Here is a 72,089-nt window from a genome sequence, read left to right as displayed (position 1 = left end):
ATGCTCTTTGTGACTCTGGTTCTTGTGTGAATCTCGTCTCAAAGGCTATTGTAGACGATTTGGGTATTGCTGATGTTGAGCGCTCTCAGATGACCCTGACCTTTGAAAACTCTTCTAGAGCAGTCCCATATGGAACCATCCGCAGCCTTCATGTTCAAGTAGGGGAATGCATTGTTCATGCTGAGTTTCAAGTTGTTGAGATGAACAAGGATCATGAGATGCCTTTGATATTTGGAAGGACATTCATGGCTACTGCTGGAGCAACCATCGATATGCCCAACAAGAGAGTCTGCTTCTCCAACATCAACAAGAAAGTTTTCTACAAGGCTGTACCCACCAGATCTTCCTCATCACACGCCTCTCGCATCTCAGTGTTTGATGTAGAAAAGCTGAAGGTTGTTCCACAGAAGGAGCATGGTGATAAGGGTGAGAGCAGGCTGTTATCTGATGAAGATCCTAACACTGATCCTAATAAATTCATGGAGAATTCAAGGGTGAAACAAAAAGTTCAGAAGAAAAGGGTCAAGGGTGATCCTATGATGACTTTGATACCTCGCTTGTGTGATGAGAAATCCATTGAGTATGAGGTAAAGTGCAAGGGTACCTTTAAACCTTTCTCTAAAGTCAGAGTAATGCTCACACATGAGCTGAAAGAGAAAGGAGAAGCTGCTGTGAAAGGGTTGCTGAGCAGAGTTTTGAAGTTGAACATGTCTGATTGTGGAGCTTGTTTTGGAACAAGTCCTCCTACTCAACCCGACTGATCCCAGTCACCAAGTCAAGCTAGAGACTTAAACCAAGCGCTTGGTGGGAGACAACCCACTGGTACGTGTAAATATAACTTGGTTTTGTTTTTGTTTACTTATTTTCGTTTTAGTTTATTGAGTCTCAGGTCAAAAAGCAAAAAAAAAATCCGAGATACTTCAAAAGTTCTGGGTTGCAGAAACGGAACAACCTACCCCCTGAAAAGAGCGGTTGTTCCAGGCGATCATCTAACGATAGAACACCCAGAATTTTCATGGAGCGCCTGCTCCACTCAGGTAAGTTTTTTTTAAAAAAAAAAAAAAAAAAAAAATTATTCTTGTTTTCTCATTCTCTCTGATTTATTTTCATACCAGGGACGTTGTGAAGTAAGTCTGGGGGAGGGTTTTCGTTGTTTACTAACTCGTTTCTTTCTTTTGTTTTTCTTTTGGGTCAATTTGAATCAGTTTTTATTGAGTCAGTCAAAACTTTGTGGGAATTAGGACCTTATTCTGTGTTGATCACTGACCACCTTGTGCTTTAGTTATCTTATTCAGTGACCTTAGCAGTGGCGAAAGACACACATGTGGACCTGGAACACCCTGACATATCTCACTTGATTCTCCAGAAGTTCTCAGCCGATCAGGTTACACTGGGTAGACTTAACTCCACCTTACTTGAACCTAATCTTAACTGAAATTCTTCTTGTTATGGGCATTAGATCAGAGAAACGAGAACACACTCAGGACTTCTTATCCTTTTTATCCATCTTGCTGATCCTGAGTGGCTAGCTCATCTTTAGCTAGTTCCCACCCTGCACCTTAGCCTTTATTCCACCTTCATGCATTTGTTTTTCAGTGTCATATGTGCAGATATGTACAAAAAGGTCGGAGAGGAAAGGATCAACGCAGCCTCCTACTCGTTACTGCTCCAGAAATTATGGCAGAAAGGAGAACAAGCAGATTAAGGGAGCTTTCGCTCCATAACCAATGAACTGCGCAAGAGCAGGGGTGGAGAACCAGGATGGTTACGAAATCAGAACCACCAGTGGCACTCAGAACCATCATGTATGACCTCCTTCTTTGTCACATCACCATATCAGTCTTCAAAAAAAAAAAAAAAACCAAAATAAGGTGATGGAGAAGGGGATGAGATCAAAGAAATATGAGCCACTGGAAAGATCGAGCAAAGGAGTGGGTACCAAAAGGAAAGTGGAACGCAGAACAATCAGTTGCTTGTTCCGTCATCAGAACAGTCGCACCAGATAGAGCAAAAACGAGTAGAGGTTGTGGACATCAATGGATCTATCCTCTCTTGTCATTTTGTGTGATATCCTGCATCCTCTTCAATGAAATGGTAGCCCCTAAACACTTTTAACTCCACCATTAAATAGCCTGTTCCACACCTAGACCGTCTACCCTGAATGATGCCTGTGATGAGAAGCTCACGCTACTCTTAAATGAATGTAGGGAGTTCTGTCTCGATAGTGTTGCTTTTTCAGGTTTGAGATGAAGAGTATGGAGCCGATTTTTGAACAGCAGTCAGTGGGGTTCCGGTAAGGGTGTGTTGTCCTAGTTTTACTGCTTGTATGGTTCAGAGATTCGTGGTTAAAGTATGGTTGCTGAGAATAGGAGAGTTCCCACACTTTCAAACCTTTCTCCCTGTTCTTGATACTTGACATTGTTTGAGGACAAACAAAGATCTAAGTCTGGGGGAATTGATATATGGTGTTTTATACATCTTGTGTATATGCTTTTAAATTGGTTTTCAAGTCTTTATCGAGTCTTTCTAGTCCTTTTGGAGTCATTACGTGTCTGGAGTTGCATTGGATGGGAGATGGACCAGCTGGAACAAAAGAGGCAGAAAACAATGCAATTTGGTGGTTTTCACGCAGAACAGTCAGATAGCGGAGCAACCCGATTGAATGTTCCGAGTGAGTGTTCCAGCGGCAGAGATTTTTAAGGAAACTACAATCATTACGGGATTTGCCCTAATTATCCCTATTTTCTCTCCCAGCCTCCTGTGGCTTTGATATATCATATTTTATGTTTCTCTTTATCATTCTACGCTTTTTCTTTGAGAAGAAACCAGACCTTAGAGTTGGAAACATGAGATTTTGCTACTTTGTAAAGGGAGAAGGCCATCTCTCTCGATTTAGAGAAGAACCCCCTGAACCCTATTACTTTATTTCAGTCATATTTCATGTTGCTTTATATCTCTGTCTCTTTGTTTTCTTGCTCCATGGCTGAGTAGTCAGCTTGCTAGTCTAGGGTGTTAGGGTGTTAGATCCGTGAGCTTGACATAAATAAGTTATAAATCGATTGTCTTCATTCACTGTTGTTCTTAAGGCTTGAATCAAGTTAACCACTTAGTGCCTGATTCTAGGTTTAATCTATTCATCAAAAGTGTTATAGGTTGCTAGACATAACTTGAATGAGCATCATATCCCTAACCAGCGAAAGTAGATGTTAGGGTGTTTTGTGAACATATCGGACTTGATCTCTATTGCTTGCTGTCGCGTCTTGATCCAAACGAGAGTTTAGGTATCAAGATCGATCAGCATAGGGAGCCGTACCACGACAGTGGACTGTTCTACTTGAGTGATCCGAGTTCTAGACTTGCTCTTAGCTAAACTTGAATAATTGTTTGGCTCACACTTGCTTAACACCCGATCAAACCACCCTAGACTAGCATTTTTAATCATCTGAAATCTTTAACTAATCTTATTACTTGCTTGTTACGAAACCTTAATCTCAAAACCCCATCATTGTTTTAGCTAAGTATTGATCCCATAAGGATAAAGTGTAATCGTTGGTCTCTGTGGATTCGATCCTAAAGTGCTACATCGACATACCATTCGATTGTGGTAGTGTGCACATTAGGTTAATTGGTGTGCGTATACACGTAATATCACTTAACCTCTTTGACCTTGAAGGGGCCGGACCACCTTGACTTAAGCTTTCCTGGAAACAACTTCAGTCTTGAGTTGTAGAGAAGAACTTGATCTCCTTCTTTAAACTCTCTCTTTAGGATATTCTTGTCATGAAAAGCTTTAGTCTTCTCCTTGTAGATCCTTGAGTTTTCAAAGGCATCCATTCTTATCTCATCAAGCTCATGTAGCTGAAAAAGCCTTTTCTCCTTGGCACTCTTGATATCAAAGTTCTGCAACTTTACTGCCCAAAGTGCCTTGTACTCAAGCTCCACTGGCAGATGACAAGCTTTCCCGTACACTAGGTTGAAAGGTGTGGTCCCCAGAGGTGTCTTGTAAGCTGTCCTATAAGCCCAAAGCGCATCATCAAGCTTAACTGACCAATCCTTCCTTGTAATCCCCACAATCTTCTCCAAAATGGACTTGATCTCTCTGTTAGAAATCTCAACTTGACCACTTGTTTGAGGATGGTAAGGAGTTACCACCTTGTGCTTAACACCGTTCTTCCTGAGAAGTCCCTCAAGCAGTTTGTTGATGAAATGAGACCCTCCATCACTGATTACAACTCTTGGAACTCTGAACCTTGGATAGATGGTGCTCTTGAACATCTTGATTACCACTCTTGCATCATTGGTGGGACTTGCAATAGCTTCCACCCATTTTGAGACATAATCAACAGATACCAGGATGTACTTGTTGCCATGTGATGATGGAAATGGCCCCATGAAGTCAATACCCCACACATCAAACACTTCAACTTCAAGGATTGGATTCTGAGGCATCTCATTCCTCTTGGTGATGTTTCCCCTCCTTTGGCATGAATCACACCTTGAAACAAAGTCTTGTGTGTCCTTGAACATGTGTGGCCACCAGAATCCAGCTTGTAACACCTTAGCAACAGTCATGAAGGTAGTAAAGTGACCTCCATAAGATGATCCATGACACTGTGTAAGGATCCCATCAATCTCCTCATTAGCAACCACTCTCCTATAAAGTTGATCTTTGCAAAGAATGTAGAGGTAGAGCTCATCCCAGTAGTATCTCTTCACATCCTTGTAGAACTTCTTCTTGGCATAACCCACAAGATTCAAATGCTCTTTTCCTGTGGATAGGTAATTCACCAAATCAGCATACCAAGGTTCTTTCTCTTATGTTGCCTTGACTTCTTCAAGCTTCCTTCCAGTCTCACAAACTGCTATCACTGCTCCAATAGCCATGATCTGTTCCTCAGGGAGTCCTTCATCAATTGGAATGTCACACTCCACTCTCAGCCTGGACAAGTGATCAGCTACACCATTCTCAACTCCTGGCTTGTACTTGATCTCTAAATCAAACTATTGCAGCAAAAGAATCCATCTCAAGAGTCTGGGCTTTGCATCCTTCTTCGCCAAAAGGTGTCTCAACGCAGCATGATCTGTGTAGACAATGACTTTAGATCCCACCAAGTAGCTTCTGAACTTCTCAAAGGCAAAGACAATGGCTAGCATCTTCTTCTCTGTTGTGGCATATCTCATCTGAGCATCATTCAGGGTTTGGCTCGCGTAGTAGATCACATGGGTCTTGCCATCTTTCTTCTGCCCCAAAACAGTTCCCACAGCATAATCACTAGCATCACACATGATCTCAAAGGGGAGATCCCAATTAGGTGGCTGGACAATTGGAGCACTGATGAGTTCACCTTTTAGCTTCTTGAAGGCTTCTAGACACTCCACATCAAATCTGAAGGTGGCTTCTTTGCACAGCAGCCTGGTCAATGGTCTAGTGATCATGAAGAAGTCCTTGATGAATCTCCTGTAGAATCCAGCATGACCAAGAAAACTTCTGATGTCTTTCACTGTTTTCAGTGGGGGCAAACCAACCATGACATCGATCTTAGCCTTATCCACCTCAATCCCCTTCTCTGATATCTTGTGTCCCAGCACAATCCCTTCTTTGACCATGAAGTGACACTTCTCCCAGTTCAGCACAAGGTTGGTGTCTTCACATCTCTGTAGGACTCTGCACAAATTTGACAAACAAGCAGAAAACGAAGATCCATAGACAGAGAAATCATCCATGAACACCTCCACAACATCCTCAATCAGGTCAGAAAAGATCAACTTCATGCACCTTTGAAATGTGGCTGGAGCATTACATAGACCAAATGGCATTCTTCGATATGCGAAGGTACCATAAGGACATGTGAATGTTGTTTTCTCCTGATCATTGGGATGTATGGGGATCTGGAAGAATCCTGAATATCCATCAAGAAAGCAATAAAATGGATGATTTGCAAGTCTCTCAAGCATCTGATCAATAAATGGAAGTGGAAAATGATCTTTTCTAGCTGCAGAGTTCAGTTTTCGGTAATCAATACACATTATATGCCCAGTGACTGTTCTTGTTGGTATCAATTCATCCTTGTCATTTTTAATCACAGTTGTACCACCCTTTTTTGGCACAACATGCACAGGAGATACCCATTTAGAATCTGAGATAGGGTAGATAACACCAGCATCTAAGAGTTTAAGAATCTCTTTCTTTACAACATCCTTCAGGTTAGGATTTAACCTTCTTTGATGCTCGATAGAAGTCATTGATTCATCCTCAAGATGTATCCTATGCATACACAAAGAGGGTGATATTCCTTTGATGTCATCAAGTGAGTAACCTATTGCTTTTCTAAATCTTTTAAGTGTTTTCAAAAGTTCAGATAGCTCAGTTTCAGTAACTTCAGTACTCACAATGACTGGATAAGTTCCATTAGGACCAAGAAATGCATACCTTACACCATTGGGGAGAGGTTTAAGCTCCACTTTAGGCGCCTTAAGCTCGCTCCAGTCGTCTTGCTGGGTGTCTCCTTCTTGAATGACCGAGACTTCCTGATGGACAATTTGAGGCAGCTCCTCATACTGATCCTTACTACCAAATCCTCTGTGTGAATCCAACATCATCCCATAGGCAGCACTCTCCAGGTTCTGAATCACTTCAGCTTCCCTCTCTATCGTCAAAACATGCTGTAGAGGGTCTTCTAGTGACAACTCTTCAAGGAGGTCATCAGCAAGGGCATCCATCTCTTCAATGTAGAAAACTTGCCCTTGAACTGTTGGTTTCTTCATTACCTCCTTGATGTCAAAGTGAAGAACATGCCCTTTACCCAAGTGGAGATCAATCTTGCCCTCTTTCACATTAACAACTGCTCCTGCTGTAGCTAAGAAATGCCTTCCAAGGATTAAAGGATCTGCAGCTTCCTCACCCATCTCAAGCACCACAAAGTCTGTAGGGATCTCATATTTTCCAACCATAACGGGGAGGTCCTCCAAGATACCCACATGGTACTTCACTGAACGATCAACCAATACCAGAGACAGTCTACACTTCTTGTACTGAGTGAAACCAAGCTTCTTAGCAACAGATAAAGACATCAAGCTGACACTAGCTCCCAAATCGCAGAGACATCTATCAAATACCATAGGTCCAAGAGCACAAGGTAATGTGAAGCATCCTGGATCTTCTAGCTTCTTTGGAACAACAAGCCTCTGGATGATGGCACTGCACTCATGAGTAAGAATCATCATGCCCTCCATCTCCTTCTTCTTTGCAGCTACAATATCTTTCAGGAACTTGCTATATTGAGGAATCAGCATGAAAGCATCAATGATGGGCATTGTGACTTGAACTTCACTCATTTGCTTCTCAAATAGAGCTTTGTACTTCTCTAGCAGCTGCCTCTTGAATCTACCAGGGAATGGTAGTTTGGGTTCATAGGGAGGAGGAACAAAAGAATTCTCACTTGCTGGAGCAATAACTTCACCATCTTTCACTGTTTTCTTCTCTTCCCCAACATTTCCTTTACCTTTTGCTTCCACAATCTTCTCCAAGATTTCATCATTGATTTTCTCATCAACAATCACCACTTCATCATCTATGTTGATGGCAACCCCCTCACCTTGTTTCAGCATCCTTGGTGAGAGCTTTCTGAGGTAACTCCTTACCACTCCTGAGGGTGATAGCTTTCATGGTCTCCTTGGGGTTTTGCTCAGATTTTGCAGGTAAAGAACCTTGTTGACGATTTTGTTGAGTGTTCATGGCAGCAAACTGGTTCTCCAAAGTTCTGAACTTGTTGTTGAGCTCATTGTAGCTTCCATCAATCTTTGAGTGAAAGTTCTTCAACTCATATCCAACATGCTTCTCACTTCTTGTATGAGACTCCAAGATTTTTTTTAGTAGGGCATCAGTGCTGCTGACTTGAGGAGTAGAGGTAGAAGTAGTAGGTTGTTTTTGGGCAGGTTGTTGTCCTTTGTTGTGGAAACCAGGATGAGTGGTTTGCTGAGGTTGGTAGTTGGCTTGCTGGTTGTATCTAGGCTGATAACCACTCTGTTGGTTGTTGGGGTAAGATCTCTGTTGGTAGTTGTTGTACTGAAAGTTTGGCTCTTTCTTGTACCAGCTACCATTGTTGTTGATGAAGCACATCTCTTCTTGCCCTTCCAAACCATCAACTTCCTGGACAACAGGTGTGGCTTCTTGGTTTGGGTTACCAACAAAGTGCAGCTGCTCCTGGGTGGTCTTATCAGCAATGAGAATATCAATCTTATCCTGGAGAGCGTTTAACTCCTTCCTCGTCTGCTTGTCATTTGTTATACTGCTTCTGTCGTGGTCTCTGCTGTAGACTGCATCACTCTTGACCATGTTGTCTACCAGCTGCTCTGCATCCTCCTCTGTTCTTCCCAAGAAGAACCCATTGCTAGCTGTATCCAATCTGGTTCTGTACTTAGGAAGAGCTCCTCTGTAGAATGTGCTCAGCAGGCTTTCCTTAGAGAATCCATGATGAGGGCATTGAGCTTGGTAGCCTTTGAATCTCCCCCAGGCTTCACTGAATCCTTCCAAGCCTTTCTGTTGAAAGCTGGAGATCTCATTTCTCAGCTTAGCAGTTCTTGAAGTAGAGAAGAACTTCTCCAAGAAAGCTTTCTTGCAGTCATCCCAAGTGGTGATAGAGTCGCTTGGTAGAGACTTCTCCCACTGTCATGCCTTATCCCCCAATGAACTGCGCAAGAGCAGGGGTGGAGAACCAGGATGGTTGCGAAATCAGAACCACCAGTGGCACTCAGAACCATCATGTATGACCTCCTTCTTTGTCACATCACCATATCAGTCTTCAGACAAAAAAAAAAAACCAAAATAAGGTGATGGAGAAGGGGATGAGATCAAAGAAATATGAGCCACTGGAAAGATCGAGCAAAGGAGTGGGTACCAAAAGGAAAGTGGAACGCAGAACAATCAGTTGCTTGTTCCGTCATCAGAACGGTCGCACCAGATAGAGCAAAAACGAGTAGAGGTTGTGGACATCAATGGATCTATCCTCTCTTGTCATTTTGTGTGATATCCTGCATCCTCTTCAATGAAATGGTAGCCCCTAAACACTTTTAACTCCACCATTAAATAGCCTGTTCCACACCTAGACCGTCAACCCTGAATGATGCCTGTGATGAGAAGCTCACGCTACTCTTAAATGAATGTAGGGAGTTCTGTCTCAATAGTGTTGCTTTTTCAGGTTTGAGATGAAGAGTATGGAGCCGATTTTTGAACAGCAGTCAGTGGGGTTCCGGTAAGGGTGTGTTGTCCTAGTTTTACTGCTTGTATGGTTCAGAGATTCGTGGTTAAAGTATGGTTGCTGAGAATAGGAGAGTTCCCACACTTTCAAACCTTTCTCCCTGTTCTTGATACTTGACATTGTTTGAGGACAAACAAAGATCTAAGTCTGGGGGAATTGATATATGGTCTTTTATACATCTTGTGTATATGCTTTTAAATTGGTTTTCAAGTCTTTATCGAGTCTTTCTAGTCCTTTTGGAGTCATTACGTGTCTGGAGTTGCATTGGATGGGAGATGGACCAGCTGGAACAAAAGAGGCAGAAAACAATGCAATTTGGTGGTTTTCACGCAGAACAGTCAGATAGCGGAGCAACCCGATTGACTGTTCCGAGTGAGTGTTCCAGCGGCAGAGATTTTTAAGGAAACTACAATCATTACGGGATTTGCCCTAATTATCCCTATTTTCTCTCCCAGCCGCCTGTGGCTTTGATATATCATATTTTATGTTTCTCTTTATCATTCTACGCTTTTTCTTTGAGAAGAAACCAGACCTTAGAGTTGGAAACATGAGATTTTGCTACTTTGTAAAGGGAGAAGGCCATCTCTCTCGATTTAGAGAAGAACCCCCTGAACCCTATTACTTTATTTCAGTCATATTTCATGTTGCTTTATATCTCTGTCTCTTTGTTTTCTTGCTCCATGGCTGAGTAGTCAGCTTGCTAGTCTAGGGTGTTAGGGTGTTAGATCCGTGAGCTTGACATAAATAAGTTATAAATCGATTGTCTTCATTCACTGTTGTTCTTAAGGCTTGAATCAAGTTAACCACTTAGTGCCTGATTCTAGGTTTAATCTATTCATCAAAAGTGTTATAGGTTGCTAGACATAACTTGAATGAGCATCATATCCCTAACCAGCGAAAGTAGATGTTAGGGTGTTTTGTGAACATATCGGACTTGATCTCTATTGCTTGCTGTCGCGTCTTGATCCAAACGAGAGTTTAGGTATCAAGATCGATCAGCATAGGGAGCCGTACCACGACAGTGGACTGTTCTACTTGAGTGATCCGAGTTCTAGACTTGCTCTTAGCTAAACTTGAATAATTGTTTGGCTCACACTTGCTTAACACCCGATCAAACCACCCTAGGCTAGCATTTTTAATCATCTGAAATCTTTAATTAATCTTATTACTTGCTTGTTACGAAACCTTAATCTCAAAACCCCATCATTGTTTTAGCTAAGTATTGATCCCATAAGGATAAAGTGTAATCGTTGGTCTCTGTGGATTCGATCCTAAAGTGCTACATCGACATACCATTCGATTGTGGTAGTGTGCACATTAGGTTAATTGGTGTGCGTATACACGTAATATCACTTAACCTCTTTGACCTTGAAGGGGCCGGACCACCTTGACTTAAGCTTTCCTGGAAACAACTTCAGTCTTGAGTTGTAGAGAAGAACTTGATCTCCTTCTTTAAACTCTCTCTTTAGGATATTCTTGTCATGAAAAGCTTTAGTCTTCTCCTTGTAGATCCTTGAGTTTTCAAAGGCATCCATTCTTATCTCATCAAGCTCATGTAGCTGAAAAAGCCTTTTCTCCTTGGCACTCTTGATATCAAAGTTCTGCAACTTTACTGCCCAAAGTGCCTTGTACTCAAGCTCCACTGGCAGATGACAAGCTTTCCCGTACACTAGGTTGAAAGGTGTGGTCCCCAGAGGTGTCTTGTAAGCTGTCCTATAAGCCCAAAGCGCATCATCAAGCTTAACTGACCAATCCTTCCTTGTAATCCCCACAATCTTCTCCAAAATGGACTTGATCTCTCTGTTAGAAATCTCAACTTGACCACTTGTTTGAGGATGGTAAAGAGTTACCACCTTGTGCTTAACACCGTTCTTCCTGAGAAGTCCCTCAAGCAGTTTGTTGATGAAATGAGACCCTCCATCACTGATTACAACTCTTGGAACTCTGAACCTTGGATAGATGGTGCTCTTGAACATCTTGATTACCACTCTTGCATCATTGGTGGGACTTGCAATAGCTTCCACCCATTTTGAGACATAATCAACAGATACCAGGATGTACTTGTTGCCATGTGATGATGGAAATGGCCCCATGAAGTCAATACCCCACACATCAAACACTTCAACTTCAAGGATTGGATTCTGAGGCATCTCATTCCTCTTGGTGATGTTTCCCCTCCTTTGGCATGAATCACACCTTGAAACAAAGTCTTGTGTGTCCTTGAACATGTGTGGCCACCAGAATCCAGCTTGTAACACCTTAGCAACAGTCATGAAGGTAGTAAAGTGACCTCCATAAGATGATCCATGACACTGTGTAAGGATCCCATCAATCTCCTCATTAGCAACCACTCTCCTATAAAGTTGATCTTTGCAAAGAATGTAGAGGTAGAGCTCATCCCAGTAGTATCTCTTCACATCCTTGTAGAACTTCTTCTTGGCATAACCCACAAGATTCAAATGCTCTTTTCCTGTGGATAGGTAATTCACCAAATCAGCATACCAAGGTTCTTTCTCTTATGTTGCCTTGACTTCTTCAAGCTTCCTTCCAGTCTCACAAACTGCTATCACTGCTCCAATAGCCATGATCTGTTCCTCAGGGAGTCCTTCATCAATTGGAATGTCACACTCCACTCTCAGCCTGGACAAGTGATCAGCTACACCATTCTCAACTCCTGGCTTGTACTTGATCTCTAAATCAAACTATTGCAGCAAAAGAATCCATCTCAAGAGTCTGGGCTTTGCATCCTTCTTCGCCAAAAGGTGTCTCAACGCAGCATGATCTGTGTAGACAATGACTTTAGATCCCACCAAGTAGCTTCTGAACTTCTCAAAGGCAAAGACAATGGCTAGCATCTTCTTCTCTGTTGTGGCATATCTCATCTGAGCATCATTCAGGGTTTGGCTCGCGTAGTAGATCACATGGGTCTTGCCATCTTTCTTCTGCCCCAAAACAGTTCCCACAGCATAATCACTAGCATCACACATGATCTCAAAGGGGAGATCCCAATTAGGTGGCTGGACAATTGGAGCACTGATGAGTTCACCTTTTAGCTTCTTGAAGGCTTCTAGACACTCCACATCAAATCTGAAGGTGGCTTCTTTGCACAGCAGCCTGGTCAATGGTCTAGTGATCATGAAGAAGTCCTTGATGAATCTCCTGTAGAATCCAGCATGACCAAGAAAACTTCTGATGTCTTTCACTGTTTTCAGTGGGGGCAAACCAACCATGACATCGATCTTAGCCTTATCCACCTCAATCCCCTTCTCTAATATCTTGTGTCCCAGCACAATCCCTTCTTTGACCATGAAGTGACACTTCTCCCAGTTCAGCACAAGGTTGGTGTCTTCACATCTCTGTAGGACTCTGCACAAATTTGACAAACAAGCAGAAAACGAAGATCCATAGACAGAGAAATCATCCATGAACACCTCCACAACATCCTCAATCAGATCAGAAAAGATCAACTTCATGCACCTTTGAAATGTGGCTGGAGCATTACATAGACCAAATGGCATTCTTCGATATGCGAAGGTACCATAAGGACATGTGAATGTTGTTTTCTCCTGATCATTGGGATGTATGGGGATCTGGAAGAATCCTGAATATCCATCAAGAAAGCAATAAAATGGATGATTTGCAAGTCTCTCAAGCATCTGATCAATAAATGGAAGTGGAAAATGATCTTTTCTAGCTGCAGAGTTCAGTTTTCGGTAATCAATACACATTATATGCCCAGTGACTGTTCTTGTTGGTATCAATTCATCCTTGTCATTTTTAATCACAGTTATACCACCCTTTTTTGGCACAACATGCACAGGAGATACCCATTTAGAATCTGAGATAGGGTAGATAACACCAGCATCTAAGAGTTTAAGAATCTCTTTCTTTACAACATCCTTCAGGTTAGGATTTAACCTTCTTTGATGCTCGATAGAAGTCATTGATTCATCCTCAAGATGTATCCTATGCATACACAAAGAGGGTGATATTCCTTTGATGTCATCAAGTGAGTAACCTATTGCTTTTCTAAATCTTTTAAGTGTTTTCAAAAGTTCAGATAGCTCAGTTTCAGTAACTTCAGTACTCACAATGACTGGATAAGTTCCATTAGGACCAAGAAATGCATACCTTACACCATTGGGGAGAGGTTTAAGCTCCACTTTAGGCGCCTTAAGCTCGCTCCAGTCGTCTTGCTGGGTGTCTCCTTCTTGAATGACCGAGACTTCCTGATGGACAATTTGAGGCAGCTCCTCATACTGATCCTTACTACCAAATCCTCTGTGTGAATCCAACATCATCCCATAGGCAGCACTCTCCAGGTTCTGAATCACTTCAGCTTCCCTCTCTATCGTCAAAACATGCTGTAGAGGGTCTTCTAGTGACAACTCTTCAAGGAGGTCATCAGCAAGGGCATCCATCTCTTCAATGTAGAAAACTTGCCCTTGAACTGTTGGTTTCTTCATTACCTCCTTGATGTCAAAGTGAAGAACATGCCCTTTACCCAAGTGGAGATCAATCTTGCCCTCTTTCACATTAACAACTGCTCCTGCTGTAGCTAAGAAATGCCTTCCAAGGATTAAAGGATCTGCAGCTTCCTCACCCATCTCAAGCACCACAAAGTCTGTAGGGATCTCATATTTTCCAACCATAACGGGGAGGTCCTCCAAGATACCCACATGGTACTTCACTGAACGATCAACCAATACCAGAGACAGTCTACACTTCTTGTACTGAGTGAAACCAAGCTTCTTAGCAACAGATAAAGACATCAAGCTGACACTAGCTCCCAAATCGCAGAGACATCTATCAAATACCATAGGTCCAAGAGCACAAGGTAATGTGAAGCATCCTGGATCTTCTAGCTTCTTTGGAACAACAAGCCTCTGGATGATGGCACTGCACTCATGAGTAAGAATCATCATGCCCTCCATCTCCTTCTTCTTTGCAGCTACAATATCTTTCAGGAACTTGCTATATTGAGGAATCAGCATGAAAGCATCAATGATGGGCATTGTGACTTGAACTTCACTCATTTGCTTCTCAAATAGAGCTTTGTACTTCTCTAGCAGCTGCCTCTTGAATCTACCAGGGAATGGTAGTTTGGGTTCATAGGGAGGAGGAACAAAAGAATTCTCACTTGCTGGAGCAATAACTTCACCATCTTTCACTGTTTTCTTCTCTTCCCCAACATTTCCTTTACCTTTTGCTTCCACAATCTTCTCCAAGATTTCATCATTGATTTTCTCATCAACAATCACCACTTCATCATCTATGTTGATGGCAACCCCCTCACCTTGTTTCAGCATCCTTGGTGAGAGCTTTCTGAGGTAACTCCTTACCACTCCTGAGGGTGATAGCTTTCATGGTCTCCTTGGGGTTTTGCTCAGATTTTGCAGGTAAAGAACCTTGTTGACGATTTTGTTGAGTGTTCATGGCAGCAAACTGGTTCTCCAAAGTTCTGAACTTGTTGTTGAGCTCATTGTAGCTTCCATCAATCTTTGAGTGAAGGTTCTTCAACTCATATCCAACATGCTTCTCACTTCTTGTATGAGACTCCAAGATTTTTTTTAGTAGGGCATCAGTGCTGCTGACTTGAGGAGTAGAGGTAGAAGTAGTAGGTTGTTTTTGGGCAGGTTGTTGTCCTTTGTTGTGGAAACCAGGATGAGTGGTTTGCTGAGGTTGGTAGTTGGCTTGCTGGTTGTATCTAGGCTGATAACCACTCTGTTGGTTGTTGGGGTAAGATCTCTGTTGGTAGTTGTTGTACTGAAAGTTTGGCTCTTTCTTGTACCAGCTACCATTGTTGTTGATGAAGCACATCTCTTCTTGCCCTTCCAAACCATCAACTTCCTGGACAACAGGTGTGGCTTCTTGGTTTGGGTTACCAACAAAGTGCAGCTGCTCCTGGGTGGTCTTATCAGCAATGAGAATATCAATCTTATCCTGGAGAGCGTTTAACTCCTTCCTCGTCTGCTTGTCATTTGTTATACTGCTTCTGTCGTGGTCTCTGCTGTAGACTGCATCACTCTTGACCATGTTGTCTACCAGCTGCTCTGCATCCTCCTCTGTTCTTCCCAAGAAGAACCCATTGCTAGCTGTATCCAATCTGGTTCTGTACTTAGGAAGAGCTCCTCTGTAGAATGTGCTCAGCAGGCTTTCCTTAGAGAATCCATGATGAGGGCATTGAGCTTGGTAGCCTTTGAATCTCCCCCAGGCTTCACTGAATCCTTCCAAGCCTTTCTGTTGAAAGCTGGAGATCTCATTTCTCAGCTTAGCAGTTCTTGAAGTAGAGAAGAACTTCTCCAAGAAAGCTTTCTTGCAGTCATCCCAAGTGGTGATAGAGTCGCTTGGTAGAGACTTCTCCCACTGTCATGCCTTATCCCCCAATGAACTGCGCAAGAGCAGGGGTGGAGAACCAGGATGGTTGCGAAATCAGAACCACCAGTGGCACTCAGAACCATCATGTATGACCTCCTTCTTTGTCACATCACCATATCAGTCTTCAGACAAAAAAAAAAAACCAAAATAAGGTGATGGAGAAGGGGATGAGATCAAAGAAATATGAGCCACTGGAAAGATCGAGCAAAGGAGTGGGTACCAAAAGGAAAGTGGAACGCAGAACAATCAGTTGCTTGTTCCGTCATCAGAACAGTCGCACCAGATAGAGCAAAAACGAGTAGAGGTTGTGGACATCAATGGATCTATCCTCTCTTGTCATTTTGTGTGATATCCTGCATCCTCTTCAATGAAATGGTAGCCCCTAAACACTTTTAACTCCACCATTAAATAGCCTGTTCCACACCTAGACCGTCAACCCTGAATGATGCCTGTGATGAGAAGCTCACGCTACTCTTAAATGAATGTAGGGAGTTCTGTCTCAATAGTGTTGCTTTTTCAGGTTTGAGATGAAGAGTATGGAGCCGATTTTTGAACAGCAGTCAGTGGGGTTCCGGTAAGGGTGTGTTGTCCTAGTTTTACTGCTTGTATGGTTCAGAGATTCGTGGTTAAAGTATGGTTGCTGAGAATAGGAGAGTTCCCACACTTTCAAACCTTTCTCCCTGTTCTTGATACTTGACATTGTTTGAGGACAAACAAAGATCTAAGTCTGGGGGAATTGATATATGGTCTTTTATACATCTTGTGTATATGCTTTTAAATTGGTTTTCAAGTCTTTATCGAGTCTTTCTAGTCCTTTTGGAGTCATTACGTGTCTGGAGTTGCATTGGATGGGAGATGGACCAGCTGGAACAAAAGAGGCAGAAAACAATGCAATTTGGTGGTTTTCACGCAGAACAGTCAGATAGCGGAGCAACCCGATTGACTGTTCCGAGTGAGTGTTCCAGCGGCAGAGATTTTTAAGGAAACTACAATCATTACGGGATTTGCCCTAATTATCCCTATTTTCTCTCCCAGCCGCCTGTGGCTTTGATATATCATATTTTATGTTTCTCTTTATCATTCTACGCTTTTTCTTTGAGAAGAAACCAGACCTTAGAGTTGGAAACATGAGATTTTGCTACTTTGTAAAGGGAGAAGGCCATCTCTCTCGATTTAGAGAAGAACCCCCTGAACCCTATTACTTTATTTCAGTCATATTTCATGTTGCTTTATATCTCTGTCTCTTTGTTTTCTTGCTCCATGGCTGAGTAGTCAGCTTGCTAGTCTAGGGTGTTAGGGTGTTAGATCCGTGAGCTTGACATAAATAAGTTATAAATCGATTGTCTTCATTCACTGTTGTTCTTAAGGCTTGAATCAAGTTAACCACTTAGTGGCTGATTCTAGGTTTAATCTATTCATCAAAAGTGTTATAGGTTGCTAGACATAACTTGAATGAGCATCATATCCCTAACCAGCGAAAGTAGATGTTAGGGTGTTTTGTGAACATATCGGACTTGATCTCTATTGCTTGCTGTCGCGTCTTGATCCAAACGAGAGTTTAGGTATCAAGATCGATCAGCATAGGGAGCCGTACCACGACAGTGGACTGTTCTACTTGAGTGATCCGAGTTCTAGACTTGCTCTTAGCTAAACTTGAATAATTGTTTGGCTCACACTTGCTTAACACCCGATCAAACCACCCTAGGCTAGCATTTTTAATCATCTGAAATCTTTAATTAATCTTATTACTTGCTTGTTACGAAACCTTAATCTCAAAACCCCATCATTGTTTTAGCTAAGTATTGATCCCATAAGGATAAAGTGTAATCGTTGGTCTCTGTGGATTCGATCCTAAAGTGCTACATCGACATACCATTCGATTGTGGTAGTGTGCACATTAGGTTAATTGGTGTGCGTATACACGTAATATCACTTAACCTCTTTGACCTTGAAGGGGCCGGACCACCTTGACTTAAGCTTTCCTGGAAACAACTTCAGTCTTGAGTTGTAGAGAAGAACTTGATCTCCTTCTTTAAACTCTCTCTTTAGGATATTCTTGTCATGAAAAGCTTTAGTCTTCTCCTTGTAGATCCTTGAGTTTTCAAAGGCATCCATTCTTATCTCATCAAGCTCATGTAGCTGAAAAAGCCTTTTCTCCTTGGCACTCTTGATATCAAAGTTCTGCAACTTTACTGCCCAAAGTGCCTTGTACTCAAGCTCCACTGGCAGATGACAAGCTTTCCCGTACACTAGGTTGAAAGGTGTGGTCCCCAGAGGTGTCTTGTAAGCTGTCCTATAAGCCCAAAGCGCATCATCAAGCTTAACTGACCAATCCTTCCTTGTAATCCCCACAATCTTCTCCAAAATGGACTTGATCTCTCTGTTAGAAATCTCAACTTGACCACTTGTTTGAGGATGGTAAAGAGTTACCACCTTGTGCTTAACACCGTTCTTCCTGAGAAGTCCCTCAAGCAGTTTGTTGATGAAATGAGACCCTCCATCACTGATTACAACTCTTGGAACTCTGAACCTTGGATAGATGGTGCTCTTGAACATCTTGATTACCACTCTTGCATCATTGGTGGGACTTGCAATAGCTTCCACCCATTTTGAGACATAATCAACAGATACCAGGATGTACTTGTTGCCATGTGATGATGGAAATGGCCCCATGAAGTCAATACCCCACACATCAAACACTTCAACTTCAAGGATTGGATTCTGAGGCATCTCATTCCTCTTGGTGATGTTTCCCCTCCTTTGGCATGAATCACACCTTGAAACAAAGTCTTGTGTGTCCTTGAACATGTGTGGCCACCAGAATCCAGCTTGTAACACCTTAGCAACAGTCATGAAGGTAGTAAAGTGACCTCCATAAGATGATCCATGACACTGTGTAAGGATCCCATCAATCTCCTCATTAGCAACCACTCTCCTATAAAGTTGATCTTTGCAAAGAATGTAGAGGTAGAGCTCATCCCAGTAGTATCTCTTCACATCCTTGTAGAACTTCTTCTTGGCATAACCCACAAGATTCAAATGCTCTTTTCCTGTGGATAGGTAATTCACCAAATCAGCATACCAAGGTTCTTTCTCTTATGTTGCCTTGACTTCTTCAAGCTTCCTTCCAGTCTCACAAACTGCTATCACTGCTCCAATAGCCATGATCTGTTCCTCAGGGAGTCCTTCATCAATTGGAATGTCACACTCCACTCTCAGCCTGGACAAGTGATCAGCTACACCATTCTCAACTCCTGGCTTGTACTTGATCTCTAAATCAAACTATTGCAGCAAAAGAATCCATCTCAAGAGTCTGGGCTTTGCATCCTTCTTCGCCAAAAGGTGTCTCAACGCAGCATGATCTGTGTAGACAATGACTTTAGATCCCACCAAGTAGCTTCTGAACTTCTCAAAGGCAAAGACAATGGCTAGCATCTTCTTCTCTGTTGTGGCATATCTCATCTGAGCATCATTCAGGGTTTGGCTCGCGTAGTAGATCACATGGGTCTTGCCATCTTTCTTCTGCCCCAAAACAGTTCCCACAGCATAATCACTAGCATCACACATGATCTCAAAGGGGAGATCCCAATTAGGTGGCTGGACAATTGGAGCACTGATGAGTTCACCTTTTAGCTTCTTGAAGGCTTCTAGACACTCCACATCAAATCTGAAGGTGGCTTCTTTGCACAGCAGCCTGGTCAATGGTCTAGTGATCATGAAGAAGTCCTTGATGAATCTCCTGTAGAATCCAGCATGACCAAGAAAACTTCTGATGTCTTTCACTGTTTTCAGTGGGGGCAAACCAACCATGACATCGATCTTAGCCTTATCCACCTCAATCCCCTTCTCTGATATCTTGTGTCCCAGCACAATCCCTTCTTTGACCATGAAGTGACACTTCTCCCAGTTCAGCACAAGGTTGGTGTCTTCACATCTCTGTAGGACTCTGCACAAATTTGACAAACAAGCAGAAAACGAAGATCCATAGACAGAGAAATCATCCATGAACACCTCCACAACATCCTCAATCAGATCAGAAAAGATCAACTTCATGCACCTTTGAAATGTGGCTGGAGCATTACATAGACCAAATGGCATTCTTCGATATGCGAAGGTACCATAAGGACATGTGAATGTTGTTTTCTCCTGATCATTGGGATGTATGGGGATCTGGAAGAATCCTGAATATCCATCAAGAAAGCAATAAAATGGATGATTTGCAAGTCTCTCAAGCATCTGATCAATAAATGGAAGTGGAAAATGATCTTTTCTAGCTGCAGAGTTCAGTTTTCGGTAATCAATACACATTATATGCCCAGTGACTGTTCTTGTTGGTATCAATTCATCCTTGTCATTTTTAATCACAGTTATACCACCCTTTTTTGGCACAACATGCACAGGAGATACCCATTTAGAATCTGAGATAGGGTAGATAACACCAGCATCTAAGAGTTTAAGAATCTCTTTCTTTACAACATCCTTCAGGTTAGGATTTAACCTTCTTTGATGCTCGATAGAAGTCATTGATTCATCCTCAAGATGTATCCTATGCATACACAAAGAGGGTGATATTCCTTTGATGTCATCAAGTGAGTAACCTATTGCTTTTCTAAATCTTTTAAGTGTTTTCAAAAGTTCAGATAGCTCAGTTTCAGTAACTTCAGTACTCACAATGACTGGATAAGTTCCATTAGGACCAAGAAATGCATACCTTACACCATTGGGGAGAGGTTTAAGCTCCACTTTAGGCGCCTTAAGCTCGCTCCAGTCGTCTTGCTGGGTGTCTCCTTCTTGAATGACTGAGACTTCCTGATGGACAATTTGAGGCAGCTCCTCATACTGATCCTTACTACCAAATCCTCTGTGTGAATCCAACATCATCCCATAGGCAGCACTCTCCAGGTTCTGAATCACTTCAGCTTCCCTCTCTATCGTCAAAACATGCTGTAGAGGGTCTTCTAGTGACAACTCTTCAAGGAGGTCATCAGCAAGGGCATCCATCTCTTCAATGTAGAAAACTTGCCCTTGAACTGTTGGTTTCTTCATTACCTCCTTGATGTCAAAGTGAAGAACATGCCCTTTACCCAAGTGGAGATCAATCTTGCCCTCTTTCACATTAACAACTGCTCCTGCTGTAGCTAAGAAATGCCTTCCAAGGATTAAAGGATCTGCAGCTTCCTCACCCATCTCAAGCACCACAAAGTCTGTAGGGATCTCATATTTTCCAACCATAACGGGGAGGTCCTCCAAGATACCCACATGGTACTTCACTGAACGATCAACCAATACCAGAGACAGTCTACACTTCTTGTACTGAGTGAAACCAAGCTTCTTAGCAACAGATAAAGACATCAAGCTGACACTAGCTCCCAAATCGCAGAGACATCTATCAAATACCATAGGTCCAAGAGCACAAGGTAATGTGAAGCATCCTGGATCTTCTAGCTTCTTTGGAACAACAAGCCTCTGGATGATGGCACTGCACTCATGAGTAAGAATCATCATGCCCTCCATCTCCTTCTTCTTTGCAGCTACAATATCTTTCAGGAACTTGCTATATTGAGGAATCAGCATGAAAGCATCAATGATGGGCATTGTGACTTGAACTTCACTCATTTGCTTCTCAAATAGAGCTTTGTACTTCTCTAGCAGCTGCCTCTTGAATCTACCAGGGAATGGTAGTTTGGGTTCATAGGGAGGAGGAACAAAAGAATTCTCACTTGCTGGAGCAATAACTTCACCATCTTTCACTGTTTTCTTCTCTTCCCCAACATTTCCTTTACCTTTTGCTTCCACAATCTTCTCCAAGATTTCATCATTGATTTTCTCATCAACAATCACCACTTCATCATCTATGTTGATGGCAACCCCCTCACCTTGTTTCAGCATCCTTGGTGAGAGCTTTCTGAGGTAACTCCTTACCACTCCTGAGGGTGATAGCTTTCATGGTCTCCTTGGGGTTTTGCTCAGATTTTGCAGGTAAAGAACCTTGTTGACGATTTTGTTGAGTGTTCATGGCAGCAAACTGGTTCTCCAAAGTTCTGAACTTGTTGTTGAGCTCATTGTAGCTTCCATCAATCTTTGAGTGAAGGTTCTTCAACTCATATCCAACATGCTTCTCACTTCTTGTATGAGACTCCAAGATTTTTTTTAGTAGGGCATCAGTGCTGCTGACTTGAGGAGTAGAGGTAGAAGTAGTAGGTTGTTTTTGGGCAGGTTGTTGTCCTTTGTTGTGGAAACCAGGATGAGTGGTTTGCTGAGGTTGGTAGTTGGCTTGCTGGTTGTATCTAGGCTGATAACCACTCTGTTGGTTGTTGGGGTAAGATCTCTGTTGGTAGTTGTTGTACTGAAAGTTTGGCTCTTTCTTGTACCAGCTACCATTGTTGTTGATGAAGCACATCTCTTCTTGCCCTTCCAAACCATCAACTTCCTGGACAACAGGTGTGGCTTCTTGGTTTGGGTTACCAACAAAGTGCAGCTGCTCCTGGGTGGTCTTATCAGCAATGAGAATATCAATCTTATCCTGGAGAGCGTTTAACTCCTTCCTCGTCTGCTTGTCATTTGTTATACTGCTTCTGTCGTGGTCTCTGCTGTAGACTGCATCACTCTTGACCATGTTGTCTACCAGCTGCTCTGCATCCTCCTCTGTTCTTCCCAAGAAGAACCCATTGCTAGCTGTATCCAATCTGGTTCTGTACTTAGGAAGAGCTCCTCTGTAGAATGTGCTCAGCAGGCTTTCCTTAGAGAATCCATGATGAGGGCATTGAGCTTGTTAGCCTTTGAATCTCCCCCAGGCTTCACTGAATCCTTCCAAGCCTTTCTGTTGAAAGCTGGAGATCTCATTTCTCAGCTTAGCAGTTCTTAAAGTAGAGAAGAACTTCTCCAAGAAAGCTTTCTTGCAGTCATCCCAAGTGGTGATAGAGTCGCTTGGTAGAGACTTCTCCCACTGTCATGCCTTATCCCCCAAAGAGAAAGGGAATAACTTTAGCTTTAAGGGATCCTCAGACACACCATTGGTTTTTGACAACCCACAGTAGCTGTCGAACCTGTCCAAGTGATCGAATGGATCCTCCAAAGCCAAGCCATGATATTTGTTGTTCTCTATCACGTTGAGGAGTCCTGACTTGATCTCAAAGTTGTTGGCTGCCACAGCGGGTGCTCGGATTCCCAATCTATGGCCATGAATGTTGGGGGGGTCGTAAGTGCCAATGGGTCGAGCTGCTCGCTGTTGGTTTTGTGGAACGTTGTTAGCTCCATTGACGCCCGCATCATTTTGAGGTATGTCACCCATATCAGTGTCCAATCTCTGCAATTGAGCCTGTTGCTCTTCTTCTCTTCTCTTTCTAGCACACTATCTTTCTAAAGCTCTGATGTCTGCAGCTCTTGGAACTAGGTTTGATGGACCCCTGCTCCGCAAGTTCATACACGTGTAGATTAAAGGGAGGTGAAGAAAGAGAATCAGTAACAAAAGAAAATAAAAATGACTTAGTCTCAAGCAAGTGTCTAAATCTCAATGTTCAAATCTACTCAGAATTTGGCAACTGCGCCAATTTGATGTTAGGAGTTTTCAAGGCTCCTAAGACAAATGTTGTAGTATAAATGATTGTCGAACCAATTCTAAGGGAATTCGAAGCAATGAGAATGCAAGTATTCACTCAATCTAAGTGCAACCAGTGATTTCAAATGATTTCTAAGCTAATGAATAAAGCTGATTCAGTTTCAGAATAAAGCTGATTCAGTTTCAGAATAATAAAAGCGGTAAATGAGTTGACTTTCTTAACTAAGAAAAATGAGAACTCATGGGCATAGGAATTAGACCTTGGGTGATCAAGTTTCGAACTAAGGATGGCAGACGAACAATCAAACTATCAATCTTAAGCTTAGACACGATTCTAAACAAACTCTATGTCTAGATGAATGTTCATTTACTAACACATTTCAAACAACAAATATCTTTGGTTGAATAATATGGAAGCAATCATTACTAACAGGTCTAAGGCTATCTTAGCACATCTAACAACAAATGTCTATGGCAAAATATGGTAAAAGGTTAGAAGAGTTGTTTCAGGCATTTCATCGAACACCTTTTGGGTGGGAAATGCCTAAAGATCAACTTTTGAGAAGCTAACTCAGAAGATGCATTATGATTACACTACAAGAAAACAGCAAGGATTCTGAGGGAAAAAATCGTCGGAATTTCGTCGGAATATCGTTATACCGACGACATACCGACGAAACAAGTCCTCGGAATTTCTTCCTTCCTCGGAAATCCCTCGGAATTTTTCGACGGAATTCCGAGGAAACAAATTTCCGAGGATCACTAGTTTGTCGGAAATCTCCACGGAATATACCGAGGGAGAACTTCCTCGGGATATTTCCTCGGAAGTTCATCGATCGATGCGTTTTTGGACATATATACATCGATCGATAGGAATATACCGAGGGACACGTTCCTCAGAATATTCCGAGGAATATGTCCCTCGGTATATTCCGAGGAACATGTCCCTCGGTATATACCGAGGGAACGGTTCCTCGGTATATTCCGAGGAACAGGTCCCTCGGTATATTCTGAACCTTTTTTTATAAACAGATCGATCGATGGATTTATGTCCAAAAACGCATCGATCGATCGAGTAAAAAATATAATTAATTTCCTCGGAATGTAAAAAATATTAATTTTTTTTAAAAAAATAAAATTTCTGAAATTTAAATTCAAAAATATGAAATTAAAATTAAAATTGAAATCATATTAATTAATATTCAAAGTTTCACAAATAAAAATAAAACATTCCGAGTTTTTGGAAAAAAAAAAAACTACGGGTCTGGCACGTCCGGGAACACCTCGTTCGGGTACATCCTCTGCATCATCTCCATCATTTGCTGGTTCAGCCTCCTCTGTGCCTCATAGCCCGCCTGTTGAGCCGCCATCTGGGTCTCCAACAAAGATATACGATCATCTTCGTCCTTCAACTGAGCCGTAAGTACTTCTGGATCAACAAAGGGCGGTGGTGCAGAAGAAGGAGGAACCGACCGGGTGCGACAACCCAAACCGACCAAACGTCCCTTCTTATTTGGAACCGACTGAATAGAAAATAGCCAAATTTACAAATTTAAACCAAGAAATAAATGAATTGAACTTTTTTTAAAAAAAAGAACTTACGGATTCAACGATTTCGTTGATTCGAAACCGGGACAAGTTGGTCGAAGCCGTCGAAGCGTCATCCTCGGTTTGAAGCTGAGACACTTCGTCTACCACCTGAGTTTGGACCAGGTCGACCACGTCCCTCACAAGACCGTCATCAATCTGGCCGGTCTTTTTGTTGGTATACGCCCTCCTCATTAGGGCGAGATCATCAACCGGCTCGCCATCATTTTCTTCCGCCTTGAAAAAAAACATAAATTAAAGAAACATTAGAAATTATAAAAAATGCACAATAAATTAAAATTCTGAAACTCAAATAATTGAAGAAAAAGCTGTTGAACTTAGCATGCGATCTCCCAGAGTGGCAATAGACTGAGCACTCAAGTTATGCTTGTAGATGCCCTTCCCTTTACGGTTGCTCCTGCGGTTGGTGGAGTTGGTGGAAGAAGTTTCTTTCGTCTCTTCCTTATCCCAATGCGCACACAACTCCTTCCAGACCGTGTCGTTCATCGACTTTGAGACCTTTTAATATAAAAAAAAAATAGTTTAATAAATTAAAAAATGGTTTAATAAATTAAAAAATTGTTTAATAAATTAAATCGAACCTTATTGATTTCCCACTTCTTCTTCCACTCGTGTATCTGCTTCCCATTGTTGTCCATAACTTTATGGACGAAGTGGTGATAGATAAAGATCGTCTCATCGGAATTCCAGTTGAACTCTTGCTGAAAAAAAAACACAATTAGTAGAAAATTTATATTAAAGATTAAAAATATAAGTAAAAAATTAGAATACTTACTGCAAACTGACGAAACCACAGAACCTGCTTGTCGGTAGGGAAGTGAGTGAAAGTCGGATGTCCCCTGTCGAGGGCCGAGTACATCATACGGTTGATCCATCCGCTGATCCCGTTCCCGGATCGGTTGAACCTAATAAAAAGAAAAAACGGTTAATATTGAATCCAAATTTAAAGAAAAAAAAATGTTTAATTACCATGTTTGACCCCGTCCATGTGGATACGGAGTGAGATACGGAAGATGGTCACGACCGGACTGTTGAACCAACTCCGCAACACGCATCACTCCCGGAGGACCCGGAGGAACAGGAGCGGATGCAGCAGCGGGAGCGAGAGGAGCAGGAGCGGGTGCAGCAGAGGGAGATGTATGGTTGGAGCAGTGGGGCGAAGGGGAATCCTGAAAATGGCTGGAATCCCGAGACTGGCTCCCCGTACCACCACGACCACGACGCTGTCGAGGCCGGGTCTGATCATCATGAGACCTGTAAATTAAAAAAATATATTTAATAAATACAGAAATATATAAATTAAATTTTTTTAAAAAAAATCCCAAATAATTTAATCACAAAAAAAGATTTATAGATATTAAAAATATTTAATAAATATATAAAAATAGTTCAAATAAACAAAAAATAGTTTTAATAAATAAAAAATAGTTTAATAATTACAAAAAATAGTTTTAATAATAATAATATATATATATATATTAAAAATATTTTTAAATCCCAAATAATAGTTTTTAATCACAAAAAAAGTTTTATAGATATTAAAAATGTTTTGTAAAATTCAAAAAATTGAATTTATATACAAAAAAGATTTTGTAAAATCCAAAAAATCGAATTTATATAGAAAAATCGTTTTGTAAAATACAAAAATTGATTTTATATACAAAAATCGATTTTATAAATACAAAAAAAATAAAAAAAATAATAAAAAAAATTCTAAATCAATTCAACAAAACAAATTATTCAACCAAATCACAATTCTAAACCTATTATACAACCAAATCACAATCCTAACCAATCACCCTAACAAAAATCTATCAAAACTACACAAAAACCTAACAAATAGAACATAAGAGAGTGGGATAGGGTCCTTACATGATTTGTGTAAGAGAAGGGGGAGATCGCCGGAGATATCGTCGGATTTCAGGGGGAAATCGCCGGAGAGAAGAGAGGAGTCGCGCAGAGGAAGAAGAGAGAAATGGGGAAGAAGAAGGGGCTCGTGGTTATAAAACCTAGGGTCCGACGGACATTATCCGTCGGAATTCTAATTTCAATTTTCACGAAATATTTGCCCGGTAAAATGAAAATATTCCGAGGAAATACCGAGGAACTAGTGTTTGGGGTTTCAAAACATCAATTTTTTTTGCCGTATTTCATTTCTTATACAATTGTAATGCATACCATTGAGGATTCTTTGTATAGATGAGCATAAACCATGAAATAACAAATTTCAAAACTAATTGAAAGTATTCCCTTTACCGTTCATTAAAAGGTATAAGTGTTTCTCTTATGTTGTGGGATTTCGTTCATACAATCGGAAAAGTGTTAATTATACGGTAAGGAACAAATTTTTGACTTCATAATGAACGTAAGACACTTAATAAGGGTTATATAGGTGTTATTCAAACCGCAAAACGTTGTTTTCGGTTTAAAAACCCTATTTCCTCGGAATTTCCTCGGATTATTCCGAGGGAATTCCGAGGAAACCCTCTTCTTCCTCGGAATTCCGTCGCAATATTCCGAGGAAATTCCGAGGAACTAGTGTTTGGGGTTTCAATACGTCAATTTTTTTTTGTATAAACGGATCGATCGATGTATATATATCCAAAAACGCATCGATCGATCACTAAGATGGACCAAAGCGTAAGAATGTGGTCGATCGATTAGATTATCCCATCGATCGATGGAGAATATCAAGCGTTCCTCGTAATGTCCTCGGAAAATCTTGTAAGTTTTTTTATAAACGGATCGATCGATGTATATATATCCAAAAACGCATCGATCGATCACTATGATGGACCAAAGCGTAAGAATGTGATCGATCGATTAGATTATCCCATCGATCGATGGAGAATCTCAAGTGTTCCTCGGAAAATCTTGTAAGTTTTTTTATAAACGGATCGATCAATGTATATATATCCGAAAACGCATCGATCGATCACTAAGATGGACCAAAGCGTAACAATGTGATCGATCGATTAGATTATCTCATCGATCGATGGAGAATCTCAAGTGTTCCTCGGAATGTCCTCGGAAAATCTTGTAAATTTTTTTATAAACGGATCGATCGATGGATATTTGTTCAAAAACGCATCGATCGATCACTAAGATGGACCAAAGCGTAACAATGTGATCGATCGATCCGTATTTGTTCAAAAACGCATTGATCGATGTGTGTGCGGGAAGCAGAATTATAAGGCAAAACCCAAACTTTTTGGATCTAAACCTCAGAACTCTCATCCCCTCCGATTTCCCCTATAATTCGCCCCCCCCCCCCCCTTTCTCTCTCTATAATCATCCGATTTGAACAATTTTGGGCTCTATTCCCCTTGATTTTTCGAGCTCTACCTGATTAGAGCAAGGACATCTTAACATACCTGTTTTTTCTTCCGGTTGTCGGTGAACTAACCCCATGAATTCGGTTATACCTCGTTGGTATTCTTCCGTAAGCAATCTCGTGTTCGGATCCAAATGAGGTCGATCGATCCAAGAACGAAAATAATTTGAAGAAGACATATTTTTTATTAATCAAATTCGTGTGTAAATAGAGTAAGAGGGAGGATGAAGATATGGAGTGAATGAAGAGGAAGAGGAGTGCTTGTATTTATAGTTTAAATCCTGCCGACAGACCGAGGAAATTCCGACGGAATTCCGACGGAAAAGGCTAGTTCGTCGGAATTTCCTCGGAATTTTGTAAAATCCCCCAGCGGCTCTCCAACGGCTATAATATTTCCTCGGAATTCATCGGTTTTTTCCGAGGAACCCATTTTTCCTCGGAATTTCCTCAGAATATTCCGACGGATTGATATTTCCTCGGAATTCCGTCGGTATATTTCGAGGAAATTCCGAGGAACCCCAATTTTGTGTTTCCTCGGAATTTCCTCGGAAATTCCTCGGGATATTTCGAGGATTTCATTTTCCGTCGGAATGTCCGTCAGAATACCGCTGTTTTTTGTAGTGTTACTCTACTAGCAAGGTTTTGGAATGATCTACACTAAAATATCCTAGCTCTAACCTAATCACCCTTAATCTTCCTAACCCATGAATTCAAATGGTGATTACTCACTACTCTTCATGATTCCTCTTAAACCCATTTTGGATTTCAGATTCATCATACAGAGGGATACAACAATGAATTGGAAACACAGAATTGCAATAACTAGATGAACAAAAATGATTCAAGAGATGAACTTTCCAAAGGTTTTTCTTAAGAAGAAAAGATAATCTGCCTGGTGGCTACCAAAGGTACTTAAAACATAGGTTTTGAAAAGTAAAAACGTGCATAATGAAATGACCAAAATGCCCTTGAGAAAACATGAATTCGGCCAACAAATAGACGCGGAGCGACCTCGGCATGTCGCTCCGACAAGTCGCTCTGGGCTTTGGGAGCGACCTCAGTGGGTCGCTTTGAGAGGTCGCTCCAGCTCCATTGTGTTGTCGTCACGCGATAGAAATGCGAGCGACCTCGGGGTGTCACTCTGGCCAAGTCGCTCTGGGCTTCGGGAGCGACCTGGAGTGGTCACTCTGATAGGTCGCTCCGGGTCAGTTTTCGGCTTCCACCGGGATGAAATGGCGAGCGACTTCTCGGGGTCGCTCCAGCGAGGTCGCTCTGAGAGGTAGTTTGGAGCGACCTCATGGCGTCGCTCCGTGATGTCGCTCTTATGCTCTGCTCGTCCAATGATCACCTACATCACCTCTTTTGAGCTCCAAATGCATCCAAATGTCTCCAACAACTCCATGTGGTACTCCAATACATAATAAAGACTCATGTATGAAAAATGCAACCTAAACATGGCTAAATCCTAGTCTATATGATCAAAATGCACATGGGTGAATGAATAAGACAATAGAAATATGCAAGATATCATTTATCGAGCTGCGTTATTTATCTTTTGGAATTATCACGGAAAAAAAAAAGTTTTCAGTCACAGAATCAGGGATTCAAGAGTCTCCTATTATAGTTGCAATCAAACGTGTGGTGCTTAGATATTGACATAAACCCGTTCAATATGATTGTGTGTCTATGTTAATAATTAAATTTGGAAAAGTTTTATATATTTGAGAAAAATCTTTCTTTGGCAGGTAAGACTAAACGACAAGTGGGGCAAAAGCGGCTGTTCTTGAGCCATTCCAAGATGCATCCGGTGTGGAAGTGATGCTGACATGGCAAACTAGAGGCAGCTGATCCAACCGGCAAGTCTTCTAAACAGATTGCGCAACAGATCTTCTCCTCTATCCGTGATATCTTTAAACTTCTTACTGCACTCTCACTCGCAGGCTCAAAGTGTATTTGATGAATGGCAATATCAGCCCGGGGAAAGGTATACCTCAGGGTTTTGTCGTCATCCATATAAATCCGGGCGACATGCTTCCAGCCCTCCTCATGATCAACTACGATAGAGTCGGAGTCCCAAACTCCGTCGTATTGATCAGCTTTGATGATCCGATGGTCCTGATCGATTTTGATGCCCCTGCGAATGTTGTGATAGTGATCAACCCTCACCAAGACATTCATATACAGCGTTAACAATCCACCTGACCGACACTTGAAGAGAATGAGTTCATTATAAAGACAATTCATGGACGATACTATGAATTTTCCATCTTCCTCGCTTATTCCTGATGTCGTCAAAGTTTCAAGTATGACTTGTCTTGAACGCCCTTCGATAACAGGAATCGAGAGATAGACCCGTGTCCTTACACAACCCTTACGGGATCCACGTCCCTCTTCAACTATGGACATCTCAAGAATCGCTCCTAACTTTGTCTTTCCTGCTTCAAGTTTTAGATTGTATCTCTGCCGGCAATGCACTCGAGAAATCGGACGAGCAAGACCGACCTCCCCATTCTCCTCCATCGTTTGATTGTTTTTTCTTTGTTTTTTCTTTGTTTTTTGCTTTGCTTTGGCACCCTTCGGTTAGTATATATAAGAATATATATTTTAGGGTGTTCCTTTTCTTTTTTTTTTTTGGTAACAATTTAGGGTTTTCCTTTTCTATTCGACATTTGAATTTTTGTTTCCTATTTCCTTTTTTTTTTCCATTGTGATTCTCCTTTTTTCTTTTTAGTTTACTAAACAAAATTTTCTCCTTAGAATATTATCAAATCTATATTATAATGATTGAGTTTTTGCTCTTTCTTCGGTGCGACACGTCAGCATTTCGTGGGTCCCCACTTTTAAAAAGTGTGAAAAAGTGTCAAGTCCATGGCTCGAATCCGGGTTATCGAGATATAAACACCAACATTTATACCACTAAACTAAAGGATACTTTGTACATTGATGGCCGAAACCTATATTATAATGATTGAGTTTTTGCCCTCTCCTCATCGCGCCACGTCAGCATTTTGTGGGTCCCACTTTTAAAAAGTGTGAAAAAGTGTCAAGTCCATGGCTCGAACCCGGGTTATTGAGATATAAACACCAACATTTATACCACTAAACTAAAGGATACTTTGTACATTGAGGGCCGAAACTAATATATATTTATGAAGGTCGAAAACTCTTGCTTCTTCGGCTTTCTCTGTGGGCTGGGCCTAGGGAAGGAAAATAATATAGATTGTTTTTAATTGATTTCTTGATTCTTTGTTGAATAATATTATTTGTAGATTCTGTGATTCATGATTTTATTCCCGCCGGACGTGCTAATCATTACATGCCATCTTTGAAAGCCGGTTCCATTGTGTAAGTCGATCATTTTGAGGTTGATAGGTGCTCAAGCATGTACAAGATAACTGATCATTCATTCCTCATTCGTTTCATCTCACCAACTATTATTGATGAAGTCATCACGGATGCTCCTAAGATCAATCTCCAGTCATAATTAGATTGTTCGACAATTTTCAAGTGATTGCGAACACAAACCTAGAACTCTCAGGTATATTATCATATTGCATCTGGGTTTATATTATGTTTTGATATCATAATTGATATATAAACTCGCAGATGTGGTTGGGCAAATCCGTTCTGTCCAGGGCTCTGACCTTACCAAAGAAACAACCCGAGTCGTTATCCGTCTCCTCATTGATCCGTAACAAACAATCAACACACAATTTCCTTTATATTATTATGTATATTGTGCTAACATCATAATCAAAAATATTTCCCACCCAAAATATGTGGTCGTCTATTTATCTCCATTACTTATCAAACTAATTTTACACAAACCTTTATTTTACAGCTTAAAAGAAACCACAACATCCCAAACAATCAAAACACCAAAAACTAGAATTCCAAAAAAGACAAATCATTAATGATCACCTCTCTTTTTTGTCTAATCTTAGAAATAAACTTCAAAACAAATATACCAAATCAATCACCTCAACCAAAACTCAACGACACATACATCGAGTCAGCTAAAAAAATACAAACTACACGACCAACTATTTAACAATTTACAAACTTACTTTCGCAAAGAAGAAGATGAAAACGACATCAGTGAAATTACCTAAACAAAAAAACAGAGTAAATTACGAACTCTGATAAATACAACTAACAATGATTTTTGTTTACATATTACCCATCAAATAAAAGAGAAACAAACACAACCAAACCAGAAGATACAAGATAAAATCCTGACAGACACAAAGAAGACAACAACATCTTCACCTGCTCACTCCTCTTGTCTTATAAAAACAGCTTACATGCCCAATGTCAACAGGTCAATGTTATTGTTTTCTTATGAGAAATACATAAATTCGTTTAAAACCCATTAAGGCCTAAATACTCAGAATTGTCACTCATTTTATAGTTATTTCTACAAGTCTTCATGTATTTGTTTTAAAGGTCCGGTAAGAGCAACAAGTTTAAAAATAAAAAAGAAACATATAACAAACATAATAAGGATAATAAAAATTATTACTTAATGCACAAAACTTACGCAACTAAACTGGAGAAAAAAATATCCAGAAACAAAGGGTACTCTCAACAACTTTAATATAATTTATGTACTCTTAATAGTACAAGAAACAAATTAAAAAGACAAACAAACAATAAGTCTCAGTGACACAGCAAACAACACCACGAACTATATCAATCACATTACTAACACAGTTTAGTACTTCGTAAGTGGAGAACAATGCATACACAATTCATCATCACAACTCTAACCCTATAACAATAAAAAAACTTGAAAAACAACTCAAAACGTAAAATTCACAATTACAATAATCATAGCAATTCTTGAGATGAAACAAAAACTTTGTCCACGAACTCCGCGCTTGCGCGGGGGCAATGTCCCTAGTATCTTATAATAAGTTAGAAATTAAAAGAGAATTTGGGTTGCGGCTTGATATTATAAAGAGAAATACCTGCACCTTGATATTATAAAGAGAAATACCTTTGCATAACACTTTTTTTTTTGTCACAAATATAATATACTAGGTGATTATCCCGTGCTCATGCACGGACATAAATATTTATAAAATTAATGTACTATAATTAATTGATATTTACTTTTGATTTTAAATCAATTTATAATTTATTTTTATAGATTTATATTAATAATATTATATTATTTTAATTAGACATACGGTTTTGGACATGTTATATCACCTATGTTTGGTTGTTTTTGGGTCAACAATCGATTTGTCTATAGCTTGTGTATATTGAATTGCATCTATTTCTATGAATTCAGCTATAATATTTTATTCTAAATATAGCTAATTTCTTAGATATAAAAATATATTTTAGCAAGATTTTGTATAAATGTAATAGATATTGTCCTTAGAATTAAATAAAAAATAAACCGAAGTGTTTGATTCAAAATTACATAAATAAATATAATGATAATATTATGAAGTCTGAGACATATATGTAAAACTATCTTGTAACAATTAGTTAACTTTTGTTTTTTATTTATTAATATGTTTTGAGTCATCCTGTAATTTATATGCATAAAAATACATAGATTCTTATTATTGAATTATATTTTATTGTAGCTAGATTTTTGATTTCGTATATAAGTTGGATTAGTTGATTCACTTATGTTGTGAGTAAATTGAGTTACATATATTCTTTCAAATTCAAACTCAAGTATAATTATTTTGATTCTAATAAAGTCAAATCAAATTAGTTTTATTTCTAGCTTAAATATGCATGTATTTTAATAATATTTATCAAAAATTTATTTTAATTTTTTTAAAATATTAGAAAATAAAAGGAGGATCATAAGAAATTACATACATAAGTATAGCTGATTAATTTTTGTAAGCTCATGAACGAATATCAATATTTACAATAATTAAAATATTTATAACTTCTAAATACTTGTATACCTTAGATTTATTGAAAGGTAAACTAGAATTTATTTTAAATAATCTTGAAAATGAGAATTCAGATTTGTTTGGGTATTTTGATTATAGGCATATTAAGTTCCACAAACATAAAGAAAACATAAACTTAAAAAGAAACTAAATAATAAGATTTTTTTAATAATAATAAAAGATAATATATATATATACCTCATTAAAAGTATATGCTATTTAAAATTATTTTGTAATTATTCTATCAAAATATGCTTGTCATAAAAAAATATTTTTAGGTTCCATTTTTAATATATCTTAAAAATCAGCACTAAAATTGTGATAGTTTCTGCGAAATCATATTATATAAGTAAAATATACCTTAAACCTCGAAACATCAACTCTAAACCCTAAACCCTAAACCCTAAGCCTTCAAATCTAAACCCTAAAACATCAAATCTAAACCCTAAACATAAACCCTAAACCCTAAATCTAAACTTAAAACATCAACTTTAAACCCTAAATCATCAACTCTAAACCCTAAACCCCGAAACATCAAATCTAAACCCTAAACCCTAAACCTTCAAATCTAAACCATAAAACATCAACTCTAACCCTTAAACGTAAACCCTAAACCCTATATTTTCTGAAATTAAAACCCTAAACCCTAAAATCCTAAACCCTAAAATCCTAAACCTTCAAATCTAAACCCTAAAACATCATCTCTAAATCCTAAACGTAAACCCTAAACCCTAAAACCCTAAACCTTCAAATCTAAACCCTAAAACATCAACTCTAGGGTTTAGGTTTAGGGTTTAAAATTTAGGGTTTAGAGTTGAAGGTTTAGGGTTTAGGGTTTAGAGTTGATGTTTTAGGGTTTAGGGTTAATTTTTTTAGGGTTTAGGGTTTAGGGTTTAGTGTTGATAGTTTAGGGTTTAGTGATGAAGGTTTAGGGTTTAGAGTTGAAGTTTAGGGTTTAGGGTTTAGAGTTGATGCTTTATGGTTTAGAGTCGAAGGTTTAGGGTTTAGGGTTTAGAGTTGATGTTTCAGGGTTTAGGGTTTAGAGTTTATGTTTCAGGGTTTAGGGTTTAGGGTTTAGGGTTCATATTTAATAAAAAAAAGGTTTATGATTGATGGTTTAGGGTTTAGAGTTGAACTTTAAGGTTTAGGGTTTGAATTTCGAAATAGTATAATTCGAAAAAAATAAAAAAATAAAAAAAACTATTTTTTATTTTTTTAGATTTTTATTTATTTATTATATATATAAAGAACAAGGAAATAAAAGTCTTTTGCCACTTAATGAAGAAGATATTTTTGGAAATGTCTCATTAGTAGTTGTAAAAATGAAAAGTGGTAAACATGTAATTTTCCTTTTATGTTATTTAATTATTTTTACGTAATCATCTAAGAAAATAGATAGATATAAAGAAATATTTCTATTACTTAAAAAATATATTTATTTTATATTGTATAAAGTAAGTTTTAAAGGAATAATATTTATTTTTTAATATCGAAAATATCTTTGTAAACTTTGTTTTTTATGAAATCACATTATATAAAATATATTTTTGCTTTTATTGTCATCAATATTTTTGTTTTCATCGAAGAAAAACAAATATATACAGTAAGTATTTTTATTACTTTGAAATTATATTTTTGTTATGTAAAAATATGTTTAAATGGAATATTATTATTTTATGAAATTTTCTTTTTAATATAATCATATTATATATACATATATTTTCGTTTTTAAATCCATTTTAAACTTTTTAAATGTTTTTTATTATATATGTTATTTGTAAAAAAGTAAAAAGGAAACTAATTAAAATTTTACTAATAGTATTTAAATTTAATACTTTAAATTCATTAAAGGTACTTCTGTAAATAACCGTCGTAAAAACGAACGTGAACGCGAAGCGTAGGAAATTGACTTCTCAGATAAAATAATATTATAGAGATAATGATCAAATTGATCAAAATATTTTAATTAAAAGGTAAATATACAATTATACTCTTAGGGTTAACTAATTTAAACCTTAGGGTTTATGGTTAAAATGGGGGGTTTTAGGATTGAAGTTTAAATTTTGATAAAATAAAAAATAAATATTAAAAATTTGAAAAAAAAATAGTTTCAAAAGCATTTTTGGAATTTCAAAAAGAAAATTTGAAAAAAAAAATCAAAACAAAAAATTATAAAAAGTTCGAATTTGAAAACATATAATTCGAAACTATAGAAATTTATTTTATTTTATTTACCTATCTATGATATAATTGTCTTTTGCCACTTAAATGAAAATTTTTGGTTATTATCCTCTTTGGAAATCTTTTTTTATGAAAAAAACTTAAAAAGATCTATTCAGGAGAATTGCCCTATTATAAAACCATACAGTAAATTTCTATATTTGAAAAGGGCAATAATAATTTGATAAGATTAAAGTAAGATTACAATATATTTCTTTAGGTAAAAAAAAGAGACTACAATATAACCTTTATCCAGTACGCTTTTACTTTGATGATAATAAATAAACTTGTTGATTACAAATTTAATTTTGGGACCCCAATGATATCTCTATTACTTATAAAATAATAAATAATATAAATTCAAACATCTCATGTATATTAATTCTGGAGCATTACAACATGTTTTCGTAACCACGTGTCATCACTAAGATAATTCTTAAAATCCTAAGAAAATAAGTTGGTCCATATAAATATATATATTACATTTTTAATTAAATTAACTATCAAATTGATTAGTAGTGTACAAAATAATATTCTCAATTTTTTTCTTAAATAAAAGTTATAGAATTATCCAATATGATTAACATATATATATGACAATTAATGATAATGAATCATACATATTTGATAATTATTTTTGTATCATATCTTTTTTTTTAATTTTATATTATTAAAAGAAATTAAAAAAATCATATCAAGCATATAATAACAAAATTATTTTTTTTCTCCTATATGTTATTTTTTGATATTTTAAAACGACTGTAAACTACTAAAAATGGTAAAAGTCTCACACGAAAAATTTGTGATCAATAGTATTTTGTTCAAGTAAGATATAAATGATCATAAATCGTATGAATATGAAGTCTCATTAGTTGATGTTCATAATATATATACATATCATTAAAATTAAATTGTCGACTATATGAAAATATATAAATATGTTAATTTTAAATTTTGAATTGAAAAATTATTGAGATATTAATATTTTAATTTTGAAATTTATATTGAAAAATTTCACATAAATATTTTTTGTGATTAACGGTTTAAATTTTTGTCACATCAAATATAAAAATATTAATAAAATTATATGAGTATGAAGTGTCAATAATAAATATTTATATTAAAATATTATATATATATATATATATATGTCAATATCACTAAAGTTTAATTATATACCATGTAAAATAAATAAAATGGTTGTTTTGATTTATTTACCAGAAACATAGGTTGTAATAAATGAAAGGTATTGATTTTGATTTATGAACTTATTCTAATGTATATAATTTTATGTATACAAATTATTTTTTAAATATGTGGTTTCTAATATGTTATTTGATCTTGACAATCTCAGAAATACACTTCTTCAAATCGAAGTGATTTTTAATATTGGAAGCACTATATATATATGATTTTATTCAGATTAAATAATTTAGTCTTGATTTTTTATTCATAAAAAGCTTTTAATGAAATATCATAACAATATTCTAATTACTTGCTTTTGAGTTTGTTCGAAGAATGAGAGATTTGATCATTCGTCTAATATTTGTTTCTCCGTAATACCATATCTAGTCATTATAATTGTAAGAACTAGACCCTAATCCGCGCGCCAGCGCGGATATGAATTTTCGCTTTATGGTTATTTATTTAACTAAATGATATATTTGTAATATTTGATGTATTATATTCACCAAGTAAATAATTTTTTTGGCATCTTAAACCATCTATTTATGATGAATATTCGATATCATATACAAAATTGAACAAATAGACGTAATTAGAGAATTGTAGACGATATATAAAAACAATGGTTATTAATGTAAAATATGAAGAAATATTATATCATGACTTAGTATGACATAAAAGATTATAAATTAGTTATACATGTTTAAAAAAAATAAAGTAATTTTTAAACTTCTATGAAAAATTTAACATATAAAAAAGGGTGATGAATTAGTCATCAAATTGTAAATAATTTCATACTTTTGTTAATAATAAATTATTTATAGTCTTTGTTTTTCGTCAAGATAATTATTAAATGTCCATAACATTAATATGTTAAAAGACCATATTATGAAAGCCCATGTTGTAACCGTTTTTTTCCGGGAAGTGTAACAAAAAAAATTACATTTAACTCTTCGTTTTGTTTAAGTTATGTGTCGGTAAAAGATTAAAAAAAATCTCTCTATCTTTTTCAATGTTCAATTTGAAGCTTATTACGCGAAAATCATACGCAAATATAGACAATTGGTTGGAATCTCTATATCTTTATATTCTTATAAATTTTAAATTTATTGTCTCCTCTTCTGCAAGCAAATCAATTACCGAAGTAATAGATCAATTGGTTGGAATCAAATCTATTCTTATAATTATTGTAATTATGGTTACAATTTCTATATTTAATAGGTACATTAAAGATACGACTTTGAAGATATTTTGTATTGATTAATAGAAGATATTGGATTTTGAGTTTGTATTTATTGATTTATTTTTTTATAAAGCTTAGAAAATCAGTGGGATGATTGGTTGGTTGATACATCCAATAAAGAAAACGAAAACTATAGGTGGTTTGACTATTGTACATCGATCGATGCATGATGTAAGTTGACTATATAAAACTTGAGCATGATCATTTCAAATTAAAGTATAGGTAGGTTATATGCATTTGTTATATTGTAGTTAATATATTTTAAATATTACATAAGTCAAGTGATTCATGTTTTCGTAAAAATAAAATTCAAGTTCATTATTGGGCAGTACTCGCCCGTAATAAGCTACGTTAAATATGATGTATTTTTAGGTTCATTTAATGACATTAAGTTTAAATTTCATTAAGGAAAACTCATTAATTTAACTGGAAAAGATAAACATTAAAATAGGTAGGTTCATTTAATGTCATTAAATTTAAATTTGATTAAGGAAAACTCATTAATTTAACTGGAAAAGACAAGCATTAAAATATGTAGTTTAATTTAATTCTCAGTGGCATGAAAATGTAAATAAGTTAGAAAACTTAGGGGTATTTTTTAATGGGTACTTCTCTTTTAATAATATAGAAGAGAGATTTGAACTATTTATTATAAATTTTCTGGTTTATTATCAAATAAATCAAACAGTTCTTTGTTTATACAACAGTTTACATATACTAGAATGAAGTATTATATATATTTTTATCGGTATATTCTTAAGTAACTAAATCTCAAAAGAGTAGGTTAATAAAATAAGTATCTTTTGTCATAGAATTAGATGATTTTTAGACAGAACCAGTGAATGTACACTATATATATATTTATATTTCGAGTATGCATTTATATTCTATAACAATTTGATATATTAGATTTGAACACTAAAAGTTTTCTGGTGATTTTCTTCAAAATTTTTATTTTTAGACATATGTATCTGGATTAGAACTAGTTTTTACATATATCTATCTTTTTTAATTGACAATGTAATTCACCAAATTCACATAATAACTAAAAAAAGAAACAAAACTCATATCAGTGAAACATAAACAAGAACAAAAACACTATTTTAAAAATGTAGAAAATGAAATCACATGGAGAGTCGATAGTAATCTCATTTCGTCATTTTAAAATCGATGTTGTCTATTTGATTTTGGTGATTTGTGTTAGCCCCAAAAAATTAATTTCTTTTTATGCACATGAAGTCTTTAAAATAATTAAAATGAGTTGTAATACTTTAACTCTTCGACAACGATGATACATTCAAAAGACAAACATTTGTATTCGGCATTCTACAATCAATAAAGATCGTAGTGTTGCAAAATTTTAACTTAATTTTCGGGTTCGGTGCGAGGCTAGGGTTCTTGTTCTCGCCGGTCTTGGTGAGTTCTGCACCCTCTGCTCTGCTTGGGATGCCGCCGTAGTGTTCCCCGGTGGTGGCAGCGCGTGGGGTTTCAACGGAGGCGGAGTCGTAGGTCCATTCTTTTGTGTTCCCTGGTGGTTACGCGTTAGGTGTGTCAGGGTGTTTGGTTGCGGCTGGGAGCTTCGGTTTCAGCTCAGTTGCGTTTTTCCTCCATCCTTTTCCAGTGGTTCCACTGAAGTGGCCCTCCTGGTGTTCGCTCTCCTCAAATAATCGCATGAACATTGTGGCTGTGGTTCGGCGATGGTTACGTTAAAGGCTGTCTCCTAGTTAGGTAATTTCTCTTCTTTATTATCCTTTGCCTCTTCGTGTATACAACTGCTTTTCAATATTTTGCATTTTACCGAAATCAAACACTAATTAGTTATAGTTTACTTTCCCAATTTCACTGGTCTTTGCTGGCCTCACTTTCAGTGTCAGAGACTGGAGCATGCTCGTCTGTCATCAGTCATCACCATTTTTTTTTCGGATTCAGATTCTAAAGCATGCTCCAGTCTCCGGATCTATCAACATTATAAACAACACTATTAACCATTATAAACAACACTATTACCCTTAAGAGATCAAGTGGAATGAATGGAAACGGATTCATCAATGCCCCAAAATAAATTTTGGAGAGTTCTGCTACCCTATGAATTGTTTGCCATAGGAGATAAAATGCTTGTTGATTGATATTGATCAAAACATTCAATATATGACGCGAGTCATAAAAAGATTACCAATGCAAAAACAATGAGGAATCTCGTACTAGTTTGGTTAAACACTGATATGATTATTGTAGATTTAATGTAAATATGGTTGAGAGAAACCAAATAAAAGGGTAATTGGAATGAGTTGTAGCTTTATGTTTTTGGGCGTAGAATTTAAGCTGTAGATTTATTTGATGTAGATTATTTTGCTGTAACTTTGTAAAGCACTATTTTTTTGTTTTGGAAATAGAGTTCTCTACATCCATATTTTAATTTTGTAGTAATTTTTTTGTTGTGAGATTTTTAAGGAAAGGAAAACTCGATTGGTTGACATATATAATTTTAGACTAAATTTTGACTGTCTAGAGCATCTATAGCCATAACCAATCACTCCCAAAATGATTCTTTGGATACTACATATATATAATATCTCGTGAGAGAGTATTTGCCAAGAAATAAGAATATGTTCTTGAAAAATTCACATCATACAAGTTATATTTATAAGTCAAATTGAGAGGACTATGAAAATAATGTGGTTTTGATTAATCTTAAATGCATTTTTAAGAGAAAATGACATAATCAATCAAAAAACTTATTCCTTATATTCTCTTTACCCTGATGGAGTTGTGGAACAATATTACTTGCTTGTGTAACAATATTCTTCTTGCGCTTAACAGAGATGTTAAATGCAAACTTTTGGTGATGATTAGTTAAACAAGAAGCTTTAAGGCGCTTAATCTTTGATATACCACAAAGAGAAAACGTTTAATTGTTGGTCTTTAATATACAACATCTCAGCTTCTCTTCTCCATTTAAGCTTCCGGTGGATTGTTGTTCCTTCTTACTAGCTCTTTGCCTCTCTATGCATACCATTTCATAACTTATGAGATGATGTCTGCGTGCAGGCCTGTGTTGTTTCTTGATGTTCCTCTTTCAGATATACGGTTCTGGTATATATATATATATATATGTTTCTGTAGGATGGTGTGTGTGATACACGAGCAACTGAAGGGCCCATTTTGGCTGATTAAAACGGTGGGAAGATTCACTACATGCACCAAACATCATCCGATAAAGGCTTCTTTTTTTATTTATTTTGTAAACAAAACTGTATCTACTTATTGCAACAAATCTTTTCTTAACATGACTCATTACTATTCCTAATCTTTTTCTTCCTCGAAGCAAAGCTACTTGGTCCAATCTCTATTGACATTCTCTTTGTTCTTCAACAAAACAACTAGAGGTGAACAACAAAACCAATGCGCAATTTTTTGAATATAAATAATACACAGAAATAAGAGTAAGTGTATACATTTACCTTTCTGAGAGCTCCTCGGATTCTTTGGCATCACAATGAGAATCTGTACCAAAACGAGATGCAAATCTAGTTGAAGTTCCGATATGAAGATGAAAGTAGAACCAACAAAAAAAACAACAACAAGAGGCACCTTTGCAGTTTTCTTCATCACTTTCCTGCTCTGACTCTGAACCAGAACTTGAATTAAGCATCCAAAACTCTGAATCATCGGAATCAGTATCTTCCTTAACGCGTCTATGTTTGTAGGTTACTTGTATTTTCTCGGTCTTTCCGCTTGTTCCAGCTCCTCTTTCCACTTGCTCTATCAGATACATCAACATGAAAACATTAAGTAAAAGCCAGGAATAACAAAATTAGAATCAGTCAATATCTGATGTTCATTGACCTAATCTGTGTAGAAATCTCTTCCCATTCACGTGTTTCCAGATATGTTGCTCGTTCTTGTTCATAGTATCTCCAGTAAGCTTGCACACGAGCTTCGAACTAAGAACATAGCCAAAAAAAACAAGAAGAAAGGTAAATACTTTAGCCATACTTTTATGCTGAGGATATAACTTAAAAGCTTTAAGACTTTTAAACATAACGATGCACTGGCACTAAATACACAACTTAAACAAGCAAAACAATGGTCCTCAACAGTTTCAAGAAAAAGAAAAAAACTAACCTATGACCTCATAGACAACTTAAGCTGACATAATCCAACTACAAAGGTTTCAATCTTGGGCTAACCGAGAAATTAGGCACTGGGAGAACATGTTGAGAGGAGATTTCCCATGAGATAGAGCGTGATCGATGAGTCCCAGACGACACCGTTTGTTACGAGCGTATGCTTCTTCCTCTCCGGCAACAACTTCGTGACCAGTCTCCACGCATCTGAGCCGTCTGTTTCCTAGATCCACGAAAGTAGGTGAGCCAACCAGATTCTTCCCCCCTACTTCCGCCTTCTTCATTCTTCCTCCTCTCTGGATCCAATTGCTCGCTCGCTCGTCTACGGTTCAGCAAAAGCATAGAAGCGTAACTACTTCACTTAAACCGGAACTGAACCGAACTGAAAAAGAAAACCAATTCAAATTACATTGTAACTCGACACGGTTTAAGCCTAAAATTCACTTCATACATCAGAACAAAGATTCCAATGTTTTTACATTTGTTCTCTGAGTCAAAACTTGAGGTTTCACCAGTAATCCCCACAAGAACAGAGCCCATCTCTAAAGTGATGGAATCTTCTTGAGTCCCTTATAGTTATCTCCCTCTTTACAACCTTCGATATCAGTTTTATAGCAGCGTGGCAATCCCTGCAGGCTCTCAAGTTCTTCATCACAAGGATCGGAGACCCTTCTGGTGTACTGATAAGAGCAAACGCAACGGCTAAACGCTCACTGTGGAACTTAAGCGATTCGATCTTCATCTGCTCATCTACGTCTTGTCCTACACAACTCGTGTCAGGCTTGTACCCTAGTCTTTCAATCTCGGCTGTCAGTTCATCGATCTTTCTCACAATCTCATCTCCCCTCGGGTGTCTCTGGTCATTTGATGAGAAGTCGTGGATCTTGTGGTTCACTTCAACCCAGCTAGACGCAGTAACTTTCTTGATTCCACGTTCACGCATAGCTTTCTTGACAAGACTAACATTTTCCCATTCTCCTGCTGTAGCATAGATATTTGACATGCTTACATAAGCAGCAGCGTCCCTGAGCTTCTCCATACTAAAGAGCTTCTCTGCTGCTCTCTCAGCAAGGCTTTGATTCTTGTGAATCCGGCATGCGTTCAACACTGATGACCACATTATCTCATCTGGCTCAAAGGGCATTTCCTCCATCAGCTTCTCTGCTTCTTCAAATCTCCCGTTCCTGCACAGCAAATCCATCATGCACGCGTAATGTTTCCTTCCTGGAGTGATCCCGTAGACCCGAGACATTGCCTCGAAATATTCGGTTCCTTGTTCAACGAATCCAGAGTGACTACATGCAGTCAAGACGCTCAAGATGCTGACTGAATCTGGCTGGAGACCTGAGTGAATCATCTTCTCAAACGCATCAATCGCTGCTTCTCCATCTCCGTTGTCAGCGTAAGCTGAGATCAAAGCATTCCAAGAAACTCTATTCCTATCAGGCATCTCTTGGAACACTTGAACCGCGTCTTTGATAGAACCACACTTGGCGTACATATCAACAAGTCCAGAACCGGAGAAGACGTTCTCTGAGTTTCCTGACCTTATTATGAACCCGTGGAGCTGCCTCCCCAGAGACAAAGAAGCGAAACCAGCCGAAGCTCTCAGTACAGTAGCGAAAGTGGACTGGTCTGCTCGTAGATTCGCTCCTCGCATCTTGGTGAACAGTTTAAGACCATCTCCATGAAGCCCTTTCTGAACATAACCTGAGATCAACGCAGTCCATGAAACAGTGCTCTGTTGTGATAGACTCTCGAATATCAACTCAGCTTCCTCAAACATCTCACACTTCGCGTACATATCCACTAAAGAGTTTACGACATGTGGGATCGAATCAGCAGTCGCCACGATGGCCTGGCAGTGCACCTGTCTGCCCATATGCAACGATGACAAGTTAGCTGCGATGCTCAAAACCGTCGCGAAAGGGTAGTTTCTCCGATCAAACCCCATGGACTGCATCTCTCTGAACAGTCCCAAGGATTCCTCGTATTGCTCAGCCTGTGAATACCCTGAGATGACCACATTGTAAGAAACAAAATCCAACTCAGGCATCTCGTTGAAAAGCTTCCTAGTCTCTACAACACAATCATGCTTCGAGTAGAAATCAAGAATCTGATTCCCAACAGCCACATCCCTGGAGAATCCAGTAGAAACCGCTAAACCATGGAGTTGCTGACCAAGAACATAATCATGAAGCCCAACAACGGCCTTGAGAACACCAGAAAACGTGAAATCCGAAGGCTTGTGATCCAACTGCTGCATTTCGACAAAGAGACGAACCGCCTCAATGTACAAACCATCCTTCTCGTACCCTGTAATAAGCGTGTTGAACGTGACAGAGTCCTTCTCCGTAATCTGCTCAAACACCACACGCGCCAAATCACGCCTCCCTATCTCGCAATAAGACTTAACAAAGACATTGCAAACAGTGAGAAAAGGGTTCCTATCAAACCCTAACTTGACGGCGAAGGCATGAACTTGCGCCACAGCAACCGCGTCGTCGCACCCTGGTAAAAGCGTGGCGAAGGTGACATGATCAGGCAAGGTACAAGACCTGCACATCTGTCGGAAAAGCTCGAAGGCTTCGTCGAACCTGTTGTTGCCAGCGTACAGACCCATCAAGATAGTCCAAGTGACCACAGTTCGATCCACCATGGCATCAAAGAGATCTCTAGCGGAGGAAACTTCACCGGACTTGACGTAGCCGGAGATCATGGTGTTTGTGGAGACGGTGTTCTTGTGAGGCATTTCGTCGTACACCTTGCGTGCAGCGGAAACTTGACCTCTACGGAGAAAGTCCTCGAGAATGAAATTGGAACGACAAGTGTCTGTGTTGAACCCGGTTTTGATGATGCGAGCATCGATGCGAGGTGTTTGGAGGAAGCGGAGCTGATGTAAAGAGGCAGCACGTGTTCTTCTTGAGCAGACGAAATGAAGTTTCATAAGAAACGAATGTGAGGGAATGTAAGAATCAAAGCTGTTGGTTTTGAAGAGAGAGAGAGCTTAGGATTCAGATTGATGAAGCTTAAAGACGGAAGAAGATTGGTGAAGAAGTTGTGTGTTTCAGAAACGAATTCGAATTACCAACTCAATTTTATATCTATAGGATTGGTTTAGCCCGGTCTAACCTTTAGAAAACAAAACGCTTTTGGTTTTAATCAACAACGAAGTCGTTGTAGTACACTGGTTAGTATTCCCGCCTGTCACCGAATAACCCGGGTTCCAATCCGGGAACGGCGAGAATTTCCATTTTGTTATTATAAAGGTTAATTCTTTTATCTTTTTAATCAAACGAAACGAAACGAAACTGATACATTTCGAGGGTTTTGAAGATTGCACAAATTCTCTTGGAAGATGGAAACTTGCGTTTCGTTAAGGTATTGCGATTCACCGATTCTTATTCTTCTATGCTAGGGGTGTTCAATCCGGATATCGGTTCAGTTTTTTTTTGGTTTTCGGTATTTCGGTTAGTAAAATATAACTACCATTTTAAATTCATATTTACTTCGGTTCAGTTCGGTTTATATATCGTCGGTTTTCGGTTTATTCGGTTTTATATCAAAAAACATAATTATTTAGTTTGAGATCATATTATATGAATTTTAGAATCATATTGTCAACACAGTCATTTATTAAAAATATATTACATGTTCAAATAAATGAACAAAAAAGTAAAAATGCTTCTACCATCAAATAAAATAATCAAATCTATAACTAAAATCAAAGTTTCAAATTTTAAAAATAAAATTATGAAACAAAACAGAAACATGAAATAAAAGTTTTTCCACTCTTCCATATTTAGTGTTCATTAAAGTCATGCTTTTTCAATCGAACACGAAATTCTGTTTGTTTACAGATAAGAAAAAAGTTGTGAAAATTTTTCATTAATTATTGTCCATCAAATTTATAATCTTCATATTAATTTAGTGAAGACTAAAATAAAGCAAAAAGATCAAAAGAAGACTTAGAAAATAAGATGTCTGAATTGCGATGTATTGCTATTTAATTATAATTCAAGTGTTTTACAAATTAAGGTTCTTTATTAACACAAATTTAACTTATGTAACAAATAGATTTTCATGTATTGTTATAAAATAGATACATATTTACATGTTTCTACTTTTAATCGGTTTTGTTCGGTTTATTCGGTTTAATTGGTTATATACCAAACCATATCTAAATCCTACGGTTTTTATAAAATTATATCCATTCGGTTTATATGATATATACCAAAACCAAACTATATTGGCTATTTTGGTTCGGTTCGATTCGGTACGGTTCGGTTTTACCATATTGAAGAGCCTTATTCTGTGCCTTTCTGATTAAGGTAATCTAGTTTGTGCTTCATTTGAGGGTCTAGACTTTGTTCTTCTTCTCAGTGGTGAATGGATAGAATCAGTAATCTACCAGATGATATAATTCACCACATTGGCTCCTTTCTCTCGGCAAAGGAATGCTGCTTTCGCTACTCTTCTCTCAAAACGTTGGCGTAATCTGTTTACCATCATATCGAAGCTTCGTTTCAATGGTCGCTCACTTGTAGGTTTCAAGGATTTTGTGGATCTAGTATTGGCTCTACCTGTCAGCTCTCGTGTCCGCAAATTTTCACTCAAATGTAAACATGAAGCGCAGTACGAAGATCTTATCAATCGTTGTCTCCGTCATGTGGTCTTCTTGTTCTTCACCTCCATATCGAAGTTGATAGAGAAGAACACTATTCATTGCCTTGTCATGTTTTTGCCTGCAAGACAGTTTCTACTATGAAACTAGGGTCTGATTTGTTGATTGAAGCTCTCCCTGCGGGTGTTTTTCTTCCAGCTCTCAAGTCTCTCTTACTTGACTCTGTTCGGTTCTTTGGTGTTGATGATGGCCGCTGCACGTTTAAAACGCTTCTTTCTGTTTCCCCTGTTCTCCAAGAGTTAGTGATGAATGGTAACGAGTGGGAACGCTGGAAATGGTGCTGCACCGTCTCTAGTACCACCCTGATCAAAGGCTTACTATGAGGAGGGTATAATAGATGATCCTCGGGGCCTTGCTTATGAGTTTGACAGCATTAGCTTTGATACTCCTGCTCTAACCTACTTAGACTATTCTGACTATGTTCCTAAGGAGTTTTCAACTGTTAATCTCGACTCACTTGTTGAAGCTAATCTCAATCTTTGTGCGGATGAGTGATATTCCGTGTTTTTAGCGGTTTTAAACTCGTTTTGGAGAAATTAAATGGTCGGTTTTAATTAATGTTTTGGTCTATTTGATGCGTTTTGGTGTTCTTAAGTGTAATATGCAGGTTACTAGATAGCTTGCAAGAAAAGAACGCATTCGGGATTTATTCAGAAGCAAGATGGACCGAACAATGGACCGAATGAGAAGTATTGATCGCACAGGACGTGAGATCGACCGATCCCACGCTTACATGCACTAGATCGACCGATCCGGTCCATGTGGATCGACCGATCCATGTGGATCGACCGATCCCACGCTCTACGGGCTCCACACGCACAAACGAGCTTTTCACTCCTTTTTACCCACTCCCCTCAATAATTAACAGGAGAACTCGACCTTTGGGACTCAGAAAAGACCAGGGGCGACCAAGAAGGAGATTTACAAGTTCTTGAGAGAGATTTGAGAGTTTTGTACTTGTTTTGTGTGATTTGTGAAGATTTGTAAAGGAGTTCATCTCAAAACCATTTGGAGAAGATCTTCTGAACCTTTACTCTGTTTTAATACAATCTTATCATGTTTTCTTCATCAAAATCGTGTTGTTCTTGCTTAGTTATGTGTGAGTAGTCATCTAGTTGGGTTTAGGGGTTCTCATAGGGGATTTCTTGATGTTTTGATTCATAAAACGTGTGTAGACTAAGGGATTACGTTTTGGTTCTTCATCTAATGGATTTCTTACTGCTTGAACTGAATTGATCACTTAGTTCATGATATCAGATTGTTTGATGCACCGAAAGTGATTGTTTGAACTTCCGAAAATACTTTAGATGAGCAAAGTGTCCTTAACCCTCGGAAGTTGATGTTATTGCGCTTTGTGAACATATTGAACCTGTTCTTAATGCTTGTTTAGAAATTGAAACTCAGCGGAAGTTAGTGTGGAGATTTCTATAACATAGAGAATTAGCGCTACGGAAGTAGGTTAATTCTAATATCGTGTTTGAGTTCTAGACGGTTCTTAATATATCCCTGTGTCTGCCATTAATTGTATCTTGATTAAAAAGAAATCCCTGAGAATTCCCAATGCCCAACGTTTGTTTTAAAATAGTTTTCAAATCGTTTAAATCATCTTTTTACAGCTTGTTTATGTTTTGTGACACTAAAGAAAATTAAATAAAAACCATCAAAAATATATCTTCGTTCGCTGTAGCTATTAACTTGTCTGCAACTCTACGTGTGATCATCGGTCCCTGTGGATTCGATCCCGCATTACTACTGCGTACTTTACTGTGCACTTGCAGTTAGATAATCGGGTTAAAACTCGACACATCAAGTTTTTGGCGCCGTTGCCGGGGACCATTTGGTCACCCTAGAGTTAATGATCAGTTTAAGACTATAGCATTTTTATTTTGTCTAATGTTTCTGTCTTTCTCTTTCTGTTTGTGTTTTCAGGTGAATGAGCGGATTTCATACTAGAAGCAAAGGATCATCGAATTTAATACCTTTGGAGTTAGAGCTCGGCCGCCTAGAGAGACAAGTGAAAAAGAAAAGACTTGAGTCCGCTGAAGAGGTTGAAATGGCTGAACACCAAGAAGACCAGTTTCAGGACAACCCGCAAAATCCAATTCCTGTAGATGAACGAGAAGGCAACAATGCTGGTGATAATCAGCAGGCTGGTGTAGCTGCAAGACAACAGGCTGGAGACTATGGCATGCCTAGGATGACGCTTGCACATTATGATACACCAGATGCATTCTATGCCGATCGTTCTGGGATTCGCCCACCTCCCATTGAGAGAAGAGACTTTGAGATCAAGACTGGTCTCATTAATTTGGTGGAGAAAAATCCGTTTCATGGAAACCCGTCTGAGGACCCGATGTATCACTTGGAGCATTTTGAGCGAGTCTGTGACACCAGCAGACATAATGGAGTTCCTCAAGGCGCTTTGAAATGCAGGTTGTTCCCGTTTTCCTTAGCTGATAAAGCTATCAGATGGTTAAAGTCCATCCCTCCAGGATCTCTTACTACATGGGAAGAGACAAGAGCTGCTTTTCTACAGCATTTCTTCACCAAGTCAAGGTCCACATATCTGAGAAGCAGAATTGGAAGCTTTCAGCAGCTTGATTCAGAAAGCTTTCATGAGGCTTGGGAGCGTTTCAAGGAGTACACACAGGACTGCCCTCACCATGGTTACACTGATGTGAGCTTGCTGAACATTTTCTATAATGGAGTTCATGAAGAGAGTCAAGATGCCATGGACACAGCAAGTAATGGTGATTTCATGACCAAGACTGTTGAAGAAGCTTACACCTTGCTGAACAACCTGTCATCCAGCAAAGCAAACCGCAAGTCAAGGTTTGACACCAGCCAGAAGGGTGTTGGTTATGAATCCAAGAAGATAGATGAGCTGAATGCCAAGATTGAGATGCTTCTCAAGAGAGATCAGAAATCTGTGAAATTTGTGGAGGAGCAAGGCTATCGTTCCTCACAAGAAACTGTTGGTGATGATTCAGATGATATGCAAGCTGATGTGAACTACATTGGTGGTCAAGGAAACTACAACAGAGGCTACAATCAGAACCTTGGATGGAGTCAAAATCAGCAAAATAATCTGTCTTACCGGAGCAACAATGTGGAGAATCCACAACATCAGTCCTACCCTCAGGCAGGAAACAGGCAGAACCAGAATCAGAACCAGAGTGTGTTCAACCAAGGATATCAGAACAGAAATCAATATCAGGGGAACAACTCGGGCAACTCAGGATTTCAGCAAAGGCAGCAGTACAACAACTACCAGAATCAAGGGAATGCCTCTTCGTCACAGTCTTCTCAGGATAACGAAATTAAGAAGATGCTGCAAATGGTGCTAGAAGGTCAGAAGAATAGCACTGCAGAGATAAACACCAAGGTGGATAACATGTATGGAGAGCTTAATGGGAAGTTTGAAGCTTTGAACACCCATTTGAAAGTTTTGGAAAAGCAAGTTGCTCAAACCGCCTCCAGCAGCAGAACAGCACCTGGATTTCTACCAGGGAAGTCAGAGACGAATCCCAAGGAGTTTGTGAATGCTGTAACACTTAGGAGTGGAAAAACGATTGAGGGATCGAATGAGAAAGAGATCGACCGATCTCAGAACAGATCGACCGATCCAAGGGGAAGGAGATCGACCGATCCGGTCCATCTGGATCGACCGATCCCGTGCCAACGAAGCCAAATTCCTCTGAACCTGAAGAGGTGTATGTGGCGCCTCCTGCTTATGTTCCTAAGGCTCCATACCCATCCAGACCAAGGCAGAAGATCAAAGAACGTGAGTACGAGAAGCTAAAGAACCTTGTTGGGGAGTTACATGTGAGATTGCCATTCGTTGAAGCGGTGAAGATGGTACCTTCTCTTAAAAGGTACATGAAGGAGATTCTTACCGATAAGATGAGCCTAGAGCGTGGTGTGTTGATGCTCAATGAGGAATGTAGCGCAGTTCTACAAAATGTCATGCCTAAAAAGCGTGAAGATCCCGGAGCATTTGTTCTACCATGCCGCATTGGATCACTTACCTTTGAGAAGAGTCTCTGCGATCTGGGTTCAGGAGTGAGCCTAATGCCTTTCTCTGTCTCTGAGAGGCTAGGCATGACGAACTACAAACCTACAAGGATCTCCTTGGTCCTTGCTGACCGATCAGTGCGAAGACCAGTCGGTGTACTAGAAAACATCCCTGTTGGTGTTGGAAAGGGATATGTGCTTACCGATTTTGTAGTTCTGGAGCTGGAAGAGGAACCTAAAGATCCTCTCATTTTGGGCAGACCGTTTTTAGCTACTGCTGGAGCCATGATTGATGTACAGAATGGGCATATAGACTTACGTCTAGGAGACATGGCGATGAGATACAATGTGGAGAAGGTGCTGAAAAATCCGACTATTGATGGACAGACTTTCTGGGTTGATACATTGACTGAACTGGTGGAGGAAATGGATGAAGAGTTGCACACTGATGATCCTCTACAAGTCGCATTGACCCAAAGGGAGAGTGAGTTCGGGTTCATGAACCAAGAAGTGGTTGGATTTTCTGAGATTTTGGATTCAGCCTCACCGATTGAGAAGCATGTCGCCTATGTCAGCCTTGAAGACTCAGGCACCGATAAAACCGTCAAACCGTCATCCTCCCAACCAGATTGGAGTGAGGAGAATGCTCCAAAGGTGGAACTTAAAGCCCTCCCAGCTGGGCTGAGGTATGCATTCTTGGGACCGAATTCCACATATCCTGTTATTATTTGTGCTAACCTGAATAATGTGGAGACCGCTTTGCTTCTTTCAAAATTGCGAAAGTATAGAAAAGCATTGGGGTACTCTTTGGATGATATTACAGGTATTTCTCCAGATCTTTGCATGCACAAGATTCACTTGGAGGATGAGTCAAAGACGTCCATAGAGCACCAGCGAAGACTGAATCCCAAACTGATGGAAGTTGTGAAAAAGGAGATTCTAAAGCTGTTGAGTGCAGGGGTGATCTACCCAATTTCAGACAGCACTTGGGTGAGCCCGGTTCATGTGGTTCCTAAGAAGGGTGGCATCACTGTCATCACAAATGAGAAGGCTGAGCTGATTCCTACCAGAACAGTCACAGGGCATAGGATGTGCATTGACTACAGGAAGCTAAACTCAGCCACAAGGAAGGACCACTTCCCACTTCCTTTCATTGACCAGATGCTGGAAAGACTAGCCAACCACCCCTACTACTGTTTTCTCGATGGCTACTCCGGGTTCTTTCAGATACCCATTCATCCAGAGGACCAAGAGAAGACAACATTCACCTGTCCATACGGTACTTTTGCCTACAGGAGAATGCCCTTCGGATTGTGCAATGCTCCTGCCACTTTCCAGAGATGCATGATGTCGATCTTTACTGATCTTATTGAGGACATTATGGAGGTTTTTATGGACGATTTCTCAGTCTACGGTTCTTCATTTACCGACTGCCTTGCTAATCTGTGCAAGGTGCTGGAAAGATGTGAGGAGAAGAACTTGGTGCTAAATTGGGAGAAGTGCCATTTCATGGTGAAAGATGGCATTGTTTTGGGTCACAGGATATCAGAGCAGGGTATCGAGGTTGACAAAGCAAAGATTGAAGTTATGACCAGCCTACAGCCTCCTAGGACAGTGAGGGATATTCGGAGTTTTCTGGGACATGCCGGTTTCTACAGGAGGTTTATCAAAGACTTCTCTATGATAGCGAGGCCACTCACCCGTCTGCTGTGCAAAGAAGCGAAGTTTGTTTTTGATGCTGACTGCCTCGCTGCGTTTCAGATTCTCAAGAAGTCTCTAGTCAGTGCTCCCATTGTGCAGCCACCAGATTGGGACTTGCCATTTGAAATAATGTGTGACGCAAGTGATTACGCGATTGGAGCTGTTTTGGGGCAGAGAAAAGACAAGAAACTCCATGTGATCTATTATGCCAGCCGAACGCTTGATGATGCTCAAATCAAGTATGCTACCACTGAGAAGGAGTTGCTGGCAGTAGTTTATGCTTTCGAGAAGTTCAGGTCCTATTTGGTGGGCTCGAAAGTAATTGTGCACACAGATCATGCAGCCTTGAAGTACCTGATGACGAAAAAAGATGCTAAACCGAGACTCTTAAGGTGGATCTTACTGCTACAGGAGTTTGATATTGAGATCAGAGACAAGAGAGGAGCAGAAAATGGAGTGGCAGATCATCTTTCCCGAATGAGAGTGGAAGCTGAAACACCACTGGATGATACATTACCCGAGGAGAATGTCTATGTGATCACCTTGCTGGAGGATGAGTATTTGGATCAGGCTGATTGCTGTGTCATGAGACAAATTCAGGATGATCTCCCATGGTTTGCAGACTTTGCAAACTACCTATGTGCTGGAATTGAACCACCGAACCTGAAGGGGTATGAGAGGAAAAAGTTCATGAGAGATGTGAACCACTACTACTGGGATGATCCCTTCCTCTACAAGAGATGCTCAGATGGTTTATTCAGGAGATGTGTTCTGGAGAATGAGATGCAAGGGATTCTTTTCCACTGCCACAGTTCAGAATACGCAGGCCATTTTGCAACATTCAAGACGGTTTCTAAGGTCCTGCAGGCTGGTTACTGGTGGCCTACACTTTTCAGAGACGCCCATGAGTTTGTCTCAAAGTGTGATGCATGTCAGCGGAAGGGCAACATCAGTAAGAGAAATGAGATGCCCCAAAATTTCATCCTTGAAGTTGAAGTTTTTGATGTATGGGGAATTGATTTTATGGGCCCTTTCCCATCTTCTTATGGAAATGAGTACATCCTGGTTGCGGTTGATTATGTCTCCAAGTGGGTGGAAGCAGTAGCCAGCAAGACAAATGACTCTAGTGTTGTCAAGAAAATGTTCAAGACAGTCATTTTTCCAAGATTCGGGATCCCGAGAGTGGTTATTAGTGATGGAGGCTCTCACTTCATCAACAAGACGTTCGATAAACTGCTGAAGAAACATGGAGTAAAGCATAAGGTAGCTACACCTTATCATCCTCAGACAAGTGGGCAGGTTGAAATATCGAACCGAGAAATCAAGGGGATTTTGGAGAAGGCTGTAGGCAAAACAAGGAAAGACTGGGCTGTGAAGCTTGATGACGCCTTATGGGCGTATAGAACCGCCTACAAGACTCCCTTGGGCACCACTCCTTTTAATCTGGTCTATGGAAAGTCTTGTCACCTACCTGTGGAATTGGAGTACAGTGGTTTTTGGGCAACGAAGTTGATGAACTTCGACATTAAAACCGCTGCAGAAAGGAGGATGGTTCAGTTGAACGAGCTGGACGAGATTCGGTTGAACGCCTATGAGAACACCAAAATCTACAAGGAAAGAACTAAGGCGTGGCATGACAGAAAGATAATCCCGAGAGACTTCGCTGCTGGAGACAAAGTCCTTCTGTTCAACTCTAGACTCAAGCTATTTCCTGGAAAGCTTAAGTCTCGTTGGTCCGGACCTTTCACCATCACAGAGGTTAGACCTTATGGAGCTGTTGTCTTGGAAGAGAATGGGAGGAAGTTCACAGTCAATGGGCAGAGGCTAAAACCTTACTTCACAGATGCAAAACCCGAAGAAGGAACCAACATTCCTTTATCGGAACCCGATCTCGCCTAAGGACAACAAAATAGTCAGGCTCGCGACTTTAAACAAGCGCTGAGTGGGAGGCAACCCACATGGTTTGATTTTCTTTCTCTTTTGTGATTATGTTTTCTTGTGTGAATTGATTTTTGGTTGTGTTTTTAGATGATTTTCAGGCATGTATCACGATCAGGCATAGATCGATCGATCCTAAGAAGAAGAACGGTCGATCCATAAGAGATCGGTCGATCCGGATACGTAGAACGGTCGATCTCAGAAACAGATCGGTCGATCCGGGTTATGCAGAGCGGTCGATCTAAGAAAGAGATCGGTCGATCCGACTTGTATGGATCGGTCGATCCAGGTAAGTATTGCCCGGTTTGATTTCACTTAATTTAAACCGGAAAACATCCACAAAACACCCAAATCGCGAAAAAATCGATCAAAACACATATTATTTCATCTTCTTCTCCTCTCAAACTCTCTCAAACCTCTCAAGAACACCAAATTCGATTTCATTCATCTCTCATCCGATTTTTGTAATTCTTGGTGCTAAACTCATTAGTTTTTCAAGCTCTATCCGTTTCTACCATCAGTTTTCATCAAGACACAGGTATGACTCTCTAATTTTGGAATCTAAAATCGCCCTAGGGTTTGATGTTGGGGAATCTCCGAATTCTAAATGGAATGGCATCTAGGATGGTTTATTTGTGGTGATTTATACTCATGGGTTACCTTGATTGCCAATTTCGTGGGTTGAATTGAGATTTTAGAGAAATAATTTCCAATGGTCATAATGTTGATAACAGTTTAAATTAAAACTGAAATTCTAATTGTTTGAATGAAATGCTTGAATATCCATGATGATTAACACTTTGCAGCATGATTTCTTTAAGCAATTATGAATTTGGAACTGAAAAATAAAAATTTTACTTTTGGAGTTTAATTGAAAAACGAAAATTGGAATGGAGTGTGATGTGTTATCTTGAGTTTTGAGAAGAGATGTGTGCTAAATTTTTACATGTTTAGGGGATTGATCAGAATTGATTTTATAAGAGTGTTTTTCTATTTGTCTCTTACTTGGGTTTTGATGAATTAATTTTGCAGATAATGCCTAAGAGACAGAAGAAGGGTGAGCGTGGGAGTTCCTCGGTACAGACTGCTAGGCTCAGCACAAAGGGCAATTTCAGAAAGACGGATAGGTCTCATCCTGCGAATCGAGAGATAACCCAGCAGTGGGATATACATGATGATGATTTCTACGAGCAGATGAGGGGAGTGGAAATATGTCCGTCGCGCTTCGCTCACAGAGACACTACAGATGCATTGGGGATAACCGAGGATATTGAAGCCTTGTTCGAGAAGATTGGCCTGGGGTACATCTTCGATCTCCACTGTGATTGCTATGCTGATTTGACCAGGCAGTTCCTCGCATCAGCCCGCCTCTACCATCCTGACGAGGACAACCCGGTAGCTGATAAGGCAATGTTCTCCTTCATTGTGAACAGGCAGTTCCACTCCATGACCATCTTTCAGCTGTGCGACGTCTTTGGGTTCGGGAAAGGACGTCAATCTTGTGTTCCTGACTTCCCGGAACACAATGATTTCTGGAAATTCATCGCTTCAGGAAACTTCATCTCTCGAGAGGCCAAGCAAGCTAGAATTCGTAGCCCTGTTCTGCGATATGCAGTGAGAGTGATCAGCAGTGTTATCTATGGGAAGACAGAACCCGCTGCAGTGACAAAAGATGAGCTAGCTCTTCTGTTCATCGGGGCTGGACACCTATGGCCTCAGGGCGCAGACATTACCTATGTTAGCGGGAAGGACATAAACATAGGAGCTGTGATCGCGGAGAAGCTTGCGTACTTCAAAGTTTCAGACACGAAGAGATGTGGGTTTGGAGCGGTTATCACACATATCTTAAGGCAATGTGGAGTGTTTGTTCCACCTTTTGACAGAGTGGTGGATAAGAAGGGGATGCATCAGAACTTTTTCGACATGAGAGCACTCATTAGCAGCCACTACCTCACCGGCCCTTGGCGAGGTAGCATCGACAAGTCAGCCCCTCATATCTACCAGTTCCATGACCCACAAGGGAGAGAGCAATTTGTCAAACTACCCTATACCGCCATCACCGAGCTGACTGATCCAGGTGCTCTCATATTTCTACCACCGCCTGCATTTCTCTGCGCCAGACCCGCGACACTGAAGAAGAAAGGAGTCGCATCATCATCGACACACCAGCAGGCACCACATGATGATATAGAGGAGGAGCCTGAAGATGAGGAAAGTCTTTTCCCCACGGATTTCACTCCGTATATGCTGCCACCAGCACCTCCCGCTACTGCATCCGCTGCTGAGATCAACGCTTGGTCCATCAAGAGCCATCAAACCAACAACTCCATACTGCTGAAGATGTGGAAGGGAATCTGCAACATTAAGAAGGGATGCGCATCACAGCCAGCTGTTTCTGGAGATAGCGATGACGACTCAGGCGCTCACGACACCGCTGCTGGACCTGAGGCAGCGGAGGACTCTGATGATGATGGAGCATTGGAGAGGCGCTCGAAGAGGCGCACTGACCGCAACGCCTGATCGGTAATCTCTCTTGGAATTATTTTCACACCGAGACGGTGTGAAGTAAGTCTGGGGGAGGATGCTACTTATGTACCATATTGCATTATTTCTTTCATTTTCTTAGTTTATCGGATTTGCTTGTGTTTTAAAAAAACTCTCTACGCATTTTTATCAGACCCTGTGATGATTATTAGACTATTTCCTTGTGTGTTGTGCATTACATTTCATATTGGCCATTTTTCAGGACTGTTAGCGCAGACAAACCGAGGAACCACTTGACCAAACAACCTCTCCTTAAATCTTTTATCAAGTCTCGGTGAATTGTAATCGACTCAACTATTTTTGACCATTAATGAATTTAATTTCTTTTGACCAGGAATCAACATCAGGAAACGGTACACCATATACACATTCAGGATTTTCTTTACCACATTTTACCACTCTTTAATAATCCTGAATGGCCAGACTCATCAATAGTTTGGTACCACACCTACACCTTACCCTTTTATTTCATCTCCATGCATTCTTACACACTGATCATATGTGCATACATGTGCAAAAACAATGGAGAGATTAGGGTAGACATGGTTCATCCGACTGCTTAGGTAGGATCGGAACATTTAGGTGGTTAGACACGGACCTGTGTGTCTAGAGGTGTAAATAGAAAAATTGGGTGTTGTAAGTGTGTGATTGCATCGCAGTGTATATATTCGATTTCGGTTTGTATAAGTTTTCGTTCTGAAATATAAAAAAAAAAAAAAAAAAAAAAAAAAATCCAGATATGAATCGATTGATTACCACAAAACATTTGCAAGTAATCGGTCGATTCTAAAAAAAAAAAAAAAAAAAAAAAAAAAGAGTTCATGTTTATATCTCATTCAGTAGATTTGATTTAGACATTTTATTTTTATTTTGTGTACCAGAGATGATGCGTTGTTTAAATTTGGGGTTAGAGTTTGAGATTTGTTGGGTTTTGATCATTTGAGACTTGAGCAGTTCGAAAACGTGGTTATCAATATACTCGGTTTCTCCAGCGATTTTGCATAATGTTTTGCATTTTTTGTTATCGCTGATACCCACAAACACTTGAGCCTCACCTAATTAAACACTAAAACAGCCTCCCAAACACCGAGCCCGTTATACCTGATGGAGATATCTTTGGTGGAAAGGTCACGCCCTTTTTAATGAATGTAAAGAGTTGATTACTTGAAACTGAGACTTGCAGGTCTGAAATATGGAAAAGTTTGCGCGGTCTTGGTGGGGATTTGGAATGAATGCCTTGACAGTCTCTGATTTAAGTGGTTAGCGAAATCACAAGGTAAGGTCTACTGAGGGTTAGTGAGCTCCCAAATTTTAATCCTCTTTACTTGAGGACAAGCAAAGATTCAAGTCTGGGGGAGTTGATATTCCGTGTTTTTAGCGGTTTTAAACTCGTTTTGGAGAAATTAAATGGTCGGTTTTAATTAATGTTTTGGTCTATTTGATGCGTTTTGGTGTTCTTAAGTGTAATATGCAGGTTACTAGATAGCTTGCAAGAAAAGAACGCATTCGGGATTTATTCAGAAGCAAGATGGACCGAACAATGGACCGAATGAGAAGTATTGATCGCACAGGACGTGAGATCGACCGATCCCACGCTTACATGCACTAGATCGACCGATCCGGTCCATGTGGATCGACCGATCCATGTGGATCGACCGATCCCACGCTCTACGGGCTCCACACGCACAAACGAGCTTTTCACTCCTTTTTACCCACTCCCCTCAATAATTAACAGGAGAACTCGACCTTTGGGACTCAGAAAAGACCAGGGGCGACCAAGAAGGAGATTTACAAGTTCTTGAGAGAGATTTGAGAGTTTTGTACTTGTTTTGTGTGATTTGTGAAGATTTGTAAAGGAGTTCATCTCAAAACCATTTGGAGAAGATCTTCTGAACCTTTACTCTGTTTTAATACAATCTTATCATGTTTTCTTCATCAAAATCGTGTTGTTCTTGCTTAGTTATGTGTGAGTAGTCATCTAGTTGGGTTTAGGGGTTCTCATAGGGGATTTCTTGATGTTTTGATTCATAAAACGTGTGTAGACTAAGGGATTACGTTTTGGTTCTTCATCTAATGGATTTCTTACTGCTTGAACTGAATTGATCACTTAGTTCATGATATCAGATTGTTTGATGCACCGAAAGTGATTGTTTGAACTTCCGAAAATACTTTAGATGAGCAAAGTGTCCTTAACCCTCGGAAGTTGATGTTATTGCGCTTTGTGAACATATTGAACCTGTTCTTAATGCTTGTTTAGAAATTGAAACTCAGCGGAAGTTAGTGTGGAGATTTCTATAACATAGAGAATTAGCGCTACGGAAGTAGGTTAATTCTAATATCGTGTTTGAGTTCTAGACGGTTTTTAATATATCCTTGTGTCTGCCATTAATTGTATCTTGATTAAAAAGAAATCCCTGAGAATTCCCAATGCCCAACGTTTGTTTTAAAATAGTTTTCAAATCGTTTAAATCATCTTTTTACAGCTTGTTTATGTTTTGTGACACTAAAGAAAATTAAATAAAAACCATCAAAAATATATCTTCGTTCGCTGTAGCTATTAACTTGTCTGCAACTCTACGTGTGATCATCGGTCCCTGTGGATTCGATCCCGCATTACTACTGCGTACTTTACTGTGCACTTGCAGTTAGATAATCGGGTTAAAACTCGACACATCAATGAGGAAGCTGTCTGGCAAGAAGAGCATGCAAATACTTTCAATCCCATTAATCTCATTATTGGTTTTAAAAACGTTGAGATTTTGAACTTAACTTTTGAAGCTGTGGAGGTAAACTGTGCTCTCTATCTCTAAGATATGTTTTGTATTAGTCATAATCTTGTTGATTGATGGATTTTTTTTTGAGAAAATGACTAGGATAGCACTAAAAAAGTTTTTGTCACAAATATAACCTATAAGAATAAAAATGACCAAAATAACACTTAATGTTTTCTCAAAAGAGATAAATATACACTTATACCCCAATGGTAAATTAATTTAGACATTAGGGTTTAGGGTTAAGGGGTGGGGTTTAGGATTTAGAGTTTAGAGTTTAGGGTTTAGAGTTTAGATTTTAGGGTTTAGAGTTGGGGAGTGGGGTTTTGGGATAAGATTTCAAATTTTGAAAAATAAAAAAAATTAAATTTTTCAAAAAATAAAATGCTATTCTGGTCATTTTAGTTTTTGAGGGCTATTTTTGTGACATAAACTTAGAAATGTCCTATTTTTGAGATTTGCCTTTTTTTTTTTTTGTGTTTAATGTGTCAGATGTTTGGTGTGTTCAATGAAACTGTGACACCCGTCACTTTCGAAATAGTAAAAATACTTCTATAAATACAAATATCTGAAATATCCATATATAAATATTTGAAAGTCCACATCCACGCATGAATTCCATAATATAAAATAAAATCCGAATCATAAGGTACGACATAAACCGATAATCCAAAATACGAAATAACATAAACGATAAAAGTCCAAAGGCCTAAAGGCCCGATAAAGATAAAAGCGGTAAAAGCGATAGAAGCCCAAAAGCCCAATAATAGTAAAAGCCCAAAAGCACCGGTCCGGTATAATCACTCCTGCTCGTCGGTCTCACCTGAAAGGGGGAAAGAAGGAGGGGTGAGCGACAGGGGAATCGCCCAGTGAGGTGTGGGATGCTAAACCGCAAACCACTGACTGAGTTCATAGCACTACTAAAATGTAGGCCTAGCTCTAGCATGAAACAAACACGGTGTCGATTACACCACACATAACAATCAACATATGTCTAGAGGACTAGACATGCTACAACCAATGCGATCATACCGCATTTCCTTCATAAGGATATATATATATGAATATATTCTACAAGCGTCGTAAGTACAGTAGTCCAGTCTGTACCATCCGCAAATCCACGGCCTAGTGCAGAAATCTCTGCACCCCGCAATCTCAAACAAGGCGGCCTAGTACAAACGTCTTTGACCCCGCAAATCCCACGGCCTAGCACAGATATCTCTGTACCCCGCAATCTCAAACAATGCAGCCTAGTACAAACGTCTTTGTACCCCGCAAATCCCACGGCCTAGCGCAGACATTTCTGCGCCCCGCAATCTCAACACATAGACTCAAATATATATATATATATATAACAGTGCTTAACATCAATCAATTCAATCAACCGTTGAATCTTCTATTATCCTATTTTCAGATTAACAATTAATATCAATAGTGAGCAAGTAAGACTCTCAAACAGACTCGATTCAAAGAGACGGATCCATGTTTCGAAACTAAACTTTCCATAATGGTAGTACTAAACTAGCTCGGGATTTAACGGAGTAGCCCTCACCTTAGCAATGAAGAGAAGTGGTATATATGAACTCCAGCTGCTCAAATGGACTCCAAATCTGAAATCAGATCGAAATTTCGAGTCAGAACGCCTTTCGAACGGTTTAAAACGGGTATTTACGGAAAAGTCAATCCGCTGGTCAAAGATCAATTATTTAATTAATTAATTAATTAATTAATTAATTAATTAATTAATCCGGTTTTCCCTAACCGATTTCCAATTGATTTTAACTGACCGGTTTAACCTAACCGAATTGAATTCAATTTAAACCGGCTAACCAACCGGTTAATCGAGTCAACCGAGTTGACTCACTGAGTTGACTCGGCCGAGTTGACCGAGTCGCCGGCGAGTCACCGGTGTCGGTCACCGGCGGCGACGGCGATATTCCGGCGGCGGAGAACGGTGGTCCGGCGGTGGCGGCGATTTCCGGCGGTGGCGCGTGTACCTCACGCGCGCAGAGGCAAAACTTCCGGAGGCGCGTGCGGCTTCATCCGGACTCCGATTGAGGCGTTTTTGGTGGCTATGGATTCGTCTCGACGAGAGGAACACGATGGTGGTCTTGGATTCACGAGATTCATCACAGTTAGAAAGTTATGGTCGATTTACTAAAACGGCCGAAACTTAACTCAAAAACATGGCGGTTTTCGATTACCTTTGGTTGCGGATGATGGTGGTGACGAGCTTGACGACGTCCTGGCGTGTGGTGGCTCCGGCGACGAGCTCAGGTGAGCTTTCTCCCTTCCTCTTCTTCCTGTCTCTCTCTCTCTCTTTCTCTCTCTCTCTTTCTCTTTCTTTCTTTCTTTCTTTCTTTCTTTCTCTTTTAAAGAAAGACAAAATGGCCTTTGGGGATAGTTTGGGGTTGGGGTCATTACAATTCTCCCCCACTTATAAGGAATTCGTCCCCGAATTCAAGTCATAAGCTGACATGCCCAATGTTATCGTAGCAAAACCTCCAAAACTTCGAATACTAATCCTCGCTCGGCCTTTCAGGTCTCCTCCTGAGTCTTATCTCCCTCCCAACGAACTCGGACAAACACAGTCGACATTCCCCGAACTGTTTTCTCTTGATGATCCAAAATCTTCAATAGATGATAAGGTCCATAAAATCTTTATGAACTCACTTGACGTCAACTGCAAAATAATTATAGCTCCTTCTCAACTTTTGCAATGCTGTCATATGAATCAAGTCCTAGAAGGCTGATATACTGCTGATAAAGTAACTGCAAGCAACTAATCCAATCCTCTCCAGTGCAGGATACAATTCCATATGTCTCGGTTTAAGCTCCTTTATCTTCTGAGTCTTAGGTCCCTCCTGAAATGTCCTTAATTTCAGGTATATTAGGTGCCCATATGTAGCTCCAAATCCTTACGGCTCTTAGCTGCATAAATCTTTTGACGTCATGGGCTTCCGAAAGCCAATCCTTGAGCATGTCCTTTGCTCTACCATCTCTTGAACCATTAATATTTCTAACTCATATTGCTACCCCACTTTGGTCCAACAAAGTGGTATACTATAAGGTCTACCATCAATAACCCTTGTATAGTAAAATTTTTTTTTTTTTTTTTCAATACTCAAAAGATAGTTGTCGATGTAGGCAAACTCTGGTAAAGGTAGATGCTTTCCGAAATTCCATCCCACGCAATCTCAGAACATATCATTTAAGTTCTGAGTAGTCCTCTCTGACTGACAATATGTCAACGGGTGATAAGATGTACTCATATGATCTTTGCCCCAAGTGCCTTCCGAAAGGCTTTCTGAAATGTAGATGTGAACTTCGATTCCCAATCCGATACAATGTTGACATCCATGAAACTTCCCAAACTCAATAATGTAGGTTTGCTCCAATTGATTAGCCCTGATTATCTTCTTAATTACTTAGGAAATGGGCTGACTTGGTAAGTCTATCCATGACTACCCATGTGGCATCCTTTCCACATATGGTGATTTAAAATCCAATAACAATGTCCATAATCACCATGCCTCATTTCCATTCCGGCAAAAGCAAGCTTAAAAATAACATGATAGATAACTGATCCTCTGTCATTGCCATATAACATGTCTGGCACTGCGACGCAATGTAGTTACAAACATCTTCATACTATACCAATTATAGTTAACTCTTCATATCTTTGTACCCTTTGGTCTTCCCGATGCGTAGAGAAACACGAGTGATATGTTTGTTGTAAGATTCCTTTTCTTAACAACTTATCGTCCAACACACAAACTCGGTTTCAGTACAAGTATATCCTGCTCAAAGCTGTATGATATCCAATACTCCCAATCTCGATCTGTTCAACCAAATCCATAATGCTAACTCGTGCTTGTGTATCCTCCATAGCAAAACTGCCTGCTCCAAGCCTTAAGGCTATATGTCTTTCCTTTGACGGTAATAACACACAATCTGAGATTAGCAAATCTCCAACTCACGAACCTTCTTGGTTCCTGAGGTACAGCTCATACGCCTACCCAAGGCATTTATCACCTGGTTGTCCTTACCAGATAGTATGTGATATCCAGACTATAGCCTGCTACAACTCAATCCAACTGCACTGTCCAAGTACAAGTTTTTAATAAATGAAGATAAATTTCACATTCTAATAATCCCAGAGAATCTGAACTTCCTTCCCGTACAATTACGATCTCCAAAACGACAACGCAAATACCACTACAGCCTCTCTGGCGTGATGCATATGAATGACTTAATCCTCATACCTTAATTTAAATCCAATCCACTCTTAACGTCTTTACATGTAGACCGCGTCTTTAACATTACTATACCGGTGAAACCCTTGATGAACTTCCAGTAGTACACTATTAACCCAAAAAAAAAAACGGCAGATCTTTGTAGCGCTCTTAGTTTCGACCTTCCCGAAACGGTATTAATCTTCTTTGGATCCATCAAAATTCTGCTTCCAAAACCATGTCAGCCAAAAATACAACATTCCTCTGCCAGAAGCTACACTTCCTCAACTTAGCGAACAACTGATGCTCTCCAGGCTTATCCAACGCAATCCGCGAAATGCTCACAAATCTCCTTTCTTCTCCAAAATAAATCAGGATGTCATCGATGAATACAATCGCACACCTATCCAAATGTTCATGAAAACGTCATTCATATCTTCATGAATGCAACAGTGCCTTTGTCGACCCAAATGGTATCACTATGAACTCATAATATCCATAACGGAAATCTGCATTCCGTACATACTCCTCAGCTATAGCAATCTGATGGTATCTTGATGCCAAGACAAACTTCGAGAACGATGAACCTCCATTAAGCTCTTCTAACAACTCATCAATACGATGGTTATCATGTTCAAGTCTATTTAGTCGATACAAAATCTGAAACTCCCACCTTTCTTATTTACAACAACAATGATGCTCCCCATGGGGAAGAACTCGATCTGATAAATCCCTTGTCAAAGAGTTTCTCCAATCGCTTTCTCAACTCAGTCATCCATGCTGGTGATAGACGATAAGAAACTCGTGAAACCAGTGTTGTTTGCTCCAAAATAAAATAAAATTGCAAGAGCATCTCATGTGTCTCGTGGTGGCCTTTCCAAAGGTCACAAATATATCCTCATACTCTGCAATAACCGGAAGATCCTGCAGCTCATGTTGTCCATCATCCTTAACCATCGAGATGGTAGTAAAAAATCTATATATCCTTGTATCCCATAACTCCTCAGTATGTAGCATGCATGCACTAACAACTTCCATCTGCTCCAGCAATCGGAACTCTTGCCCTCAGGCAATCCAACACTACTTGATGTCGTGACAACCAATCCATTCCAAGTATAACATCGTAGCAGCTCATTTCCAGCTCCGTCAAATCTCCGAGAAACTCAACTCCTCCAAGAATAACTGGTACATTGCGATGAATGCCGACTGCTCCCAACTTCTCCGTGCCGGCAGTCTGAATCTTCTTAGCCTTCGGTTCGAAGACACCCCGAAAAGGCCAAGACTGGGCTAAGCGTGGACTCACAAAACTATTAGAGGCTCCCGTGTCGAATAAAGTGTGAGATGACTTTCCTCCAACCGAAACCGATCCTACACGAGATTTTGCTAACTACACATGACAACCACAAACCAAAATACTCAAACACAACAAGTATGAAAAAGTCACATACCCGCTATCGGTTCAACTCCCTGGGGATCTCCAACTGTAAAGACCCGTGGAGCGATGGCTGGACGCTTCGGTGGTGGTGGAAGCGCTGCATTGCCTCTCCTCGGACAATCTCTGTAGATGTGACCCGGCTGGTTGCAGCCGTAACAGTTCCTCGCTGCCACTGCTGGTGCTACTGCTGCTGCTGGCGCTGCAACCTGAGTACGTGGCGGCTTCCTACAATTCTTCGAGATATGCCCAACCAGACCACAGTTAAAGCACTGGAGACACTCTCCAAAATGCTGGCGACGACAACGCCCACAACGGGGTGCTACAGTCTGCTCCCAAGGCCTCTTCTGCGACCCTGAAGCCCCTCCTGCCTTAGGCTGAACTGCTTTGGAGAACTTCTGCTCCTCACCCATACATTTCTCCTGCACAGCCGCCTTCCCTACCAGATCCTCCAAACTGGTGTAAGTAACCACACTGCACCTACCACGAAGCTCTACTCGCATCCCATCTAAGAACCTCCTGATCAGATCCTCTTCATCTATGTTGTTACCCACAAATCTGCGGAGCTGGTTAAACTCCCGCTCATACTCCCTGACAGACTTTGTACCCTGCCTCAAATGCTCGAAATCATTCTTCTTCTCATGCAAAGCTTCCCTCGGAAAATACTTCTTGTTGAACGCGTAAAGAAAATCATCATATGTCAGCTCGCCACGGTGCATCAATCTCACTCCATCCCACCAGATTGATGCATCTCCGCGCAAATACAACTCAGCGATGTTTAGCTTGAGCCTTGGTGGGCACGAGATGGTCTTCAAACACTTATCCAAATTGTGCTTCCAATCGTGAGCAACTGTAGGTTCCGTCGTTCCAGTGAAATGCTCCAAACTCACATACTTCATCTGTCCCAACACCCTGATAAATATCTCATCAACCTCGGGCACCTGAACTGGGAATGCAGGTGGCGGCGGTGGAACCTGAAAAACTCCTGGAACCGGCTGAACAGGAACCTGAGGGTACTGCTGGACTGGAGCCGGCTGATGTGGAACCTGATGATAATGCTGAACCTGAACTGGTGGAGCCTGCTGCATGCGAATCTGCGGACCCTGCTGTACTGCAGCCATCTGCCTGGCAACCTCCTGAGCAGCTATTCGGGCAGCCTCCTGGGCAGCTTGCTGGACTGTCTCCTGTGCAGCCTGCCTAGCCGCATCCTGAACCATCTGTCTCAAAGCATCCTGATCAATAGGTGGAGCCGCCTGCTGCGGAACTGCGGGCTGGACATGCTCATCCTCAGCCTCTCTAGCAACTCTGGCAGTCTGAGTACGAACAACTCTCTTCCTGGGCGCCATCTTAAAGAAAAGCGAAAAAGTTAAATTATGCCGATCTGTGGTTACCAACATTTACGAAGGAGTGATACCGAACGGAAAGGTGCTATTTATTTTTATTTTCAAAGTTCCCAAATCCCCGAAAATATTTTGAAATCGTCTAAAACCGTTTAAACCGAATAAAACCGAGTCTCCAAAATCGCCATCCCGGGTCGGAGCCGGGACGGAACCCGCTCTGATACCAAAATGTGACACCCGTCACTTTCGAAATAGTAAAAATACTTCTATAAATACAAATATCTGAAATATCCATATATAAATATTTGAAAGTCCACATCCACGCATGAATTCCATAATATAAAATAAAATCCGAATCATAAGGTACGACATAAACCGATAATCCAAAATACGAAATAACATAAACGATAAAAGTCCAAAGGCCTAAAGGCCCGATAAAGATAAAAGCGGTAAAAGCGATAGAAGCCCAAAAGCCCAATAATAGTAAAAGCCCAAAAGCACCGGTCCGGTATAATCACTCCTGCTCGTCGGTCTCACCTGAAAGGGGGAAAGAAGGAGGGGTGAGCGACAGGGGAATCGCCCAGTGAGGTGTGGGATGCTAAACCGCAAACCACTGACTGAGTTCATAGCACTACTAAAATGTAGGCCTAGCTCTAGCATGAAACAAACACGGTGTCGATTACACCACACATAACAATCAACATATGTCTAGAGGACTAGACATGCTACAACCAATGCGATCATACCGCATTTCCTTCATAAGGATATATATATATATGAATATATTCTACAAGCGTCGTAAGTACAGTAGTCCAGTCTGTACCATCCGCAAATCCACGGCCTAGTGCAGAAATCTCTGCACCCCGCAATCTCAAACAAGGCGGCCTAGTACAAACGTCTTTGTACCCCGCAAATCCCACGGCCTAGCACAGATATCTCTGTACCCCGCAATCTCAAACAATGCAGCCTAGTACAAACGTCTTTGTACCCCGCAAATCCCACGGCCTAGCGCAGACATTTCTGCGCCCCGCAATCTCAACACATAGACTCAAATATATATATATATATAACAGTGCTTAACATCAATCAATTCAATCAACCGTTGAATCCTCTATTATCCAATTTTCAGATTAACAATTAATATCAATAGTGAGCAAGTAAGACTCTCAAACAGACTCGATTCAAAGAGACGGATCCATGTTTCGAAACTAAACTTTCCATAATGGTAGTACTAAACTAGCTCGGGATTTAACGGAGTAGCCCTCACCTTAGCAATGAAGAGAAGTGGTATATATGAACTCCAGCTGCTCAAATGGACTCCAAATCTGAAATCAGATCGAAATTTCGAGTCAGAACGCCTTTCGAACGGTTTAAAACGGGTATTTACGGAAAAGTCAATCCGCTGGTCAAAGATCAATTATTTAATTAATTAATTAATTAATTAATTAATCCGGTTTTCCCTAACCGATTTCCAATTGATTTTAACCGACCGGTTTAACCTAACCGAATTGAATTCAATTTAAACCGGCTAACCAACCGGTTAATCGAGTCAACCGAGTTGACTCACTGAGTTGACTCGGCCGAGTTGACCGAGTCGCCGGCGAGTCACCGGTGTCGGTCACCGGCGGCGATGGCGATATTCCGGCGGCGGAGAACGGTGGTCCGGCGGTGGCGGCGATTTCCGGCGGTGGCGCGTGTACCTCACGCGCGCAGAGGCGAAACTTCCGGAGGCGCGTGCGGCTTCGTCCGGACTCCGATTGAGGCGTTTTTGGTGGCTATGGATTCGTCTCGACGAGAGGAACACGATGGTGGTCTTGGATTCACGAGATTCATCACGGTTAGAAAGTTATGGTCGATTTACTAAAACGGCCGAAACTTAACTCAAAAACATGGCGGTTTTCGATTACCTTTGGTTGCGGATGATGGTGGTGACGAGCTTGACGACGTCCTGGCGTGTGGTGGCTCCGGCGACGAGCTCAGGTGAGCTTTCTCCCTTCCTCTTCTTCCTCTCTCTCTCTCTTTCTCTCTCTCTCTTTCTCTTTCTTTCTTTCTTTCTTTCTTTCTTACTTTCTCTTTTAAAGAAAGACAAAATGGCCTTTGGGGATAGTTTGGGGTTGGGGTCATTACAGAAACAGCCCCAATGTTTGAAAAGGTGTCTCAGTTATCTCATCATCTGGTGGTATTCTGTACCAAATCTGATGATGAAATTTCCAAATCTTAAGACTCTCATCATCGAGGTAGGTATATATATGACAACAGTTATCACTTATTTACCTATTTGAAAATCTTGAATCTCAGTTGTAATATTTCTTTATTTGTTTTAGGATTCACTTCATTACGAATATTTTCGAACAGATGAAGTGGTCTACGAGTGCGTGTCAGGATATTCTTTCCTATTGTCTTGTCCGGTGGAGGTGCTAAAGATAAACTGTTACGATGGTTCTGTCAACGTGCTGGAGCAAATGGAGCATTTCTTGGGAAAGTTATCATGTCTCGAGCTGGTGGAGGTTCGTGCTAAGGCAGCATCAAGTGACGCAAAGCTGAAAATCATGGCGGATCTGCTAATGATTCCCAGAGCTTCCACAAGTGCAAAGTCAAAGTCAAGTTTTCTCGAAAGAGTTAATAGGAGCAAACTCTAATCTTTCCTGCTTTTGGTCAAGTCTGCTGTTAGGATACAATCTAATTTATGGTTGGTATGAGATCATGAATGCTGTTGGTGTTGTATCTTTCACATGTTTTGTTAACATGTTTCAAGCCGGTCTCTCTCATTTCCCTTTATAACCAATAAAACAATCATCATCTAAACTAGCAGCAGAAGAAGAAGAAGCTTCCTCTACTTTTTTCTCCAGCGAGTTTTCGTCTGTATTAACCTGATCTCCATCTCTAACAGCCATCAGTGAGCAAGTTCCAGCCATAAAATTAATATACGGGTGCCTCGGCTCAAATAAATATTTTTAAGAAAATACTGAACCTTGTTCATTCTCATATCAATAGCACCATTTGCATACAGATAACAGATTCATTTGACTATATAAAGACATTGATTGAATCACTCTTTTAGCTTCTTCTTCTTTGGCAATAAACACAAAGATCAAGAAACAAAACCAAAGCACAAAATCGGAATGATGAAAATGACACTTATTACTATGTCAAAAGGAAAACCAGTTACGTGTAACAAAAATTCTATAACATTTTCTACTCAAAGACCAATGTGATTGATTCTCTCTTACAAAATTTCGTAAACAAAGATGAAAGTCTGAGCGTTTTAAGAAAAATAAATAATGCTTAAATAATACATGCTCTTGTGTGATCTTCCATGATAGAAAACCAATGTTATCGACGTTTATATAAACATGCTTTCAACTCGGGCCACTCTATTTTCTTCTTATTTGAATTCAACTGCTCCTATATAAACCACAAGATTAAAAAAAATGTTATAACTTAAGTACATAACAAGCTCAGAGAGTAACCAAAAATAAATATATGAAGCATCTTTACCTAACCTTTTTCTTAAAATGCAACAAGATGAACATCTTATTCGAGAAGTCCTGCACAAAGAACCAAATGGGTTTCTTTTTCTATAGTAAAACTTCAAGAAAAGAAGAGTAAAGAGATTAAAAAGAAAAAGATTTAACCTTTAATGAGGAACTAAATCCAAGGTCAGAAACTGCTTTCACAAAGTCTTTAGGGTCTCAGATTCATGGTAGATGTTTACAAGTTTAAATCTTTTTCTTTTTAATCTACCATGAACCTGAGACCCAGAAATCATCTACCATGAACTAAATCTTTAGGGTCCCAGAAATCCTAAAACTTTTTAACGAGAAAAACAGCTGCTGCAGATGTTTACACGTTTTAAAACGCGCCGTTTTGGAGAGGTGAAAATTTAGGCGATATTGGCGATCGACACTTACGAAATGGATACGGCGATCCCGCCGGGATTTTCTAGGTCTCCGCCGGGGTCTATGGGGAATCGGAAGCCGCGGAACGAGATAACGGAAACAGCGAACTTATTGGAGAGATCGGGTAGTGAGAAGATTCAAAAAGAGATTATGGATTTGGGGGAAAAGGAGGGTTTGAAGTTGGATGATCGAAAGAAACAAGGATCGGAGAACGTTGCGAAGAGATCGGAGAATGAGGGAGTATCTTGGGCAGAGATAGCGCAAGAGAAGAAAGTTCTGAAGAAATACGATTTGAAGATAGAAGACTTGGAGGGTGGGAAAGCTGTAGAGATTCCAGATGAGGTTATCGAACAAGCAGATCTCCTTTGGGACGATTACTTGATTGGTAAATTTCTTGATACTGCTCCACATGTGGCTAGAGTTCATGCGATTGTAAACAGGATTTGGAATCAAGGAGAAACGAAGCAGCAGATTGATGTTCATGTAGTGGATGACACAACTATGAAGTTCAAAGTTATGAACCCAGTGATGAGAGCTCGAATTGTTAAGAGAGGCATGTGGAACATAGGAAATGTACCTTTGGTGGTGATGAAGTGGACTCCAGATGAGTTGAAGGAGAAACCTGAAATCAAATCAATACCGATGTGGGTGTATCTTAAAAATGTGCCGATGAACTTGTATTCATGGCAGGGGCTGA

The 72,089-nt window shown here is 39.6% G+C and overlaps 4 protein-coding genes, 4 non-coding genes and 1 pseudogene across 8 annotated transcripts in view; 5 read left to right on the top strand and 4 right to left on the bottom strand.

Moving 5' to 3' along the window:
* The first annotated feature begins 8,465 nt into the window (after window positions 1-8,465).
* Window positions 8,466-8,572, top strand: LOC125589359. The gene has a single exon (XR_007325548.1). It is a non-coding gene; the product is annotated as a small nucleolar RNA R71 (small nucleolar RNA).
* Window positions 8,573-15,423: 6,851 nt separating this feature from the next.
* LOC125589358 lies at window positions 15,424-15,530 on the top strand. The gene has a single exon (XR_007325547.1). It is a non-coding gene; the product is annotated as a small nucleolar RNA R71 (small nucleolar RNA).
* A 6,851-nt stretch (window positions 15,531-22,381) lies between these two features.
* Window positions 22,382-22,488, top strand: LOC125589363. The gene has a single exon (XR_007325552.1). It is a non-coding gene; the product is annotated as a small nucleolar RNA R71 (small nucleolar RNA).
* A 19,426-nt stretch (window positions 22,489-41,914) lies between these two features.
* LOC106402458 (surfeit locus protein 2-like) lies at window positions 41,915-43,148 on the bottom strand. The gene is made up of 5 exons (XM_013843197.3): window positions 42,898-43,148; window positions 42,554-42,651; window positions 42,299-42,469; window positions 42,169-42,211; window positions 41,915-42,073 (listed from the first exon to the last, which is right to left on the bottom strand). The coding sequence occupies exons 1-5, from the start codon at window positions 43,116-43,118 to the stop codon at window positions 41,989-41,991; spliced, it is 618 nt and encodes a 205-aa protein (XP_013698651.2). The 5' UTR covers window positions 43,119-43,148; the 3' UTR covers window positions 41,915-41,988.
* Window positions 43,149-43,342: 194 nt separating this feature from the next.
* Window positions 43,343-46,333, bottom strand: LOC106352692 (putative pentatricopeptide repeat-containing protein At2g01510). The gene has a single exon (XM_022697346.2). It carries the CDS (start codon window positions 45,779-45,781, stop codon window positions 43,343-43,345), a length of 2,439 nt encoding a protein of 812 aa, XP_022553067.2. The 5' UTR covers window positions 45,782-46,333.
* A 669-nt stretch (window positions 46,334-47,002) lies between these two features.
* Window positions 47,003-48,131, top strand: LOC125575545 (annotated as a pseudogene).
* A 1,950-nt stretch (window positions 48,132-50,081) lies between these two features.
* On the bottom strand, window positions 50,082-50,188 carry LOC125589396. Its single transcript, XR_007325589.1, has one exon. It is a non-coding gene; the product is annotated as a small nucleolar RNA R71 (small nucleolar RNA).
* A 12,642-nt stretch (window positions 50,189-62,830) lies between these two features.
* On the bottom strand, window positions 62,831-69,640 carry LOC125588770. Its single transcript, XM_048760542.1, has 4 exons — window positions 69,401-69,640; window positions 68,761-68,818; window positions 66,170-67,499; window positions 62,831-66,089 (listed from the first exon to the last, which is right to left on the bottom strand). The coding sequence occupies exons 3-4, from the start codon at window positions 67,497-67,499 to the stop codon at window positions 65,746-65,748; spliced, it is 1,674 nt and encodes a 557-aa protein (XP_048616499.1). The 5' UTR covers window positions 68,761-68,818; window positions 69,401-69,640; the 3' UTR covers window positions 62,831-65,745.
* A 1,767-nt stretch (window positions 69,641-71,407) lies between these two features.
* Window positions 71,408-72,089, top strand: part of LOC125588404 — a 1,050-nt gene continuing 368 nt past the window's right edge. Inside the window, exon 1 of the mRNA XM_048759735.1 lies at window positions 71,408-72,089. This exon is cut by the window's right edge and continues 368 nt beyond it. Coding sequence (XP_048615692.1) covers window positions 71,408-72,089 — 682 coding nt within the window.

Source organism: Brassica napus, chromosome C6 (genome assembly GCF_020379485.1).
Source record: "Brassica napus cultivar Da-Ae chromosome C6, Da-Ae, whole genome shotgun sequence".
NCBI lineage: Eukaryota > Viridiplantae > Streptophyta > Magnoliopsida > Brassicales > Brassicaceae > Brassica > Brassica napus.
This window is presented reverse-complemented; position numbering and strand designations above follow the sequence as displayed.

Excerpts from the sequence above, each read along its gene's own strand:
- LOC125588770 (XM_048760542.1), bottom strand. The coding sequence starts at position 67,499 with ATGGCGCCCAGGAAGAGAGTTGTTCGTACTCAGACTGCCAGAGTTGCT. Across the intron at positions 66,090-66,169 it reads GGGAGTTGAACCGATAGCGG|GATCGGTTTCGGTTGGAGGA; the intron begins GTATGTGACTTT and ends AATCTCGTGTAG.
- LOC106352692 (XM_022697346.2), bottom strand. The coding sequence starts at position 45,781 with ATGAAACTTCATTTCGTCTGCTCAAGAAGAACACGTGCTGCCTCTTTA.
- LOC106402458 (XM_013843197.3), bottom strand. The coding sequence starts at position 43,118 with ATGAAGAAGGCGGAAGTAGGGGGGAAGAATCTGGTTGGCTCACCTACT. Across the intron at positions 42,652-42,897 it reads TCCCAGTGCCTAATTTCTCG|TTCGAAGCTCGTGTGCAAGC; the intron begins GTTAGCCCAAGA and ends CTATGTTCTTAG. Across the intron at positions 42,212-42,298 it reads TGATGAAGAAAACTGCAAAG|ATTCTCATTGTGATGCCAAA; the intron begins GTGCCTCTTGTT and ends GTTTTGGTACAG.